The 72,089-nt window shown below is 40.4% G+C and overlaps 8 protein-coding genes and 2 pseudogenes across 8 annotated transcripts; 1 reads left to right on the top strand and 9 right to left on the bottom strand.

Moving 5' to 3' along the window:
• Positions 1-142: 142 nt before the first annotated feature.
• Positions 143-1,069, bottom strand: LOC113123206 (olfactory receptor 6N2-like). The gene has a single exon (XM_026295028.1). It carries the CDS (start codon positions 1,067-1,069, stop codon positions 143-145), a length of 927 nt encoding a protein of 308 aa, XP_026150813.1.
• A 12,358-nt stretch (positions 1,070-13,427) lies between these two features.
• LOC113123205 (olfactory receptor 13C2-like) lies at positions 13,428-14,345 on the bottom strand. Its single transcript, XM_026295026.1, has one exon. It carries the CDS (start codon positions 14,343-14,345, stop codon positions 13,428-13,430), a length of 918 nt encoding a protein of 305 aa, XP_026150811.1.
• A 3,251-nt stretch (positions 14,346-17,596) lies between these two features.
• LOC113123835 (olfactory receptor 2T27-like) lies at positions 17,597-18,523 on the bottom strand. Its single transcript, XM_026296150.1, has one exon. It carries the CDS (start codon positions 18,521-18,523, stop codon positions 17,597-17,599), a length of 927 nt encoding a protein of 308 aa, XP_026151935.1.
• Positions 18,524-28,466: 9,943 nt separating this feature from the next.
• Positions 28,467-29,393, bottom strand: LOC113123012 (olfactory receptor 6N2-like; annotated as a pseudogene).
• A 9,697-nt stretch (positions 29,394-39,090) lies between these two features.
• On the bottom strand, positions 39,091-40,321 carry LOC113122991 (olfactory receptor 6K3-like; annotated as a pseudogene).
• Positions 40,322-41,307: 986 nt separating this feature from the next.
• On the bottom strand, positions 41,308-42,234 carry LOC113123014 (olfactory receptor 11A1-like). The gene has a single exon (XM_026294721.1). It carries the CDS (start codon positions 42,232-42,234, stop codon positions 41,308-41,310), a length of 927 nt encoding a protein of 308 aa, XP_026150506.1.
• A 4,716-nt stretch (positions 42,235-46,950) lies between these two features.
• Positions 46,951-47,877, bottom strand: LOC113123941 (olfactory receptor 2T27-like). The gene has a single exon (XM_026296338.1). The coding sequence runs from the start codon at positions 47,875-47,877 to the stop codon at positions 46,951-46,953; it is 927 nt and encodes a 308-aa protein (XP_026152123.1).
• Positions 47,878-55,153: 7,276 nt separating this feature from the next.
• On the bottom strand, positions 55,154-56,080 carry LOC113122887 (olfactory receptor 11A1-like). Its single transcript, XM_026294530.1, has one exon. The coding sequence runs from the start codon at positions 56,078-56,080 to the stop codon at positions 55,154-55,156; it is 927 nt and encodes a 308-aa protein (XP_026150315.1).
• Positions 56,081-64,114: 8,034 nt separating this feature from the next.
• LOC113123753 (olfactory receptor 6N2-like) lies at positions 64,115-65,041 on the top strand. The gene has a single exon (XM_026296010.1). The coding sequence runs from the start codon at positions 64,115-64,117 to the stop codon at positions 65,039-65,041; it is 927 nt and encodes a 308-aa protein (XP_026151795.1).
• A 5,237-nt stretch (positions 65,042-70,278) lies between these two features.
• LOC113123789 (olfactory receptor 4D6-like) lies at positions 70,279-71,205 on the bottom strand. Its single transcript, XM_026296079.1, has one exon. It carries the CDS (start codon positions 71,203-71,205, stop codon positions 70,279-70,281), a length of 927 nt encoding a protein of 308 aa, XP_026151864.1.
• Between the last annotated feature and the right edge of the window lie 884 nt (positions 71,206-72,089).

Below are 72,089 nucleotides of genomic sequence, written 5' to 3'. Positions count from 1 at the left end.
TATAAAAAATGGTTTAATTCACTTATTGCATCATTAAATCTGAAGCGTATTTTACAGACAAGACGTTCATGGCAAAACTGCCTAATTTGCAAGACTTCAGATTTCTGCATGATCATTTCAGAAGTTAATCAGTGTTAATGCATCAGATGTTTCTGGCTGGACAGAACAACCTTTTGAGATGTTTAGAAATTTCTTTCATTTTCAGCCCATATATCAGTGGATTAAACAAAGGATGGTACACAGCTGCTTGTACATTCATTACTAAACGTGCAGTTTTTGGAAAATTTGATTCCACTCGAGCTATAATGTTATCATATGCAGTCAAACAGGAGAAACTTATTAGAACAATCAGGTGAGGTAAACAGGTCTCTGCAGCTTTTCTCCTGACTTCTCTACCACTTCGATAAGCGATAATAAATATCCTTATATATGTAAATACTATAAAAATCAATGGGAATATTACCAGATCTACTAAAGCAACCACCCCATAAAAAGTAATTACGCTTGATCTTACACAATGAAGCTCATACATTACATTGTTACATGCTACCCCTTTGAAAGAAAAGTTACACAGTTTAGTTTTAGCATTCAGTATTGTTAGGCCTGCAAAATGACATGCAGATGAAAACCAAGCTAAAAACAGGAAAATACTCACATTGGTTGTTGTCATGATAGTTGGATACTGCAGAGGTTTACATATAGACACATACCTGTCATAGGCCATGGCTGCTAACAGTAAAAACTCTGAACCACCTAAAGAATAAATGATAAAATACTGAAAGAGACAGCCTGAATATGATATGATCTGTTTTTCAGATAAAACATCAAACAGAATCTTTGGGTAAAGAGCAGTGCTGAAAAGAACAGAGTTCAGTGACAAAGCTGCAATGAAAATGTACATAGGCTCATGGAGGTTTTTGTGAATCACTATCAGACACGCAATAGTAGAATTACTGCAGATTATTAGAATATATACTGTAAACATGATCACAAAATAAACAAATCTATATTGGTTCAGTTCAACATACCCATCAAGAGTTATATATGTGAGATTTAACTCATAATCCATTAGTGTTATCTGAAATATTCAGTAAGAAAACAGATTATATAAACAGTGAATATCAATAAAGCAATAACAAAGTCTCATTATTACTACACCAACACTGTCAGATAGCTGACATTGAAATGTAATTGATGTAGGCTCAGCTAAAGAAAATGAACTGTTTGTTGGTTGTGGACAGTTTTTATTAGATTGCTTCACCCTCCATGGATCTCATTAAACTTTTTACTAAAATAGAAACTGACCTGTAAAGAACTTTATCAACCTCTGGAGACCTGAAGTTACAGCATCATTTGATCTTAATGACTTTATGTTTCAGCTGTAATAAACCATAATAGTCTTTCTGTTGTGAGCAGTTGTGTTCAAAAAATCTCAAGTAAATATTGTGCAGACACACACACTGACATGCAGACAGATGCCTTAAACACTTAATCTAAGCAGGTTGTAAAAATGCACCGGTATATTTTCTGTTGAAGCAGCCCTGGTGTAAAGATTTCTTTTGGAGAGTGGGGGTGTAGTTTCCCCATCCTGTGAAGTACAACAGCACACACACTATCTGGCTGGGAATGTGGCTGCCATTGGTGAGGTAATCAATAATCAATAGTGTAATATGGTAAATTACTCCACTGTTCTTGATGCAATGGATTTGGATTTAGTTGTAGAAATCCATGTTTGTGCTATTGTGGAGTTAGCATTGCTGATGCATGTGGATTTAAAATGTTACATGTTTTTTTGTTATATATATATTAGAGCTGTCAAAATTAACACATTAATAACGTCTTAACACAAATTCATTTTAACAGCACTCATTTTATTAATGCAGCGCACACTTACTGTTTGACTCGAGGCCTAGCGCGTAGTAGGAGAAATCAAAAATGCAGCCGGAGACAGTAAAGAGTGCAGCAACAAATGATGTCTGAAAGATTGTTTTCACTGAGGACATGTTCAGAAAAAGCGAGCTGCCCTGTCATCTGAAAATGTAAACAGCCTTGTCCTTTGGAGCAACTGGCTCAGTGCAAAGAAAGAGAAATGATGGAAACTTGTGTTTTTTCTGTTTTTTTTTTTCCATGTGTTTAATAGTCATGAACAAGTTATTTGAAAAACACATCTACCATCTTTGAAACATGTCTATGTTTCTATGTTGTATGTTTAGGGTAGTTTCACTAATAATAAACATACATTTGCATAAAGCATCCATGTTTGTCTATGCCCATGTTGATTAGAGTACTAAAAACTTGAAAAGTATTAATTTAAGGTACATTTAGAAAAGACAAAAATGTGTGTTTAAATTGCAATTAAATATTTTAATCCATTGACAGCCCTAATTTTTATAAACAGATGAATTTCCCCAAGATTACAATATTTATTACATATATTACAATATTTAATTATAAGAACAAACAGTTTATTACACTTATTCAGTAAAAATACACACATGTATAAATAGCTAAATTCCTGACAATAATGATACTAAGGTACACTACACAAATGGCTACGGCCTCAGGGATAATTAGAGAAGCCCTTAAAGCAACCGCTACCTATTTATGTATTTATTTTAATATTTTTTTAATTTTAGTGTATTTTTATGTATATAATTTCATTTTACCTTAGCCTTACCTTAGGTAATAGATTCAAGATGGCAGCGCATGAACATGCCCTTCTCTCTCCCGACTGAACAATACTGTTCTGAGGTTTTTTGTTTTGTGAGCCACAGTCTTTTTGTACATTTTTGTCGCGTCTAGCACACATACAGATGTGAATTTTTGCTTGATGTGGACAGAACCTTATTCACAGAATGAAGAGCTCACCGAAGAGCTACGTGACTGTGGTCTGCTCCGGAATTCCCCACCATCACCGACCCCCACTCCTGCATCTTGCCCACAGTGGAGGCACCACAAACGGCGTGAGAGGAAGCAGAAGAGAGGCGAGCAACAGAGGTATCCGGGCTAGGCTAGCAGCTAACCCACACCCAACCCACCCAACATATGCTCTTTGTACAATAAACTGGACCACACCCAACTACTATGCTCAACTCACAGGACTCTGAGAGAGTGTTGTGTTTTTGTGTTCACAGAAACATGGCTCAGCAACAACGTCCCGGACTGCGACATTCAGCTCGAAAAGCTAACATGCTACGGAGCGGACAGAGCTCTCGTCGAGGGGGGTAAGACCCACGGCGGCAGGCTCTGTGTTTACATCAACAATGCCTGGTGTTATGCCCCAGCCTAGGGGAAACCTGGACATAACATGGGTGCTGTCTCCACGCTTCCCCACTCTCAAGAAGAAACCAGCAGCACAAACGATTTTAAGGTAGAGGTAGCAATTTATTGCCTTAGAGTCGAACAAATGCCCAAAACAACAAACCAAAATTCTAATACAAACCCTACCCTTACCTGACCAAACAAAACTAAAGAAAAGACCTGAATTCCTAAATCCAAAATCAGGAGAAAAATCAATTACAAAATAAAAGGGTGGTTCACTCCTATCAAATGCTACTTTGTGCCCAATATGGACAGTGTAACATTTACCGTGTTCACAACTCTAAGGTTAAGACTCACAAGTACACAGGATTCACAATACACAGCGTGCTGGTTCCCTTGGGAGTGGCAGAAGTGGAGTGGAGACCAGGCTGCTGTCAGTTGGTGCTTCTACAGTATCTCACAGAAGTGAGTGAGTACACCCCTCACAGTTTTGTAAATAATTTATATATTTTCATGTGACAACACTGAAGAAATGACTCTTTGCTACAATGTAAAGTAGTGAGTGTACAGCTTGTATAACAGTGTAAATCTGCTGTCCCCTCAAAATAGCTCAACAAAAAGCCATTAATGTCTAAACCGCTGGCAACAACAGTGAGTACACCCCTAAGTGAAAATGTCCAAATTGGGCCCAATTAGCCATTTTCCCTCCCCGGTGTCCTGTGACTCGTTAGTGTTACAAGGTCTCAGGTGTGAATGGGGAGCAGGTGTGTTAATTTTGGTGTTATTGCTCTCAGTCTCTCATACTGGTCACTGGAAGTTCAACATGGCACCTCATGGCAAAGAACTCTCAGAGGATCTGAAAAAAAGAATTGCTGCTCTACATAAAGATGGCCTAGGCTATAAGAAGATTGCCAAGACCCAGAAACTGAGCTGCAGCACGGCGGCCAAGACCATACAGCGGTTTAACGAGACAGGTTCCACTCAGAACAGGCCTCGCTGTGGTCGACCAAAGAAGTTGAGTGCACGTGCTCATGCATCATATCCAGAGGTTGTCTTTGGGAAATAGACGTATGAGTGCTGCCAGCATTGCTGCAGAGGTTCAAGGGGTGGGGGGTCAGCCTGTCAGTGCTCAGACCATATGCCGCACACTGCATCAAATTGGTCTGCATGGCTGTCGTCCCAGAAGGAAGCCTCTTCTAAAGATGATGCACAAGAAAGCCCGCAAACAGTTTGCTGAAGACAAGCAGACTAAGGACATGGATTACTGGAACCGTGTCCTGTGGTCTGATGAGACCAAGATAAACTTATTTGGTTCAGATGGTGTCAAACGTGTCTGGAGGCAACCAGGTGAGGAGTACAAAGAAAAGTGTGTCTTGCCTACAGTCAACCATGGTGGTGGGAGAGTCATGGTCTGGGGCTGCATGAGTGCTGCCGGACTGGGGAGCTACAGTTCATTGATGGAACCATGAAAGCCAACATGTATTGTGACATACTGAATCAGAGCATGATCCCCTCCCTTCGGAGACTGGACCACAGGGCAGTATTCCAGCATGATAACGACCCCAAACTGTTATGTGTTGGGGTGCTGGATGGAGGAAGGAGAGACAGGACCCAAATGCAGGACAGAAAAGTTTTAATTATCCTCCTGGAAATCCCAGGACTCAAGGAAAACACAAATATTACCGGTCGTCACGGTTAACCTGTAGTTGCCGGCGAGGCGGCGTACTTTGCCACAAAAGGCATATAACTAAAACACTCAACTAACCAACACCATCTATACACGTTGACACGGGTTAATGCTTCTGCAAATAACAAAGGAAGACAGGGAGAACTTATAGAAAGCAGAATCAGGTAATTGGAGACAGGTGTGAATAATGAGTGACAAACGTAAAGCTGCCGGGGACCGATGAAGGGGGAAAACAGGAAGTCCTTTCAGCATAAAGGTCCCCGGCAGGAAGTCCCAAAAGGGGACTCATAACACAAACACACCTCCATGATGACCACTGCCTTGCTAAAGAAGCTGAGGGTAAAGGTGATGGACTGGCCAAGCATGTCTCCAGACCTAAACCCTATTGAGGATCTGTGGGGCATCCTCAAACGGAAGGTGGAGGAGTGTAAGGTCTCTAACATCCACCAGCTCTGTGATGTCATCATGGAGGAGTGGAAGAGGATTCCAGTGGCAACCTGTGAAGCTCTGGTGAACTCCATGCCCAAGGGGGTTATGGCAGTGCTGGAAAATAATGGCAGTCACACAAAATATTGACACTTTGGGCCCAATTTGGACATTTTCACTTAGGGGTGTTCTCACTTTTGTTGCCAGCGGTTTAGACATTAATGGCTGTGTGTTGACTTATTTTGAGGGGACAGCAAATTTACACTGTTATACAAGCTGTACACTCACTACTTTACATTGTAGCAAAGAGTCGTTTCTTCAGTGTTGTCACATGAAAAGATATAATAAACTATTTACAAAAATGTGAGGGGTGTACTCACTTCTGTGAGATACTGTATATACTCTACTCTCCTGAACACACACACACAGGTCAGATTTACCTTTTTTCATCTTTGGAAGTTGGCAAACACAGATGGAGCTGATACCAGCAGGAAGCAAGCAGGCCTGGTGGTGATTAATGAAGGGACAGGCTAGGCAAGCTCTGGAACAAGCTGCTGAGAGACAGCAGATTGGTGGATTAATGACAGTGATAGAGACAGAATTTCATTCCAAGACTGGCCAAACTTTTATATTTTTGGTTACAACAGCAGCAAAGCAGATGATTGTAGTTGGAAAGCAGTAAATCCTGAATTAGTATGTGCTCAAATGTCGGATGGTAACAGCCTCAATGTCAAATGAATAAATCAAGGAAGTCTAAAATTGAATGACGTTATCCTTTCAAAATTTGTAAGCATCAACTGCTAGTGTGAGAGCATAATTTTTCTCTGCTTGCGCTCAAACCTTTGTGCTCACAAACGGATCTGACTGCTTTCATGGATTTACTCTCAAAGCTCTGCTCACACATGGAAGTTGTAGCGGTACAACACTGTCAAAAGTCCACCACCAACAGTCTAGGCCTATATAGTGTATAGGCCAAGGGTCGGCAACCTTAAACACTCAAGGAGCCATTTGGACCCATTTTCCACAGAAAAGAAAACACCAGGAGCCGCAAAACCCTTTTGAAATACAAAATAAAATAACACAGGATAAAACGTTTCTTGCCTTTATTTTTTTAAAATCCGAGAATAGATGTTCAGAAATCTTAATGAAAGATTCTTTTAAGTATTCTCCGTCTGTGAACGGCTTCCAGTGCCTGGCCATTTCATGAGCGGCCACAAAACTAGCATATGTGGTTGAATTTGCAGACTTCATCCACTTCTTAAAAACATTTTTTGCTCATATCAACCTTCCGCATAAGTTCTGAAGCAGCATTTTTCTTTTGTCTCCATCCAGATATTTTTGAGCAAAGGCTGCGTGTTTATTCTGGAAATGTCTTGCAACATTTGACTTTTTGTTGTTTGCTAGTTTCTCATCACATATTAAGCAGACTGGTAAACCAGTCTCGTCAGCAGTGAAAGCAAATGAATCTGCCCACGTAGCATTAAACGTTCTGTTTTCTTCAGATACTTTTCTTTTCTTAGAATTCTCCATAGTTGCTTAGCTGGGGTCAAAAAATTGTAGAAATCACGCGCAGGCAGCTGTCGCACATTGGCGGTTGTGACGAATATTAAGAGCGACAACAATTTTTTTTATCATGTTTTATTTAGATTTTACAAGATCACGATAATTTTCAAATTTGGAATTACATTTTAAAAATGAACTAAACTAAAATACATTTTAATTAAATACTCATTGTTTATTTTCCAAGGTCGTAGGAAGCCGCAGCAGAGGGATAAAAGAGCTGCGGGTTGCCGACCCCTGGTATAGGCTATATAGAGTAATGTGGGTTTTATGTGGTGGGGTCAGTGTCATAGTGCTTATACTAACCCCTGTTCAGCGAATTTTTACACTTTTATTTAGCCAAGTCAAAATAGATGAAAACAGTACATGCATTCTGCTGAAATGATATTAACCTGATATCCCCAGACTGTGGTGTTATCTGCCAATGTACTCATGTATCGGTGGTGCTAGAAAGGATAGATGCTTTTAAGTCTGATACAGCTCAGTCATCGGGGTCCCTGAGGTGCCGACTGCATTGGGCCCGTCATGAATTATGTGTAACCAAAGAATCCATGTGTGAGCGCAATGTTTTGAACACAAGCGGAGAAAAATTATGTTCTCAAACTACCAGTTGATTCTCATGAACTTTGAAGGGATGATAACGCCATAAAATTGTACTAAACCTAAATAAGTTGAGTTAATTTAAAATGGCCGTACAAATAGGAAAGTCCTTAGAAGAGGCATTTCAAAGACAGGTCAATTCTCCAGTTAGCATGACGGGCAAACCTGACTCAGGCTGTTACCCTCAGTGTTGGTTTGGTGTGTGTGTCACACTGTGTGTAGCATAATGAAGACTTAACAACCTGATAACAACAATACAGTTTATTTTAGGTTAGTTTGGATTTTATTTTTCTCACTCTAATTTTAAAAATGCTGTTAGAAAAAGAAAAATTATTTTTTCAATAGACAATCTCTGACATGAAAACTATCACACATACCTCAACATCATTCATTACGCACACTAAAACTTTCTTCTCCTGTTTGTCCAGGCACACAGGGTCATTCAGGTCCCAGCTGGACGTGAAAAATAATGAATTTCTCTGTTGTCAGCATGTGCAGCAGTGACAGACACAGCTGGGAACAGTAAATATGATTGATTTAAAAGCTATAGTTTTATTTATATATTGCATCTTTCAAGCTCAAGTAGTGTGTGTCTACTGGTATGTGTCTACTGGTAAAGACACTCATGGAAAAGATATACATAACACTTTATAAGTGCATAATTTTAAATTAATATCTCTGCATAATAATTTCAGGAAAAATATCTAACTGCATTGTTAATTATAATGTTAAAGCTGAAGATACACTTCTAGTGTTTGTATGTAGAGACGAACGTTTCTAAAATATATATGTTAAATATGATTTTGTTTCCATGATAAATAATAAAGTTACTGTTTATTATGGAAACAATGTTGTATTTAATATATATTTTAGAAACGTTCATCTCTGCACAACATTAGATATGAATAATTACTGTCAACATATCAGATGATTTTGGTTAGACAGAACAACCTTTTGAGATGTTTAGAAATTTCTTTCATTTTCAGTCCATATATCAGTGGATTAAACAAAGGATGGTACACAATTGTTTGTAATGTCATCATTAAACGTGCAGGTTTGGGAAAATTTGATTCTACTCGAGCTATACTCACATCATACACACTCAAACAGGAGTAACTGATCAGAACCATCAGATGAGGTAAACAGGTCTGTGCAGCTTTTCTCCTGACTTCTCTACCACTTCGATAGGCGATAATAAATATCCTTATGTAGGTAAATACTATAAAAATCAATGGGAATATTACCAGATCTACTAAAGCAACCACTCCGTAAAAATTAATTACACTCGATTTTACACAATGAAGGTCAAACATTACATTGTTACATGCTACCCCTTTGAAAGAAAAGTTACACAGTTTAGTTTTAGCATTCAGTATTGTTAGGCCTGCAAAATGACATGCAGATGAAAACCAAGCTAAAAGCAGGAAAATACTCACATTGGTTGTTGTCATGATAGTTGGATACTGCAGAGGTTTACATATAGACACATACCTGTCATAGGACATGGCTGTCAACAGTAAAAACTCTGAACCACCTAGATAGTAAATAAAAAAACCCTGAAAGAGACATGCTGAATATGATATGATCTGTTTTTCAGATAAAACATCAAACAGAATCTTTGGGTAAAGAGCAGTGCTGAAAAGAACAGAGTTCATTAACAAAGCTGCAATGAAAATGTACATAGGCTCATGGAGGTTTTTGTGAATCACTATCAGACACACAATAGTAGAATTACTGCAGATTATTAGAATATATGCTGTAAACATGATCACAAAATAAACAAATCTATATTGGTTCAGTTCAACATACCCATCAAGAGTTAAATATGTGAGATTTAACTCATAATCCATTAGTGTTATCTGAAATATTCAGTAAGAAAACAGATTATATAAACAGTGATAATCAACAAAGCAATAACTAAGTCTCATTATTACTACACCAACACTGTCAGATAGCTGACATTGGAATGTAATTGATGTAGGCTCAGCTACAAAATTCAGAAAATGAACTGTTTGTTGGTTGTGGACAGTTTTTATTAGATTGCTTCACCCACCATGGATCTCATTAAACTTTTTACTAAAATAGAAACTGACCTGTAAAGAACTTTATCAACCTCCGGAGACCCCACAAAGTTTGCCTTGATCCTAAGTCCTCTCACAATGACGCATTTAATCCCATACGAGCAGCCTTCTTCATGCCCCTGTAGGTGAAGGAACATAGAGTTGAGGCCAGCGCCTCTCCTCACTGTGCTCAGAGTTGGGATCAGCATCATTTGATCTTAATGACTTTATGTTTCAGCTGCAATAGGCCATAACAGTCTTTCTGTTTTGAGCAGTTGTGTTCACAAAATCTCAAGTAAATATTGTGCAGACACACACACTGACATGCAGACAGATGCCTTAAACACTTAATCTAAGCAGGTTGTAAAAATGCACCGGTATATTTTCTGTTGAAGCAGCACTGGTGTAAACGGTTCCAGATGTCCATCTTACTCACAATCTTCACTCTCCGGTCAGCGTCCTGGTGCCAGGACGCCGTTGTGGTCTGCAAACACTGTTCACCCCTGGTGGAGTTTATGCTTATCAAATGGCACCCGTTTTATCTACCAAGGGAGTAAACAGCCATACTGCTTGTTCCTCTTTACACCCCCCCCAGTTCCAACAACAACACCAGGAGTGAGGCACTGAATGAACTGTACCAGCACTTCAGTGAGCAGCAGACATCCCACCCAGATGATTTTCTCATCTCGGCTGGGGATTGCAACCAGACCTAAAGACTGTGTTTCCCAAAATACGTCAACACATAGACTTTCCAGCATGGGGGAACAACACACTGGACCCCTTCCTTACCTCGGTGCCTCGGACAACACCACTGTTATGCTAATGCCAGCATACAGACCACTGGCTAAAGCCGCCAAACCAGTTCATAACTAGGTATGAGTGCCCAGAAGGCTCTTCAGAAGCAGTTCAGGACTGTTTTAACACCACAGACTGGCGCATCTTTAAACAGGCTGCCACCTACAAAAACGCCACACACCTCCAGGAGTAAACAGACTGTGACTGCCTATATCACCAAGTGCACTGACAATGTAAGACACTGTCACATTGACACCAAGACCATCACTATCCAGGCCAACCAGAAGCCATTGCTGATGGTGTGAGGTCTACAGACCCGTGAAGGCCCTGAATGCTGCCTTCGGATCTGGAGACGAGGTAGGCCTGAAGACAACCAGGGACAACCTGTCTCTTGGCATCAGAGAGGCTAAGAGGCAGTGCTCCAGGATGATAGCCCGTCGTTTCAGCGACAGCAAAGTCACCCAGAGACTGTGGCATGGAATACAGACCATTATGGACTACAAGCCCCGACTGCAGACCTGCCATAGCACCACCTCCTTGCTGAATGAGCTGAATGACTTCTTTGCTCGCTTTGAGGCATAAAACAGCACCCCTACACAGAAGACCCTACCCCCTCCCCCAGTGACCTGGTGTTGACACTGTCCTCGGACAATGTAAAGAAATCGCTCAGCAGGATCACAGCTGGACACAAACGATTCGTATGTGAGAATGCTGCTCTTAAATTTCAGCTAAGTATTCAACACAATCATCCCCCAACAGCTTATTCACAAACTAAACCAGCTGGGGCTCAAAACCTCACTGTGCAACTGGCTGTTGGACTTCCCGACTGGGAGACCACAGTCTCTACTTCCTCCGCAAAGTGAGAAGAGCCAGAGCCCATTGTGCACCTTGTACACAGGCACCATCGAGAGCTTCCTGACCAGCTGCATCACTGTGTGATACAGCACATGCACTGCATCCTGCCACAAGAGAAGTTCGTTGGTGTCTCTCTCCCCTTCCGCCAGGACATCTACAGCACCCATCTCACCCGCAAAGCCCTCAGCATTACAGGCGATCCCACCCACCTGTCAGTGTTTCGTTAGTCTGCTGCCATCAGGGAGGAGACTTAGGAGTCTGCGTTCCAGGACCAGCAGACTGAGAAACAGCTTCATCCATCAGGCTGTCAGGAAGCTGAACTCTCTCCGCATTCTCTGTATGTGCTCTACATGTGGGACTCTGTAACAGGGACACTGTACAGAACACTCAACAAGCAAATAAATAAAACAAATAGTGTAAGACAGTGAATAAAAATGACAGGATAATACAGTCACAGTTGTAGTCAGTACGGATGGGAGCGTGGAATTATGTTTGCTGGATAAGTAGAGCTGGGTGTCATCAGCAAAGCAGTGGAAATGTATATTAAATTTGCAGAAAATATTACCAAGGGGAAGGAGGGAGATGATGAAGAGAATGGGCCCTGGAACGCTAGCTGTGATCTGAAGGATTTGAAATAAAGCAATCCTGGGGGATAAGAATGAAACAGTCTAGGGGGGTGCACGTGATTCCAATGAAGGATGAGCTATTGAGAACAGTGTGGGAAATTGTGTCAAAGGCGTGCTCAGGCCAAGGAGTATAAGAATGGCATGTAAACCAGAGTCTGCTGCTATGAGGAGATCATTAGATATTTTTATTTCTGTTTTGCCACTAACATGATATGTGGTCAGGTTTGCACAATAAAAATCATGCAAGCATGAATTATTTGGTATAAATCAGCATCTGATACAGATGCTAAAGTCACATCTTCTTGACAGCATCTGATGCTAAAGACATCTGACACTGCACCAAAATATGCCCGTGGTAAACCCTTGTACGCCCCAATGTTAGTTTGGGTCCTTCATACTGCTTGGTGTTTACATTCTACCACGGGCACAGCCCTAGCTCACTGATCAAGTACTTTGTATTTATGTTGTGCTTAGCACTTTAACAATGGTGACCATCACGCCATGACCAGACAGTTCAATAGATGTCTACCCAGAGAAGAGAATTGAGTGCACCAGTGTTACACTACAGTCAGAATGGTCACTCTGACTTTGTCATCATCCATCAATGATTCATTAATGACCTGAGCCTAGTCAATGACCTGAAGAAGTGCTACTGTAGATTTAAAAACAAAGTGACAATCCTGACTCCAGTCCCAGAAACATCATGTATATGTCATGTTAAACTTCTCCAAGAAACTGTAAATTCCACAGAACATTGTGGTTTTTGCCTTAATTGAAAGATGGTGCTTGCTACATTAGGTATTCTCCCTCTATGGCAAAGGAAACTGACATTTATTACAGCATACCTGATTCTACTAGTGTGTGTGCACATGATATAAAGTCCAGGCAGTGCAGTCTAACCACAGATTTCTGTATTTTCATTCCACAACAATGCAAACTCTTAATGTTATTAATGCTGTATTAAGAATTTTTTCGAATCTGTGCATCATTTCAGAATCATAGAGATTTCAAATCATGATTCTCACATTCTTTATACCTACCCTTAGTGTTTATATAAAAACATTAGATATCACATAATAGAAAACCAGAAGACACTCCAAATGAAAATGGGAATAAAACTGTTTCACAGCCAATGAAAGCTGCTTTCATTGACAGAACTGTCAACCTGGGGAGTTATAACAGAAGTAAATTTTCAAATGAGACCATTGCTCAATAGGAACATTCTCACTTTAACCTTTCAAACAAGCTGAGGCAAAAACCCCAAAATTTTAACACATAAGGACGAGGCCATTGAAAGTGACATTATGATCAGACAACTGCACTGCCCAGGATGCACACAGATCCATAAGTGACATTAAGAAAAACTTTTTTTTGACCAAGTGCAACTGTAGATGATATTTCCTGTTTCTATAACAAATACTAAAAAGGATGTTTAAAGATTGGATAGAAATCTTTTCATGAAATACTTCCCAAACATCAGAACTTTCACATCTCATCGCTTCATTATAATCACAGAAGTGACTGCACCATCATTAATATGACTTTTCATACATTAGATCATTTGAATTGACAGAACATTTTGAGATGCTTGGAGATTTCTTTCATTTTTAGTCCATATATGATTGGATTAAATAGAGGATGGTACAAAATCACTTGTAATGTCATTATTAAACGGGCAGCTTTTGGAAAATCAGATCCCAGCCGAACTATAGTGACGTCATATGCACAGAAACAAGAGAAGCTCATTAAAACCAACAGGTGAGGTAAACAGGTCTGTGCAGCTTTTTTCCTGACTTTTCTCCCACTTCGATATGATATAATAAATATCCTGGTGTATGTAAAAAGGATGAAGAGCAGAGGGAGAAGTGCAATGTTTACTAGGGCTACAACACCAAATACAGATCGTGCTTTTGAACTCACACAATGGAGACTGTAAATTGAATTGTTACAAAATATTCCATTTAAAGTTAAATTGCAGAGTTTCATAGAAACACTCAGTATTGCTGGAACTGCAACCTGACCAGCAGGTAGAATCCAAGCTACAACCAGTAAAATACAGATGTTTGTTTTCCTCATGATAGTTGGATACTGCAGAGGTTTACATATAGACACATACCTGTCATAGGCCATGGCTGCCAACAGTAAAAACTCTGAACCACTCAAAGAGTAACATAGAAAAAACTGAAATAGACAGGCTGAATATGATATGATCTGTTGTTCGGATAAAAAGTCCATTAACAATTTTGGGTAGATAGAAGTGGAGAAAAGAACAGAGTTCAGTAACAAAGCTGCAATGAAAATGTACATAGGCTCATGGAGGTTTTTGTTAAACCAAATAATGAACACAATGGTAAAATTAAAGCAGATTATTAAAATATAAACTGTAAACATGATGAAAAAATGTATATATTTGTATTTGTGCATGTCCACATACCCATCAAAAGTTATATATGTAACATTTAATGCATCCTCCATTAATGCTTTCTAAAATAAATAGTCATTAACAAAACAGGTGGATTACAGAACCAACATATATCAGTTAAACATAAAAACTTCAACTATCACAATAAAACATCCAACCATCCAATCTCTACTGAAGTGTCTTATCCGTTCACAGCAGACTGTGACATGCACTACAATGTTCAACTGCAAAATTCAGAAAGAAAAGTGTTTGAGGCTGTGGCTTTTTTATTACATTGCTTCCACCTCCACGGATCTCATTAAACTTTTCACCAAAATAGATATTGTCTTGTAAACAACTTCATCAGCCCCTGGAGGCCTGAAATGACAGCAGTATACAGAGCTCCCATCACTTAGCATCTATTTTAACAAGACAAACTGAAAACCCCAAAACATTATCCCATAAGGATAGTGGGAGAAATGTTAGGAGAGACAATTCAACATGGCATCTTCTTGCCTCATCATGTTTCACTAAAGAAACAGCAAACTGAGAGCAATGCGGTCCAAGTGTAGAGAATGACAAGCAGACAAACAGGCAATTTTACAGTATTAATAGGAGGGGAAACTCAACAGGTTTACTTTTAGTCCACACACAGGCTGACTACAAGTCTAAACATGGGTCAGAAATGACAAACAGTCCAAGTCTGGGAAAACATCCAGGGGTGAAGACAAGAGGCATGCAGGGTCCAATCACAAGAAAACTGCACACAATACAAGGAGAACTAGAAAAATTGTAGTAACTAGAATTGAGACTACAGGAATGACAAAGCTGCAGAGTACATCAGACAATCTGGCAACAAAACAAATGAACTGGCTAGCATGTCAGCTTAGGCAGCTGATGAGGGAAGTGGAGTGGTGTGGCAGATGGTGAGGACTGAACAATGTAATGGGTAACAGGTGTGCAGAGTATAGCTGAAAATCTGGAGCAACTGAAAACTGGATGGGGAACAACAGTATGAAGAAAAATCCCAAAAAGTAACCAAGCCAGGAAGACATGGGGCAGAGACATAAACTGTGACGCTAATCAGATGATTTTCCTTTCCACAGCTGAGAAACAATGCTTCAACTAACAAAAACATTGCTGCAAACAGCAGCAAAGCTGTTAAATTCTAGTCTGAGTCCATGATTACCCTTAGATTTCTAACCTGATTTTTAGATTTTAGAGAACGAGACTCAAGGTGACTGTTGGGGTCATGAGGTCAATAGTTCAATTGTTGCCATTGTGTAACAGGGTTTGAAGACAATACCATGTTTGTGTAAGATGTTTTAACACCTGTCTGTTTTACCAGATAAACCACATAACCTTCTGAAAACTCTAACTGCACCCACGCACCCTGTGCCTTGTTTGTTAATAAAAGACTGCTCAGTGAAGAAGTAGTCAAGGTCGCATGGGGGAGAGAAGGGAGTCTCTTCCCTCAGTCTGCAACTGAGGTGATTTCACTTGCAGAGCACAAAACTCGGTACAAAGTTGTCGTGTGTTTTCATAGCCTTCAGGGAAAAGAACCCAGTCAGTGTAGCGTAAACCTGACAGTGACTGCTGACAGTTTGTCTTTGTTTCTGTGGCTCAAAGATGATTATTTCAGTCTTGTGACTGTTTATTGGGAGAAAGTTGTTTTGCATCCACAGAGTGATCTGTTGAATGCAGTGACACAGTGAATCGACTGGTCCATATTTATCTGCTGTGAGTGAAATGTAAATCTGAGTGTCATCTGCATAGTTATGGTAGGACACATTATTGCTGCGTATTAACTGGCCTAATGGAAACATGTAAAGATTGAACAAAAGTGGTCCCAAGATGAGGTCCCCTACTAAGACAGACACTCTGCCAATGTTGGTGTTCAGACGAATGTGATTTGTCACCTTGATGAGCGCAGTCTCAGTGCTGTGATGCGGTCTAAAACCTGACTGAAAATCATCAAAGCAGTTGTTCAGCATGTTAAACAACTTTTTCAAGGACTTTACCTAAAAACGGCAGGTTTGATATGGGCTGGTAGTTGTTCAGAAGACTGCTCTTCTTCAGGAGAGGCTTGATGACAGCAATTTTCAGGGCCCTTGGAAATGTTCCAGACTGTAATGAGTTATTAACTAATTGAGTGAGCTGTGGTAACAAATTGCTTAGTACTGATTTCAGAAATCTAATGCGTAAAACATCAAGGCAGCAAGTGGACGAACTCAGACTGTAGAGGGTCTCTTCAACTGTTTTGTCAGGTGTAAAAAGTGTCAGTTCTAACAAGTGTGCCCTGGATGGCAGAGTTCTTATTTGTGGCTACAGGCTACACAAATACATGGGAGAAATACCTAGCCACATAATTCATGCACTACTACTTGCAGACATAATTTCTGCATTAAATACAGTCATCCCCCACAAACTGGTCAGCCAAAGGAACACAGGGGTTCCCAAACGTTTCAGATAATCATGCAAGAGACTGGCGTGCATACAGGACCCATGCACTAACAGGCGTCTCCAAACACGGGCATAACAACACAAAACAGTCTGTCAACCATGAAATGATTTTACGAATAAGTAATAATGTAATTGTTTATTAGTCATACACACTTTCAGAAGAAATACTGTTTGTCTAATAAATAATTAATGTTACCATAAGATAGAAAAAGTAGAGAGCATATTGAACCTACACTTGTTCATTCATGTATGTCATCTTGGACTTCTGGAGAAGTTGTCAATCATCAAGTCCAGTCAATCACAAAAGCAACCAACAGCATTTACTGACAAAATGTGCACAAGAAATGGGAAAAACCTCAGGAAACACATTTCAAAGACAGACCCTCCTCCCTGGACAGTTACAGTGAACATGACTGACAAAGGTCCATCCAACATTAACCAGACTCAGGCTGTTGGACTCTGGTTCCCTCAGTGTTGGTTTGGTGTGTGTGTGTCCCACTGTGTGTTCTGCAGATGCAGACGAGCCCATGATGAGGAAATAACTACCTGACAGCAACACCACAGTTTATTTTAGGTTTATTGTGTTTTACATTTTTTCTCATCACAAATGTCAGAAATGCTTAGTTACAAACAAACCTGTCCTTTCAACATGGTCAAAGGCCAAATCTGACATGAAAACCATCAGACATGCTCCAGCACCGACCACCACACACACTCAAACTTTCTTCTCCTGTTTGTCAGCATGTGCAGCAGTGACAAATAATATAAGTATCATTCAAACTCAAGTAAAGAAACTGCAATGAGCAATAAAGCTCCCTCTATGTGCTTTAAATGAATGTCAACACATTGCTGCAATAATGCATCAGATGATTCTGGCTGGACAGAACAATATTTTTAGATGTTTAGAAATTTCTTTCATTTTCAGCCCATATATCAGTGGATTAAACAAAGGATGGTACAAAACTATTTGTAACGTCATTATTAAACGTGCAGCTTTTGGTAAATTTGATTCAACTCGAGCTATAACAATATCATATATACACAAACAGGAGTAACTGATTAAAACCATCAGGTGAGGTAAACAGGTCTCTGCAGCTTTTCTCCTGACTTCTCTACCACTTCGATAGGCGATAATAAGAATCTTTGTGTATGAGAAAATTATGAAGAGAAAAGGGAGTATTAGGAGATCTACTAAAGCAACTACACCAAATACAGATAGAGCACTTGTTCGTACACAAAGAAGTCCATAAATTGCATTGTTACAAAATATTCCTTTGAAAAAAAAGTTACAGAGTTTAGTTTCAGCACTCAGTATTGTTGAGACAACAGTATGACAGGCAGCTACAAACCAAGCAAGAACCAGGAAAACACTGACACTGTTTTTTGTCATGATAGTTGGATACTGCAGAGGTTTACATATAGACACATACCTATCATAGGACATGGCTGCCAACAGTAAAAACTCTGCACTGGCTAAAGAGTAAAATATAAAAAACTGAAAGAGACAGGCTGAATATGATATGATCTGTTTTTCAGATAAAACATCGATCAGTAGCTTTGGGTAGATATTAGTGCTGAAAAGAATAGAGTTCAGTAACAAAGCTGCAATGAAAATGTACATAGGCTCATGGAGGTTTTTGTGAATCCAGATAAGACACACAATAGTAGAGTTAAAGCAGATTATTAGGAGATAAATTATAAACATGATCACAAAATAAACATATCTGTATTTGTCAACTTCCACATACCCTTCAATATTTACACATGTAACATTTAACCCACAATCCATTAATGTTATCTGAAACTAAGTGTTCATTAATGAAATGTGCAGATAGCCTAAGCAGTGAAAATTATTTCCTCTTAAAAATTCCATCAACAACCAACCTGTTCTGGAGCATCGTATCCATTCACAGACGGACCTTGAAATTCACTTGTATGTTCATCTGTAATATTCAGAAAGTGAGAGGTTTGATGCTGTGAAAACTTTTTATTAGTTTGCTTCAGTCTCAGTGGGTCTCATTAAACTGTCCCCCATAATAGATTATCAAAGGTAAAGAACTTTGTTACACGCTGGACTCCACATATTACAACATCATCTGATCTCTTGTATGCAAACATTCACCTGATTATGTAATCACTGTTGAACTCAGTTTATTATCTGTATTAGTCCACGACTCCTGCCATGGTCTGTTTGCTGCGTGAGAGGAGACATTTTAGACATTTTAGACCTGAAGTTGTAGCATTTGCAGCAGTTTTCCACAGTAGTAGTGACATTTTTTGTCCCATGCTGGACCCACTGGGATCCTTTCAGTGCTTGTTCAACATCCTGCATTGAACGGTAGGAGATGTCTTGAGTGACATAAGATGTGTAGACTCTTTGCAACATTTTTGGAAAGACAAAGTAAGGAGACCACATCAATGTGTTACTGATGAATACACTAAGGAGAGTGATGCTTTTAGTTGGTTTAAGGGCACAGTTCCTGAAATACAGAGGAGGATGATTCTGGTTCTCTTTCCTGCTAATGATTATCTCCTCAGTCTTACTTGCATTGAAGGTAATGCACCAATCAGTTGCCCATTTCTCAATTGTCAGCAACTCACGCTGAAGGCTCTCAGCACAGATGGTTCCATTGCAAGAGTTTCTGATGAAGATATGGAGTGTTGAGTCTTCAGCGAAGAGGTGAAGGCCATTTTCAATTTGGGTATCAGTGTACATAAGGAAGAATAGGGGCCCACGTATGCTTCCTTGAGGCACTCCAGCAGATAGGGATGGATGATGAGCTGAACCCAATCTTTTTAAAAATAAGCACAGGTTTAAAAACCTTGCCTTTTCTGATCTGCATTTGGGCCTTCCTTCCTCTACAAATTGTAACAGCTTTCTTGATATTAAGAGCTAGAACCCTGATTTCTTGTTGAGAGTCTGAGTCATTCCACCACTGGGTGATGTAAGAAACCATATCAACTGTGGATGTCTTGTCACGGAACCCATACTGAGCATTGCTGAGGAGTTTTCTAGATATTTCCAAATATGGTCACTAATAATGCTCTCCATTACCTTTGAAAAAATAGAAAGAATGGATATGGACCTATAGTTGGATGGATCCTGTTTGTTTCGTTTCTTGGGCACAGCTACAACATGGGCAGTTTTCCACCCTGAAGGCACAGATTTACTGATTTTACTGCAAGCTCTGGAGCACACTCATTTGTTCCAGTGTTCATCATCATATAATCAGTCCATTTCAAGGCTTTCTTGATTGGAAGTGTGACCATGTAAAATAAGATGGAGTGGGCAGTCAACCCAAGCCAAATATATAACCAGGGGCCAAAGCCAGTTGGCCCTAAGATTGAAACAGGAAAATCCATTCACAGTCCGTAGGGATGCAAGCTGGCATTGTCATCCCCATAGGGAGCCTGGCCGGCTGGAAGCCGAATCTTCTAACTAGAGCCCTGCACGGGACTGTTTTCTTAAACCTGCACCTGTCCGCTCCCACTGAATTTCTGACCAGGACCGCCCGCGCCCACAATTTTTGTGTCCACTTCCGCCTGTTCCCGTGGACTTTCTCTCAGAGCTTGTGAAAAACCGAAACTAAATAATTTAACATGCAGGTGTGTAACCTCAGGGCAAAGGTGCCAGATTTATGTCTGTTGTAAACAAACACTTTTGCGCATGTATCCCAAGTTACGAAGTTTAACTCTTTCTCATTGTTTTCAGTGACAGTTGAGAATTGTTTCAAATTGTCTTCCTTGCTTTGCTTTTGTCAAGTAAACAGCCGCTCTAATTTTCTTCTCAACCTCATGTTGAATTTATTTTTATCGCACGCCAAATCCCACCTTTCCCACAAAATCTTCTGACCGCCCACTCCCACTCGCAGCAAAGGTCAAACTGCCCGCTCCTGCGACTTTCTTGTTGGGTCCCACAGGAGCCCAAACCCAATGAAGCCCTCTAATTCTAACCTCACCTTGTTAGATTTCAGATGCAAGAAATTTTGAACTGTCCAGCTTTAAATCTCAAGTAGCCATTCATGTAGACAATTCAGCATGGTATAGTCTGAGACTCTAAAAGGAAGGTACAGCTGCATTTCATTGGCATAGCAGTGAAAAGGAAAGCCATGTTTGCGAATAATATGTCCAAGAGGGAACATGTGCAACTAGAATAGAATTGGCCCCAACACTGACCTTTGTGGGACATAATACTTTACTGAGGTGAAGGATGACACGTAAATATTAATAAAAACACTGAATCTTATATCTGACAGGTATGAGGAGAACCATTTTTATGTGATACCTGTTATTCCAGCCCAGTGCCTCAGTCTCAATAAAATGCAGCAATCTACTGTATCATAGTCAGCACTGAGATCAAGTAGGATGACAGTGGAGCACCAGCATCAGAAGCTAATAAAATGTCATTTGTTGTCATTTGAGTAGGGTAGTACTTATGAAAGCCAGATTGGAATTTATTAAAAATGTTACCATTTGCTGCTGCTAAAAACAAATGTTTAGATACTCATTTTTCTAAAATCTCAGATATGAAAGTAGCTTGAGGATGGGTTTGTAGTTTGAGTAAGTAATGAGGGATCTAGCTCAGGTATTTTTAACAGAGGTTGCAAACAGGCAACTTTGAAATGATCTAAGATATAGCCACCTAAGTAAAAAAAAAACCTAAGTAAAAAAAAAAAATATAGCCAATATATATAGCCAACTATCAGAACTGCAGAGAAGGGGAATGAAGTTGGGTAAGAAATACAGCAGGCTGTCCATACCTGAGGCCCTGGAGACTGCCAAACAACGACTCACAGCCCTGGCCACACGCCAGAAGAGGTACACCAGAGAAATAGAAGCACGGAGAATAAACAGGATGTTCTCCACCGAACCATCCCAAGTGTACTCTCAGTGGGGGGGCAGTAACACGAGAGCAGACCCACCAAGGCTGGAGACTGAACAATACTGGAAAAACATATGGGAGAGGGAGGCATCATATAACACCAATGCCCAGTGGCTGGCAGACCTGAGAGCAGACCACAGCAACCTCCCTGAACAGGAACCAGTAACCATCGCAACGGCAGATATCCGAGAAAGGGTCTCCAACATGAAGAACTGGACAGCACTGGGGCCTGACATGATCCACACCTACTGGCTAAAGAAGCTAACTGCCCTCCATGAACGCCTGGCAGCTCAAATGAACCAGCTGTTAATGGATGGGACTCACCCAGAGTGGCTAACTGAAGGCAGGACAGTCCTGATCCTGAAGGACCCCCAAAAGGGAGCAGTCCCATCCAACTACCGTCCGATAACCTGCCTCTGCACAACCTGGAAGCTCCTGTCGGGCATCATAGCGGCTAAGATGAGTAGGCACATGGCTCAATACATGAGCGGGGCCCAGAAAGGAATGGGTAAGGACACCAGGGGAGCAAAACACCAACTACTGGTGGATAAAGCGGTCGCTCGAGACTGTAAGACCAGGCAGACCAACCTGTGCACCGCCTGGATTGACTACAAGAAAGCCTACGACTCAATGCCTCACACATGGATCCTGGAATGCCTGGAGCTGTACAACATCAATAGGACCCTAAGAACCTTCATAAGGAACTCAATGGGACTGTGGAAAACAACCCTAGTAGCCAACCTCAAGCCAATAGCACAAGTCTCCATCAAGTGCGGCATCTACCAAGGAGATGTTCTGTCCCCGCTGCTGTTCTGCATAGGCCTGAACCCCCTCAGCCAGATCATCACTAAGACTGGCTTCGGATACCGACTGCGAAATGGGGCAACCATCAGCCACCTCCTGTACATGGATGACATCAAGCTGTATGCCAGGACTGAACGAGACATCGACTCACTGATCCATACCACCAGGATATACAGCAACGACATTGGAATGTCATTCGGACTGGACAAGTGTGGTCGAATGATAACAAAGAGAGGGAAGGTTGTCAGGACTGAAGGAGTTGAACTCCCAGAAGGCAGATAGCGGATGTTGAGGGGAGCTACAAGTACCTTGGAATCCCACAGGCAAATGGGAACCAAGAAGAAGCCGCAAGGAAAGCAGCCACAGCCAAATACCTACAGAGAGTAAAGCAAGTCCTAAGAAGTCAGCTAAATGGGAAGAACAAGGTCCAAGCCATCAACACCTACGCCCTGCCGGTCATCAGATACCCCGCTGGCATAATAAGCTGGCCAAAAGAGGACATAGAAGCCACTGATGTCAAGACAAGGAAGCTCCTCACAATGCATGGAGGACTTCACCCCAAATCCAGCATCCTGAGACTGTACGCTAAGAGGAAGGAAGGAGGCCGGGGACTGGGGAGCGTCAGAGTACATCAGGAAGATGGCCCCAAGCGATGGAATACTTAGTGAATATCTCAGGCAACAGAAGTCCGATGAAGAGGACGAAGAGCAAGAACCATCATGGCAGGACAAACCCCTGCACGGCATGTACCACCGACAGATACAAGAGGTGGCTGATATCGAAAAGTCCTACCGGTGGCTGGAAAAAGCTGGACTGAAAGACAGCACAGAGGCACTGATCGTAGCGGCACAAGAACAGGCCCTGAGCACAAGATCGATAGAGGCCGGGATCTACCACACCGGGCAGGACCCCAGGTGCAGGCTGTGCAAAGATGCCCCTGAGACAATCCAGCACATAACAGCAGGTTGTAAGATGCTAGCAGGCAGAGCATACATGGAACGCCATAACCAAGTGGCCGGCATAGTGTACAGGAACATCTGTGCTGATGGGCTGGAGGTCCCAAGGTCAAAATGGGACACGCCTCCAAAGGTGAGGGAGAATGACCGAGCTAAGATCCTGTGGGACTTCCAGATACAGACCGACAAACAGGTGATGGCTAACCAACCGGACATAGTAGTGGTGGACAAACAACAGAAGAAAGCCATAGTGGTAGATGTAGCGATCCCAAGTGACAGCAACATCAGAAAGAAGGAACATGAGAAGCTGGAGAAATACCAAGGGCTTAAAGAAGAGCTAGAAAAGATGTGGAAGGTGAAGGCAACAGTGGTCCCTGTGGTAATCAGCACCCTGGGGGCTGTGACCCCCAAACTGGGAGAGTGGCTCCAACAGATCCTGGAAACAACATCAGAGATCTCAGTCCAGAAGAGCGCAGTGCTAGGAACAGCTAAGATACTGCGAAGAACCCTCAAACTCCCAGGCCTCTGGTAGAGGACCCGAGATTGAGGAAGACACACCACCCATAGGGGTGAGACGGGAATTTTTTTTATATATATATATATATATATATATATATATATATATATATATATATATATATTGTGTGTTTGTATGTGTTTGTATATTTTTGTATGTGTTCGTATATTTTGTAAAGGTATACTGAGTACACTTTTAAATGTTAAATTTCATTATACTTCAAGTTGTGTTAAAATGAAACCAGTTAATTTGCATTTAATACAGTGGAAGCTACACTGTAAATCTGCTTTAGTACATTAAAAACATATTTTTCACATATTTTATTGGCTAATTTACAAGAAATTATGTTTAGTGGGCTCATTTCAGAAAAAAACTGAACAACCTTTATAAATATACTTTATGTACTTTTTTCAAATTTCAAATATCATTCTATTGTATTTCATACATATTTCATGTATTTGGTACTTTTGCTTACCAAAATAGTATACTACTGTTAAAATATACTTGAAGCATTTCACATATACAAATGTAAAATAATATGTAAATAATATACTGAGGTTAAATTTACAGTGTATTACTAATACACTTTGAGCTAAAGTAAGTGTCGACATAATTTCTGAGCTCATTTTATGTATGAAACAATTCCAGGTTTCTTTTCAGCACTGTAGCCCAGTGTTCCCTTAGCTCTCAGCAGTGATGACTTTGAGTTTCTTTACAAATAAAATCATCTGTAAGACATCAATTATGTTTAGACTGCTTCTCTCCTATAGATCTCTCTGAATTTACATCAGTAGTTGCTTCATCTAAATCATCAACGTGTCTCTTAGACCCCATCCCGACTAGACTGCTTAAAGACACCCTGCCATTAATTAACTCATCTTTATTAGACTTGGTAAATTTATCTCTAGTATCAGGCTACGTACCACAGGCCTTTAAAACTGCAGTAATCAAACCCTTACTAAGAAAGTCTGTTCTTGATCCAGGAGTCTTGGCTAATTATAGACCAATATCCAACCTACCATTTATTTCTAAAATCCTAGAAAAAGCTGTTGCTAAGCAGCTATCAGACCACTTACACAGGAATGAACTATTTGAAGATTTTCAATCAGGATTTAGAGCACATCATAGTACAGAAAGAGCACTGTTGAAAGTTACCAACGATCTTCTCTTAGCCTCAGATAACAGACTTGTTTCTATACTTGTCCTCCTAGACCTTAGTGCAGCATTCGACACCATTGACCACAACATCTTATTACAGAGACTGGAGCATGTGACTGGTATCAGAGGAACAGCATTAAAATAGTTCCAATCCTATTTATCGGACAGATTCCAGTTCGTTCATGTCCATGATGAACCTTCCACACGAACAAAAGCTAGTTATGGAGTTCCACAAGGCTCTGTGCTAGGACCTTTTCACCTTAAACATGCTAACATGCTCCCTTAGCCTCTGTTATTAGGTGCTACTGTATTAATTACCATTGCTATGCAGATGACTCTGGGCTATATTTATCTATTAAATCATCTACCCAACCATTTGCTCTTGTTTCTCCTGGACTACAGCAGGTTCAGTTAGGCAGAGCAAATGTCCCTCTCGCCAGAAACAATTTCCAGCTCCCAAGTCATTAGCAGGCCAGATAACTTATATAATCTCTTCAGTGCCTTCTGGCTCTGCCTGCTACCAGTTGGAAGTGCCCAAAAAACTTCCAGTTAAAGTCATACAGGAGAAAAATTGCATTGTTACAAAATATTCCTTGCAAGGCAAAGTCACACAGTTTAGCTTCAGCACCCAGTATTGTTGGGACAAGAACAAGAACCAGTAAAATACAGATGTTTGTTTTCCTCATGATAGTTGGATACTGCATAGGTTTACATATAGACACATACCTGTCATATGACATGGCTGCCAACAGTAAAAGCTCTGAGCCACATGAATTGTAAAATATAAAATACTGAAAGAGACAGGCTGAATATGACATGATCTATTTTTCAGATAAAAAGTCGATCAGTAGCTTTGGGTAGATATTAGTGCTGTAAAGAACAGAGTTCAGTAACAAAGCTGCAATGAAAATGTACATAGGCTCATGGAGGTTTTTGTGAATCACAATGAGGCATATGATGGTGAAATTAAAAGAAATTATTACAATATACGCTGTAAAAATGATTATAAAATAAACACACCTAAATTTGTACACTTCCACATACCCATGAAGTGTTATATTGTATGTTACGTTAAGTATATTATCCATTACTATCATCTAAACTAAATTCAAAGCAAGGAAAATACAGAACCGGTATAAATAAGTTAAATATTATAAAGATAACCAACTTACACAACAAAACTAACAACCAACCTGTACCTTGTTGTCTTTTTCACATAGAGCACACATTTGATGTATGTTGATTTGCAAAATGAACTAAGGTGAGGTGAGGTTTTTTACAATATTCCTATGGACTCTATGGATCTAATTAATACACAGAGATGGTTGTCAGATTTTATGAACAATAGAAAGAGTCCAATTTAGATGGGTTTATGTCATGGGGCAGGATCAGGTGGATGGAACAGGTACGAAGGCTTTCAGGGTGCAAGTGGCCTCATGCACAGACCCTCTGGTTCTAGGGAAAAGTGTACTTGAAGTTCTCAGGTGGACTCTAGATGCTGGACAGTTGGAAGTGACAGACCCATCAGCAAGGCAAACAGTACACAGTGTGCAGCCGGAGGGCAGGCAGAGATGTGGGACCCAGAGTGAATACTCGAAGAGGCAGGGCATCTAAAAGGATGGTCAGATCCTTGTTATACCAGGAACAATGCATCTTTCCTTCTTTTGAGGTCAATATAATGTTGTGCACTGTCCCTCTTTAAATAAAACTATACCAATACCAGTACCAAAAAGAACAGGTTCAGAAACAGACATTACATCGGTTGGGACAAATTGAAACGGAACAGACATGACATTGGCAGGAGGCATGTGACTCACAAATAAGCAGAGCATTAGTTGGCACAGCCTACTCTTATACTTAAGGACAAACTCAGGCATATATGACACATTGGGGAGGACGGGCAACACAGAAAAGACAGCAGAGACTGGCCACCTGAGGAGAATGATTTTGACAAGGGCCATAATTCATTGTAGAAGCTCCTAGAAGGCGAGAATGGCAAGATGAGTCCCCAGAAAAGTCCAACAAGAAGTCTATAGGAGGTTAACAGGGCGAGGCTGGCTGACTAGGCTGCAGGTTGGGGTCTAGCAGGTTTGGTGCGAGCTGGAGCTAGGGTACCAAATACGGTTGCCAAAACAAGGTGATTTGCAGGCTGAGACAAGGAAACCCGTCCCACCATGGCTCAACCGGTCTGTCAAATTCCACTATCCAAACAGTGACTGCAGTTTTGAGTCACAACCAATGGAGTGCTGTCAGCGTTGCTGTGATACATCTGACAGTTCTGATAAAAAATGATGACTTTTAAAAATAATATATATATACAGTATCTCACAGAAGTGAGTACACCCCTCACATTTTTGTAAATAATTTATTATATCTTTTCATGTGACAACACTGAAGAAACGACTCTTTGCTACAATGTAAAGTAGTGAGTGTACAGCTTGTATAACAGTGTAAATTTGCCGTCCCCTCAAAATAACTCAACACACAGCCATTAATGTCTAAACCGCTGGCAACAACAGTGAGTACACGCCTAAGTGATTAAATTGTACTAAACCTAAATAAGTTGAGTTAATTTAAAATGGCCGTACAAATAGGAAAGTCCTTAGAAGAGGCATTTCAAAGACAGGTCAATTCTCCAGTTAGCATGACGGGCAAACCTGACTCAGGCTGTTACCCTCAGTGTTGGTTTGGTGTGTGTGTCACACTGTGTGTAGCATAATGAAGACTTAACAACCTGATAACAACAATACAGTTTATTTTAGGTTAGTTTGGATTTTATTTTTCTCACTCTAATTTTAAAAATGCTGTTAGAAAAAAAAAAATTATTTTTTCAATAGACAATCTCTGACATGAAAACTATCACACATACCTCAACATCATTCATTACGCACACTAAAACTTTCTTCTCCTGTTTGTCCAGACACACAGGGTCATTCAGGTCCCAGCTGGACGTGAAAAATAATGAATTTCTCTGGTGTCAGCATGTGCAGCAGTGACAGACACAGCTGGGAACAGTAAATATGATTGATTTAAAAGCTATAGTTTTATTTATATATTGCATCTTTCAAGCTCAAGTAGTGTGTGTCTACTTGTAAACACACTCATGGAAAAGATATACATATCACTTTATAAATACATAATTTTAAATTAATATCTCATTAACATCTCATCTGCATAAAAATTTCAGGAAAAATATCTAACTGCATTGTTAATTATAATGTTAAAGCTGAAGATACACTTCTAGTGTTTGTATGCAGAGACGAACGTTTCTAAAATATATATGTTAAATATGATTTTGTTTCCATGATAAATAATAAAGTGACTGTTTATTATGGAAACAATGTTGTATTTAATATATATTTTAGAAACGTTCGTCTCTGCACAACATTAGATACGAATAATTACTGTCATCATATCAGATGATTCTGGCTGGACAGAACAACCTTTTGAGGTGCTTATAAATTTCTTTCATTTTCAGTCCATATATCAGTGGATTAAACAAAGGATGGTACACAATTGTTTGTAATGTCATTATTAAACGTGCAGTTTTGGGAAAATTTGATTCTACTCGAGCTATACTCAGATCATACACACACAAACAGGAGTAACTGATCAGAACAATCAGGTGAGGTAAACAGGTCTCTGCAGCTTTTCTCCTGACTTCTCTACCACTTCGATAGGTGATTATAAATATCCTTATGTAGGTAAATACTATAAAAATCAACGGGAATATTATCAGATCTACTACAGCAACCACTCCGTAAGAATTAATTACACTCGATTTTACACAATGAAGCTCATACATTACATTGTTACATGCTACCCCTTTGAAAGAAAAGTTACACAGTTTAGTTTTAGCATTCAGTATTGTTAGGCCTGCCTAATGACATGCAGATGAAAACCAAGCTAAAAACAGGAAAATACTCACATTGGTTGTTGTCATGATAGTGTGATACTGCAGAGGTTTACATATAGACACATACCTGTCATAGGACATGGCTGTCAACAGTAAAAACTCTGAAGCACCTACAGAATAAATGATAAAATACTGAAAGAGACAGGCTGAATATGATATGATCTGTTTTTCAGATAAAACATCAAACAGAATCTTTGGGTAAAGAGCAGTGCTGAAAAGAACAGAGTTCAGTAACAAAGCTGCAATGAAAATGTACATAGGCTCATGGAGGTTTTTGTGAATCACTATCAGACACACAATAGTAGAATTACTGCAGATTATTAGAATATATACTGTAAACATGATCACAAAATAAACAAATCTATATTGGTTCAGTTCAACATACCCATCAAGAGTTAAATATGTGAGATTTAACTCATAATCCATTAGTGTTATCTGAAATATTCAGTAAGAAAACAGATTATATAAACAGTGATAATCAACAAAGCAATAAAGAAGTCTCATTATTACTACACCAACACTGTCAGATAGCTGACATTGGAATGTAATTGATGTAGGCTCAGCTACAAAATTCAGAAAATGAACTGTTTGTTGGTTGTGGACAGTTTTTATTAGATTGCTTCACCCACCATGGATCTCATTAAACTTTTTACTAAAATAGAAACTGACCTGTAAAGAACTTTATCAACCTCCAGAGACTTGAAGCTACAGCATCATTTGATCTTAATGACTTTATGTTTCAGCTGTAATAGGCCATATTGTTTAGGCCATAACAAGAATTGTAAGTCATCTTTCTGTTCCAATGTGAGCAGTTGTTACCACAAAACCTCAAGTAAATAGGACCCATGTGCAGAGACACATACTGACATGCAGACAGATGCCATAAACACTCAACTTTGATACAACTTCTGACAGACCTACAAATAGTAAGGCTGAGGCAAAACCCAGACTCTGAATAAGATGAAGGGCAGGAGAGGTGTCAGAGCCAGAGCAGCTGTTGGAGTCGGGAGACAAAAAATGTAAACTGAGGAACGACATAGTCTGATAGGAGCCAGGTGATTGAAGGCCTCTATAGAGACTGCTAGAAATACTGCCAGGTCAAGCGCTAACCTGGCTGGGAAATGCGTCACGGCTGTTACGCCCCAGCCTAGGGGTTGCCGGAGCGTAACACGATTGTGGAGTTTTCCTCCAAACCTCTTCCACTCTCAACAAATACGAACTAGACGAACTACAATTAACACGAATATTTATTCTGTTGAAACACAGAATACAATACAGAAATGTACAACACAAACAAAACGCTCCGTGAGCCCTACGATAGTATACGAATACGGGAAAACAAACACAAACGCTAAATATAGCCCTATGGTATCAATCAAACGAAACAACACAAAATCACAGGTCGCTAGCCTGGAACTCCTAAAACAAACAGGAGAAAACAAAACACAAACGTAACCTACGAATCTAAATATTTCTAATCTAAACAACGAAAATCCTATCAATACTAAGTCCTCTAAACGAAACAAAAACCTAATCTCTAACTAACTAATTTACGAAATCGAAGTCTTTATCAAAATAGCTGGGAATGGCAAAGGTGGGAGAATAGCTCTCCTGAACAGTAGTCCGTGGGCTTCTTATCTTCCTTCCGGGAAGTGTTGGACCAATCCCGGAAGTCCAATCCACAGTCCTCGAGTCCACGCCCACTCCAGCATCCGATACACACACACTCGAAATGGGGAGGGGAGAGCCAACAACACACAACCACACACACAATGACCCCTAGGGTCATAACACCTCCCCCCCTAAGAACAAACATTTTCCCAAGAAAATGTTTGTCTCTCCTTTTTTTTTTTTTTTTTTTTTTAACATCGGGATAGAGCATCAGCCATCACATTTTCCAAACCTTTTTTATGCACCCTGACTTTCAGGGTGATATGCGCTAGACGTGCGGTGTGTGACTTTGAGCTCCGCCATGACCTGAGCGAAAACTTTCGACATGAAGTTAGATCCTTGATCACTCTGAATATACTTTGGCAAACCAAATGTGGAGAAAAATTTTACTAGTGCCTTGACTATGGCACAAGCTTTTAATGTTCGGAGTGGCACTGCCTCGGGGTAACGAGTGGCAGCGCACATTATCGTAAGGATGTATTGATTTCCGGATTTGGTTTTTGGCAACGGACCCACACAGTCAATAATGACGTGTTCAAATGGTTCCCCAATTACAGGAATTGGTTTCAATGGGGCAACAGGAATTACCTGGTTGGGCTTACCGGAGACTTGACACGTATGACAGGAACGACAGAATTTTACCACATCGGACTTGAGTCCTGGCCAGAAGAAGTAACGAAGAATACGATTGTATGTCTTTCGTATTCCCAAATGTCCTGCCATACTGTGATCATGGGCTAGGGTCAAAATTTGGAAACGAAGGTGTTGGGGTATTACTACCTGACAAACAGAGTCATGTACATTACCAGAGCTCGGAGTCCAACGTCGCATCAACACACCATCATTCATAAGGTACGACACACCTCGATTACATTGTTGACTTTGTAACAATGACATACAGGAAGACAAAGTAACATCAGCTTGTTGTGCCTTAATTAGCTGTTCTCTGTCCACCGACAGAGACAGTGTTTTGTCATCAGGTTGTAGTTCAACACACACAGATTTTTCTTTTTCACATTTTGTAGGTAGACTTGGCGGATCAGAAGTGCTCACAAAAGTATCACTGAGATCCACCAAGCTTCCAAACTTTCGTGCTTGAGCACGGGTTACAGCACACATGGGAAATACTACAGGTGAGTTTAACACAGAGTCATCTGACACACATGCGGAAGCGATCGGACTTTCGATCACTTCCGGCGACGGGAACACTTGTCCGCCAGCTAAATCATTCCCAAGGATAAGATCTATCCCTTCTATTGGCAGTTTTTCTCGAATGGCAACTTTACATTTGCCTGACATAAATTGGGATGACAACTGAACAAAGTGTAATGGGGCACGTACAACATTCATTTCAACTCCCCACATCAAAATGTCGGACCCGCAGTAAGACTGGGCCGAGAAATGTAGTACGTCATTACGTAACACAGACTGTTTTGCACCAGTATCTCTCAGGATAGTAATTGGAATTTGGACTGACTCATTTTCCAAAGAAACAAACCCTTGTGTAACAAACGGCTTAAATGCATTATCCACTTTGTTACTTCCAACCATGCCCACAGGTGGCAGGGTAGGTGGCGGGGTTTGTATAAGAGCCACTGGAGATGATGACTTAGCAGATTTAACATTTCTGTTCTGCTCTTTTTTCTTCAGAATGGGACACACAGCAATGAGGTGACCCTGCTCATGGCAGTAGAAGCACTCGCGTTTTTCAGCGGTGACTGGGATTGTACGTCGGAAGCTTTTTGGAGAGGGATTTTTCCTCTCAACGAAACTCAAGTCATGCCTGACGGGTGGAACGAAGACGGTTTTATGCGTTAGCGCAAACTCGTCAGCCATAACAGCAGCATTATCCAGAGATGTAACTTTCTGTTCATTTAAATAAAGTACAATTTTCTCTGGCAACCGATTCTTAAATTCTTCCATTAGAATTAACTCACGCAAATTGTCTGTTTTAACCTTACTAGCCTGACACCACTTATCAAAGAGAACGCCCTTCTCTCGTGCAAACTCTACATATGTCTGTATAGCAGTTTTTTCACAATTTCTAAATTTCTGTCTATAAGCCTCAGGCACTAACTCGTAAGCACGGAGGACTGTGGTTTTAACTGTATCATAATCTAAACTGTCTTCAATAGACAGTGACGCACACACTTCTTGGGCTTTCCCAACAAATTTGCACTGAAGCAATAGAGACCACACATTCCGTGGCCAATTTAAGGTGGCAGCTATACGCTCGAATGCGCTGAAATACGAGTCCACCTCAGACTCTCTAAAAGGTGGTACTAATGCAATGTGCCTACTAACATCAAAGCCTTCGTGGGGTCTGGAAATAGGTGACTGAAAGGAGGGACTGGCAGCGAAAGCAGCTCCCTGCTCCAACTCCAGAACCCTTACCTTAAGGTGCATGGCTTCCACCTCCAACCTTTTGTTCTGCAGTTCGACCTCCCGAATCCTCAGAGTGAGTTCTAGCTCCTCTGTTGTACGTCCAGCTTGGACTGGGAGGTCTTTAGGTGGGGTAGGAATACCAGCCAGATCACCCGGCCCGACTCCATTTGTAGGAGTTGGCCCACCAAACAACCCTCTTTCCGTCAGCTTTGATATGAGGAGTTGTTTAATCTCCTCCTTCTTTGCATTTGTCGGCACATGCACGTCAAAAAAATTGGCGATTAACACCAAATCAGCCTTACGGTACCTATCCAACTTATTTACAGTTGGACTCAAAGTGAAGTCCTCCAATTTGAACTCCTTACTCATGCTGCCACCACCACAAAAAGAAAAAACTGCGAAACAGAAAAAAGAGTTTACACTTACCGAACACGCTAGGAAAAGCACGACAAAAAAAAGACGACGGCACGGAAAACTCGACGGACGAGCCCCCAAATCTATGATTTGAGAACGGTACGCAAAACGCAACGGATGAGACCCCAAATCTATGATTTGGGAACGGTACGCAAAACGCGACGGATGAGCCCCCAAATCTATGATTTGGGAACGGTACGCAAAACGCAACGGATGAGACCCCAAATCTATGATTTGGGAACGGTACGCAAAACGCGACGGACGAGCCCCCAAATCTATGTTACGCCCCAGCCTAGGGGTTGCCGGAGCGTAACACGATTGTGGAGTTTTCCTCCAAACCTCTTCCACTCTCAACAAATACGAACTAGACGAACTACAATTAACACGAATATTTATTCTGTTGAAACACAGAATACAATACAGAAATGTACAACACAAACAAAACGCTCCGTGAGCCCTACGATAGTATACGAATACGGGAAAACAAACACAAACGCTAAATATAGCCCTATGGTATCAATCAAAAGAAACAACACAAAATCACAGGTCGCTAGCCTGGAACTCCTAAAACAAACAGGAGAAAACAAAACACAAACGTAACCTACGAATCTAAATATTTCTAATCTAAACAACGAAAATCCTATCAATACTAAGTCCTCTAAACGAAACAAAAACCTAATCTCTAACTAACTAATTTACGAAATCGAAGTCTTTATCAAAATAGCTGGGAATGGCAAAGGTGGGAGAATAGCTCTCCTGAACAGTAGTCCGTGGGCTTCTTATCTTCCTTCCGGGAAGTGTTGGACCAATCCCGGAAGTCCAATCCACGGTCCTCGAGTCCACGCCCACTCCAGCATCCGATACACACACACTCGAAATGGGGAGGGGAGAGCCAACAACACACAACCACACACACAATGACCCCTAGGGTCATAACACGGCTAATGTCCACTCTGAAACCGATGGTGTTGGCAGGAGGGGCTGACTCAGGAGCAGTCAGTGTCTTCACTGGAGGGGCCAAATCCAATGAGTCATGTTTAAGCTCTTCAAGATTTAATCTCTGTCTTTGTGCAGTGTAGTAGCAAGAAGCAGCTTCACCATATGTGGTTCTGACTCAATGTCCAACCAGCCCCTGTGTTTCCTCAAGGAGATCAAAAGTATATTTTCATTCATAGATTGGCAACACTGTAAATGTTACTGTGTTGGTGATAGCCTGTTTAACCCTTAGGAATCTACCGTCACACCAGCATGATCAAATCACAAGATATTCCACTAGGTCTAGACTTTTAAGGGATGAAGTTAAAAGAACAGGAATGAGTGCTCAGTTCTCCTGGTCCTAGTGACACCCTTCCTTTGGGAGCACCAGACAACAGGCAATTACAATAATCCACCCTGCTAGAAATGCAGCTATGAATGACTTTCTTTAAATCTAGACTGTACATGAGATCTCTACGCCTAAGTTTGATCTATATTATAGTCATGTAAGTTTTGACTCAGAAGGAATCATGTACAGGTAAAATAACAGGGGTCCAAGGATCAAACCCTGGCAGACTCTGCATGTCACTGTGATCCACTCAGATTTCTGATCATCAAGGGAAACATCATCTCTCTTGTCTTTAAGATACAATCGTTACCAACTGAAGAACTTACAAATACAAGGACTTTATTGAAAATCAAGCTGCAGGCTGTTTTCCTTTGCTTGTGGTATGACTCATATATGGGCCTCTGTTCATCTTTATTAATTTGGAAAAGCCATTTCAAAGACAGACGCCCCTGTCATAGCTGACACCAATAACACTTGCTTATTTTAGATTATTCAGGTTTTTATTTTTCTTGCAACCACAGGGGGGCACAATCCAGTATCTTCTTGTGCCGGTCCCAAGTCCGGGTAAATGCAGAGGGTTGTGTCAGGAAGGGCATCCGACGTAAAATTTCAGCCAAATCAAACATGCGAATCACAAAAATGACTTCCATACCGGATCGGTCACGGCCCGGGTTAACAACGACTGCCACTGGTGCTGTTGACTTACAGGGTGCCAGTGGAAATTGGACTACTGTTGGTCAAAGAAGGAGAGGAGGAAGGCGTGTTTGTAGGCAAAGAGAGAAGAGGAAGGGCAAATGGCTATAGTGAACACATTTTTCCAGAAAAGGGAGGAGCATAGGGTGACATATAAGAGTGGAGGCAGGAACACACAAGTTAATTACATCTTGCACAGACGTTCCAACCTGAAAGAGATCAGTGACTGCAAAGTAGTGGCTGGGGAGAGTGTAGCCAGACAGCGTAGGATGGTGGTGTGTAGGATGACTCTGGTGGTGAGGAAGATGAAGAGGACAAGGGCAGAGCAGAGGACCAAGTGGTGGAAGTTGAAAAAGGAAGAGTGTTGTGTGGCTTTCAGGGAGGAGCTGAAACAGGCTCCGGGAGGTCAGGAGGTTCTTCCAGATGACTGGACAGCTACAGCTAAAGTGATCAGGGAGACAGGTAGGAGGGTACTTGGTGTGTCATCTGGAAAGAGGAAAGCAGATAAGGAGACTTGGTGGTGGAATGAGGAAGTTCAGGAGTGTGTTAAGAGCAAAAGTTTAGCTAAGAAGACGTGGGACACTGAGAGGACAGAAGAGAACAGACAGGAGTACAAGGAGATGCAGCATAAGGTGAAGGTAGAGGTGGCAAAGGCCAAACAAAGGGCATATGAGGATTTGTATGATAGGTTGGACTCTAAGGAGGGAGAGGTGGATTTGTATAGGTTGGCGAGGCAGAGAGAGAGATGGGAAGGATGTGCAGCAGGTTCGGGTGATCAAGGACAGGGATGGAAATGTGTTGACAGGTGTCACAAGTGTGATGGAAAGATGGAAGGAAAACTTTGAAGAGTTGATGAATGAGGAAAATGTTAGAGAGCACAGAGTAGAAGAGGTGACTGTTGTGGAGCAGGAAGTAGCAAAGATCAGTAAGGATGACGTGAGGAAGGCATTGAAGAGGATGAAGAGTGGAAAGGCAGTTGGTCCTGATGACATACCTGTGGAGGTATGGAAGTGTTTAGGAGAGGTGGCAGTAGAGTTTTTGACTGGGCTACTTAACAAGATCTTGGAGAGTGAGAGGATGCCTGAGGAATGGAGGAGAAGTGTAATAAGAACAAGGGAGATGTGCAGAGTTGTGGAAACTACAAAGGAATAAAGTTGATGAGTCACACAAGGAAGTTATGGGAAATAGTAGTGGAGGCTAGGCTGAGATCTGAAGTGAGCATTTGTGAGCAGCAGTATGGTTTCATGCCAAGAAAGAGAACCACAGATGCAATATTTGCTTTGAGAATGCTGATGGAGAAGTACAGAGAAGGCCAGAAGGAGCTGCATTGTGTCTTTGTAGATTTGGAAAAAGCCTATGACAGGATGCCGAGAGAGGAGCTGTGGTTTTGTATGAGGAAGTCTGGAGTGGCAGAGAAGTATGTTCGAGTGGTGCAGGACATGTATGAGAGCTGTAAGACAGTGGTGAGGTGTGCTGTAGGGGTGACAGAGGAGTTCAAGGTGGAGGTGGGACTGCACCAAGGATCGGCTTTGAGCCCCTTCTTGTTTGCTGTGGTGATGGACAGGCTGACAGATGAGGTTAGACAGGAATCTCTGTGGACCATGATGTTTGCAGATGACATTATCATCAGTAGTGAGAGCAGAGAGCAGGTGGAGGAAAATCTAGAGAGGTGGAGGTTTGCTCTGGAAAGGAGAGGAATGAAGGTTAGCCACAGTAAAACAGAGTACGTGTGTAAATGAGAGGGACTCAAGTAGAACAGTGAGGTTACAGGGAGTAGAGGTGAAGAAGGTGGAGGATTTTAAGTACCTAGGGTCAACAGTCCAGAGCAACGGAGAGTCTGGAAAAGAAGTGAAGAGACGTGTGCAAGCAGGTTGGAACGGGTGGAGGAAAGTGTCAGGTATGATGTGTGACAAAAGAGTGTCAGCAAGAATGAAAGGAAAGGTGGACAAGACAGTGGTGAGACCAGCAATGTTGTGTGGTTTAGAGACAGTGTGTTACGCCCGGCCTAGGGGATACCGGGACGTAACACGATGTGAGCTTTCTCCAAGCTTTCCCACTCTCAACAGAACCAGCAGCACACCAAATACAAGTAAAGGTAGCAATTTATTTTGCCGAAAATAGTCAATAATTACTTCTTCTAAATACTTAATGCCCAAAATAACAAACAAAACTCTAAGGCAACCCTGCTATTACCTAACCAAAAAAAAAACCAACAAAAAGACAGGTATTCTACCCTGGTCTCCTAACAAAAACAGGAGAAAACGTAAATCAAATAACTGGGCTTCTTACTACAAAGAAAATGCTACCTGGTGCTCAATATTTACAGTGCAATTAAAGTCACAGAGTCCTTTCTCTAAAGTTACAATTTGTTCCACACATCGATAGGCTTCTTATCAATACAGAGTTCTACAACAAAGAGTGCTGGTTTGGGAGTGGCAGAGATGGAGAAGAGATCCCAGGGTGCAGTTAGTTGGAACTTCATATAGTCTTCCTGGAAGAACTGGACCAATCCTGGAACATCAATTCAGTTTGAATGGACCAACCCCATGGATCCACCTAGACTCCACGCCCACTCCTTTCTCTCTCTCACATACACACACCAAGAACTGGGGAGGAGAGAGCTAACAACAAACAAATCACAACAAACCTCACACATAATGACCCAGGGTCATAACACAGTGGCACTGAGAAAAAGACAGGAGGCAGAGCTGGAGGTAGCAGAGCTGAAGATGTTGAGGTTCTCTCTGGGAGTGACGAGGATGGATAGGATCAGGAATGAGGACATCAGAGGGACAGCTCATGTTAGATGTTTTGGAGAAAAATCCAGGGAAGCCAGATTGAGATGGTTTGGACATGTTCAGAGGAGGGACAGTGAATACATTGGTAAAAGGATGCTGAGGTTAGAGCTGCCAGGAAGGAGGCCTAGAGGAAGACCAAAGAGGAGGTTCTTGGATGTAGTGAAGGAGGACATGAGGATAGTTGGTGTGGGTGAGGAGGATACAGAGGATAGGGTTAAATGGAGGCAGATGATTGGCTGTGGCGACCCCTGAAGGGAGCAGCCCAAAGGAGAAGAAGAGGAAGGTTTTTATTTTTCTCATAAAATTTAAAATATTTTGTCACAAAGAGACCTGTCACTTTAATCGTATTGAAAGGACACCTCTGACATGAAAACCATCTTGCATGCCTCAGTACTGACCACCACACAAAAAACCTTTGGTTTATTACCATTACAATTTTCATATCCAGGCACACAGGGGGCATTCAGATCATGTTTTAAATGAAAAATAACAGGGAAGTTGTTTTGGCCATAATATCAATCCCATTTTTAATTTAAGATATCAACCAACACCAAAACTAATCCCAATCCAATACTTTTTATTTAGTTAAATAAGGCCAGACTGGATTAGATTCAATACCTCTGACAACTATAACAAAAACAGTGATTTTCTCTTGTTTCAGGATGTGCAGCAGTTCAGACAAACACTAAACAAAAACTGTAAATAGTAAACCTAATTTTTAGACAAAATGTTTAGTTTTAGGTAGGTAGTGTATTGTCCAAGCTGAGATAGAGACAGTCTATGTTGAAAGCCACTCTGCATACTTTAAATGACTTTAACATATCTATTTAGTAATGAATTAGATTATTCTGGCTGGACAGAACAACCTTTTCAGGAGTTTAGAAATTTCTTTCATTTTCAGCCCATATATCAGTGGATTAAACAAAGGATGGTACAAAACTATTTGTAAAGTCATTATCAAACGTGCAGGTTTTGGAAAACTGGATTCAACACGAGCAATACTGATATCATACACACTCAAACAGGAAATACTGGTTAAAACCAACAGGTGAGGTAAACAGGTCTCTGCAGCTTTTCTCCTGACTTCTCTACCACTTCGATAGGTGATAATAAGAATCTTTGTGTATGTGAAAATTATGAAGAGAAAAGGGAGAATTATCAGATCTACTAAAGCAACTAAACCATATACTGATATTACTATTGTTCTTACACAGTGAAGTCCATAAATTGCATTGTTACAAAATATTCCTTGTAAAGTAAAATTACACAGTTTAGTTTTAGAACTCAGTATTGTTGGGATTGCAACATGACAAGCAGATATAAGGCAAGATAAAATCAAGAAAATACTCACTGTGCTTTTCCTCATGATAGTTGGATACTGCAGAGGTTTACATATAGACACATACCTGTCATAGGACATGGCTGCCAACAGTAAAAACTCTGTACCCCCTAAAGAATAAATTATAAAATATTGGAAGAGACAGGCTGAATATGATATGATCTGTTTTTCAGATAAAGCATCAACTAACATCCTTGGGTAAACAGCAGTGCAGTAAAAAAACAGAATTTGTTAACAAAGCTGCAATGAAAATGTACATGTAACGAAGGCAGGCGGACACAGAGGTAAGTGAAGTCACTCCGAAGTTTTATTGACACAGGGATTCACAGACTGGAACAAATGGAAAACAAAGGAAACAGAAATAGAAGAATCTTAGTTTGGCTTTAGCTCGCAGGAGTAAGGTCCACGTCGTGTTTACGAGATCGGACAATGCGGAGAATGAGGAGATTGCTTATATGTGTGGCTGTGGTAATGAGGTGCAGGTGATCGCGGTGAGGACTCAGGTGAAGCGGATTGAAGTAATTGCCTTAGGGGGGAGCCTGACAGAACCGTGACAGTACATAGGCTCATGGAGGTTTTTTTGAATCCAAATAAGGCATATGATGATTGAATTACTGGTGATTATTAGAGTATATGCTGAAAACATGATACAAAAATAAACATAACTGTATTTGTGCACTTCTACATACCCATCTAGTGTTATATATGTTGCATTAAATTCATCCTCCATTAATGCTGTTTAAAACTAATATTAAGTAATAAAACATGCAGATTAAAGAACCAGCATATATGAATAAAAGCATTTAAATTACTCTCTCATGACAAAGTAAATATCCACTGGACTATTTTATCCATTCACCAACAGCTGACTCTGACATTCACATGTATATTCCTCAACTCAACTCAGAAAGTGAACTGTTTTTATTATATTGTTCCTCTCTCCATGGATCTCATTAAACTTTTTACTAAAATAGATACTAAAGAACTTCATCAAACCCTGGAGGCCTGGGAGTCATAACCTCATTTGTGCATCACAAAATTTGAAACTATCAACTGCAGTACTCTTCCCTGACAGTGTACGAAGGCCTTTTCTGTATCTGATTAGGGGTGAGATGTTACACATGTTGTCTACTGCACATATTACTATGGCTCAATAATTTCCCATAGTCATCGTGATACTTTTACCCAGTTTTAAGTTTTTATTAATATGTTTAAGTAATTAGTTGTACAATGACAATAAAGACCTTTTCTTTTCAGCAATTCTAGATCTCAGGATGGTTCCATGTATGTGCAGCATTATATTCTTCAGCAATGTCAAATATGTATTTTGGCCCCATAAAACTGAGTGATTTAAAAACTAACAGCAGCACTAAAAATAGTTTTGTCTCCTCTTTATTTAAAGGCAATTGAAATTGCAACCAGGTATTTATTTGATCTAAATAATAAAGTAGTCTAAGTATCAGTTACTTGGTGAAAGAGCTAGGTTAATCTGAGTCTTGTCTGCATAACTACATTGTTGTCGAACAGAATTTGACCCAGAGGGAACATGTGTAGGTTAAATACACAGAGGTCCAAGAATCGAACCGTGGGGGACTCCACATGTTGCTGTGATTCCACTCAGATTTATGATCATGAATGGAATCATCATCCTGATTTCCAGTTATGGAAACGTTCGTCTCTGCACAACATTAGATACGAATAATTACTGTCAACATATCAAATGATTCTGGCTGGACAGAACAACCTTTTGAGGTGCTTATAAATTTCTTTCATTTTCAGCCCATATATCAGTGGATTAAACAAAGGATGGTACACAATTGTTTGTAATGTCATTATTAAACGTGCAGTTTTAGGAAAATTTGATTCTACTCGAGCTATACTCAGATCATACACACTCAAACAGGAGTAACTGATCAAAACCATCAGGTGAGGTAAACAGGTCTCTGCAGCTTTTCTCCTGACTTCTCTACCACTTCGATAAGCGATAATAAATATCCTTATGTATGTAAATACTATAAAAATCAATGGGAATATTATCAGATCCACTACAGCAACCACTCCGTAAAAATTAATTACACTCGATCTTACACAATGAAGCTCGTACATTACATTGTTACATACTACCCCTTTGAAAGAAAAGTTACACAGTTTAGTTTTAGCATTCAGTATTGTTAGGCCTGCAAAATGACATGCAGCTGAAAACCAAGCTAAAAACAGGAAAATACTCACATTGGTTGTTGTCATGATAGTTGGATACTGCAGAGGTTTACATATAGACACATACCTGTCATAGGACATGGCTGCCAACAGTAAAAACTCTGAAGTACCTAAAGAATAAATGATAAAATATTGGAAGAGACAGGCTGAATATGACATGATCTGTTTTTCAGATAAAACATCAAACAGAATCTTTGGGTAAAGAGCAGTGCTGTAAAGAACAGAGTTCAGTGACAAAGCTGCAATGAAAATGTACATAGGCTCATGGAGGTTTTTGTGAATCACTATCAGACACACAATAGTAGAATTACTGCAGATTATTAGAATATATGCTGTAAACAGGATCACAAAATAAACAAATCTATATTGGTTCAGTTCAACATACCCATCAAGAGTTAAATATGTGAGATTTAACTCATAATCCATTAGTGTTATCTGAAATATTCAGTAAGAAAACAGATTATATAAACAGTGATAATCAACAAAGCAATAACAAAGTCTCATTATTACTACACCAACACTGTCAGATAACTGTTTGTTGGTTGTGGACAGTTTTTATTAGATTGCTTCACCCTCCATGGATCTCATTAAACTTTTTACTAAAATAGAAACTGACCTGTAAAGAACTTTATCAACCTCTGGAGACCTGAAGTTACAGCATCATTTGATCTTAATGACTTTATGTTTCAGCTGTAATAAACCATAATAGTCTTTCTGTTGTGAGCAGTTGTGTTCAAAAAATCTCAAGTAAATATTGTGCAGACACACACACTGACATGCAGACAGATGCCTTAAACACTTAATCTAAGCAGGTTGTAAAAATGCACCGGTATATTTTCTGTTGAAGCAGCCCTGGTGTAAAGATTTCTTTTGGAGAGTGGGGGTGTAGTTTCCCCATCCTGTGAAGAACAACAGCACACACACTATCTGGCTGGGAATGTGGCTGCCATTGGTGAGGTAATCAATAATCAATAGTGTAATATGGTAAATTACTCCACTGTTCTTGATGCAATGGATTTGGATTTAGTTGTAGAAATCCATGTTTGTGCTATTGTGGAGTTAGCATTGCTGATGCATGTGGATTTAAAATGTTACATGTTTTTTTGTTATATATATATTAGAGCTGTCAAAATTAACGCATTAATAACGTCTTAACACAAATTCATTTTAACAGCACTCATTTTATTAATGCAGCGCACACTTACTGTTTGACTCGAGGCATAGCCCGTAGTAGGAGAAATCAAAAATGCAGCCGGAGACAGTAAAGAGTGCAACAACAACTGATGTCTGAAAGATTGTTTTCACTGAGGACATGTTCAGAAAAAGCGAGCTGCCCTGTCATCTGAAAATATAAACAGCCTTGTCCTTTTGAGCAACTGGCTCAGTGCAAAGAAAGAGAAATGATGGAAACTTTCTGTTTTTTTTTTCCATGTGTTTAATACTCATGAACAAGTTATTTGAAAAACACATCTACCATCTTTGAAACATGTCTATGTTTCTATGTTGTATGTTTAGGGTAGTTTCACTAATAATAAACATACATTTGCATAAAGCATCCATGTTTGTCTATGCCCATGTTGATTAGAGTACTAAAAACTTGAAAAGTATTAATTTAAGGTACATTTAGAAGAGACAAAAATGTGTGTTTAAATTGCAATTAAATATTTTAATCCATTGACAGCCCTAATTGTCGCGATTTGAGGGAAATGAGGACCAATGATTCGCCCACTGTGGTACTCAGGTATCAAGATCTGACTTTATTTGAGCAGGAAAACAGATTTAATGCAAGGAATGGAATGACCAGTCATTGGAGAGTGAAGCCAGGGGGAGGTTATGGAAGGCGGGGTTGCAAACAGGGCCAGACTCGGTAACACCGAGGTAGTCATGAGTGAACGCAGTGAAGTTGGTCCGGGTGGTTTCCACAGAGCAGAATCTGGCAGAGCAGGTATCCTTGGTCAGGGGATCCGGGGTATCTGATTTATAACTCAGAGGAGACAGGAATCAGTTCAATAATAAGCACAAGATAAGGCCTCCCTCTTATATGGAAAAAGAACATAAACCAAACAGTCACTCGTCAAGGTGAGGAGGAATCTCCTTAACAAGCTCGTACACTCCTCTCACAGTCCAAGTTGCTTGATGAAAATCAAAGAATTCAAATCCTCTTGCAAAAACACAATCTTCAATGGCAGTTTGTCAAAACTATGAGAAAAACAAAAAGCTTAACTCAGCCAGTGATTCTGGCGGCTGGTGAAGTTGATTCAGAAAAATTCCTGAGACTGACTGAGACTGAGAAGCCACAGGTGAGGCCAATTGCGCAATCTGTCAAAGGCGAGTACGTTAGGAATCAAGTTAAGGACCAGGAATTCCCTGTCAAGTTACGTCTGTTTGTTTCTAGTTTCATGATTGGAGAAAAAGGAGTTTTCTGTTCAAGAAGAATTGTTTGAACCCAAGTTGCACCACGGAGAGGTGCCATTTGTACTGAGCTTTTCCCTCCAAGGACATTAGTTGTTTTTTTTGTGGGAGGCATTTTTTGTTACTAATTTCAATCTCTGGATTTTCTGAGCCAGATCCTGGAAACCTCTGACCAAGGTAAGCACACCACCAGATCTTGCTCTGTGGGAAAACAACCTGGACTCCACTTCCCATCTGTCTCAGCTTCTTTGGGGTTACTGGATTCAGTAATCAACCCTACCACAAATACTTTGCTTTACATTTCACATCCTGGTCACTTCATCTACTGAACCCAGAACCCTTTCCTTAAAGAAAATAATTAAAGCTTTTATATTCTGAATTGTGGTGTTGGCAATTTATTGGTCCTTATTTCCCCCGATTCCTGAAAACATCATTAGTCTGCTGACATCAGGGAGGAGACTTAGTAGTCTGCGTTCCAGGACCAGCAGCCTGAGACAGCTTCATCCACCAGGCTGTCAGGAAGCTGAACTCTATCCCAGCTCTGCCCCTCTTGCCCTCTTCTGCCCCATTCATGCACAAACTCTGACCTCCAACCCCCTTCCCCCCAGTACACACATTGGTCTCAGCAGCTGCACTAGTCACTTTATGCAGAACTTGGACTGCTCTCTGTGCACCACAGTCACTTTATCAAGACTGATAAGTTCACTTAATTGCACTACCATCCAGTACATCTGAACTGTTCATATATTGCACTGGTTTTTGTTTGCTAAGCTGCTATGTGCTTTATGCTATTTGTACTTATCTTTTTACTTTACCTTCAAATAATTGTTCATCCTTGTTTTCTTAATGTGCCTTTACATCTTATTTTAATTTACTTTATTTTATTTAAATTTATTTTATGTTAAATGTCTTTTTTTTAGATGCTCTTTTCCATACTTTTAATGTAATTATATGCCTTGTAAAGCACTTTGAATTACGTAGTGTATGAATGGTGCTATACAAATAAATTTGCTTTTGTCTTTAGTTTATCTTGCATGTCCTTAATTGTAATTTTTACATTGCACTATTTAGTGTTTAGAGTTTATCTGTACGAACCAAAGGTCTGAGAGCAACGAAATTTTGATTCTCTGAATGTGCTCTACATGGGGTGGAATTGCCAATAAAGCAGACTTTGATTTGATGTTGACTCTTATTGTCGACTCTTACTACTCACATACTTAACTATGTGACAACCCGAATTTCCTTTAGGGATGAATAGAGTATTTTATCCTGTATGCATTTTCCTGCTAAATCAGTGATAGTTTCATAGTCAGTTTCTACAAATTCACAGAGGTGGGAAGTAATGAAGTACAAATACTTTGTTACTGTACATACAGTACAGATTTTTCAGGTGTCTGTACTTTTTACTTTTACTGTCTAAATTTGAACACAAATATCTGTATTTCTACTCCTCACATTACCAAAACAGACTCATCTACTTTCTCCACGGATGACGACACGACGTAAAAGACGTAACTAACTAGAGGGAAATCAGGTGAGTGTACAGGTTATGATAGAGAGAAAACTTGCAGTGCAACATGGAGGAAGAAAGAGATCCAGGGAGTGTTGCCAAGTTCGGCGACGATGCAGCAGATTCGGAAAAGCAAGACATTTCCCATCCCTGGCCGTATTTAAAAGAATTATTCGATGTTGTTAGCTCCAAGAATGATTCGTGGTGAATGTGTTGTGTTGTCTTCCTGTACCAGCACTTTGCAGGTTGTTAATAAAAGAATTTCCTTTTTCTGTGTCAAAGTTTTTTAGTTTTGTGGAGTTATCAAAAGATGTATTGTGAATCACTGATGGCAGAAAACATATTTACTTTTTTACTTAAGTACATTTCAGACCCTGTACTTTTTTACTTTTACTCGAGTAAAGCAGTTGAATCAGTACTTCTACTTAAGTATAGAATGTGAGTACCTTTGCCACCTCTGTTAACTTGTCCATTAACAAACACTTGTTATTCACAGGTACATCAACAGGTCAGACATTGTTTGCCAGCAGAAACCACCAAATCTTAACTTTACATGTGTTCCAACGTCTGATGGTAACTGGCCCAATATTACATCAGACAAATGCAGTATTGTACTAAATCTAAATATGTTGAGCTCATTTTAAAAACATCAGACCTCAGGAAACACATTTCAAAGACAGACCCCCATCCCTGGACAGTTACCGTGAACATGACTGACAAAGATCCATCATTAACCAGATTCAGGCTGTTGGACTCTGGTTGGTTTGGTGTGTGTGTGTCCCACTGTGTGTTCTGCAGATGCAGATGAGCCCATGATGAGGAAATAACTACCTGACAGCAACAACACAGTTTATTTTAGGTTTATTGTGTTTTACATTTTTTCTCAGAAATGCTTAGTTACAAACAAACCTGTCCTTTCAACATGGTCAAAGGCCAAATCTGACATGAAAACCATCAGACATGCTCCAGCACCGACCACCACACACACTCAAACTTTCTTCTCCTGTTTGTCCAGGCACACAGGGTCATTCAGGTCCCAGCTGGACGTGAAAAATAATGAATTTCTCTGTTGTCAGCATGTGCAGCAGTGACAAAAAAAAAGAAAAATTTAAAACACAGTAAAATTTGTATGTATAAGTATCAACTCAAGTTAAAGAAAGTGTGCAATGAGCCCCTCTATGTGCTTTAAATGAGTGTCAACATATCTCTGCAATGATGCATCAGATGTTTCTGGCTGGACAGAACAACCTTTTGAGATGTTTAGAAATTTCTTTCATTTTCAGTCCATATATCAGTGGATTAAACAAAGGATGGTACAAAACTATTTGTAAAGTCATTATAAAACGTGCAGTTTTTGGTAAATTAGATTCAACTTGAGCTATAATAATATCATATATACACAAACAGGAGTAACAGATTAAAACCATCAGGTGAGGTAAACAGGTCTCTGCAGCTTTTCTCCTGACTTCTCTACCACTTCGATAGACGATAATAAGTATCTTTGTGTACGTGAAAACTATGAAGTGCAAAGGGAGAATTACCAGATCTACTAAAGCAACTACACCAAGTACAGATAGAGCACTTGTTCTTACACAAAGAAGTCCATAAATTGTATTGTTACAAAATATTCCTTTGAAAAAAAAATTACAAAGTTTAATTTCAGCACTCAGTATTGTTGGGGCAACAACATGACAGGCAGCTACAAACCAAGCAAGAAACAGGAAAATACAGATGTTTCTTTTCCTCATGATAGTTGGATACTGCAGAGGTTTACATATAGACACATACCTGTCATAGGACATGGCTGCCAACAGTAAAAACTCTGAACTGGCTAAAAAATAAAATATAAAATACTGAAAGAGACAGGCTGAATATGATATGATCTGTTTTTCAGATAAAACATCGATCAGTAGCTTTGGGTAGATATTAGTGCTGAAAAGAACAGAGTTGAGTAACAAAGCTGCAATGAAAATGTACATAGGCTCATGGAGGTTTTTGTGAATCCAGATAAGACACACAATAGTAGAGTTAAAGCAGATTATTAGGAGATAAATTATAAACATGATCACAAAATAAACATATCTGTATTTGTCAACTTCCACATACCCTTCAATATTTACACATGTAACATTTAACTCACAATCCATTAATGTTATCTGAAACTAAGTGTTCATTAATGAAATGTGCAGATAGCCTAAGCAGTGAAAATTATTTCCTCTTAAAAATTCCATCAACAACCAACCTGTTCTGGAGCATCGTATTCATTCACTTTTTATTAGTTTGCTTCAGTCTCAGTGGGTCTCATTAAACTGTCCACCATAACAGATTATCAAAGGTAAAGAACTTTGTTACACGCTGGACTCCACATATTACAACATCACCTGATCTCTTGTATGCAAACATTCACCTGATTATGTAATCACTGTTGAACTCAGTTTATTATCTGTATTAGTCCACAACTCCTGCCATGGTCTGTTTGCTGCGTGAGAGGAGACATTTTAGATTGTTTAGCATTTGTAGTATTTGCAGCAGTTTTCCACAGCCTGTGAAATTAGGCTCAAACACGTGTAATAGGATTAGTTCTACTTGTTCAAGTTTAGCAGCTGAATTCTTTACAACCTGGAGCAAGTTAAAACATTTTTCTCCTAAGACAGTTTCGTAAAAGTTAAAATAAAGAATATTTAAGAAATATTGCTGAGGTGACTGCACAAGGTCTGCAACATGATGCTCAAAAACCTCTATTACTATAAAACCAAATGCCAAGATTCCTTGCAACAGGCCTCATATGTTGAAGCAGTGGACCAGTACATGGCTGAATGGCTTTTTTTTTACCAATTGTTGGGAACCAATAATAATAATAATACATTTTATTTCATGGCACCTTTCAAAGTCTCAAGGTCACCTTACAGAGAGAAAAAGGAAGCATACAGCATGAAATACATAGAGTGCATTAAAACAACGATAACAACAATACATAAACAGGGAGAATGTTCCAAAGGCGGGGCGCAGTGTGGCTGAAGGATCTAGCGCCCATGGTGGCCAGGCGCGCCATAGGGGTGCAGAGGAGAGTGGAACTGGAGGAGCGGGGAGTACGAGGCGGAGAATAGATATGAAGTAGATCAGTGATGTATGGTGGGGCAATAGAGTGGAGGGCTTTGTAGGTGAGAAGGAGGATTTTTAGTTTATACGGAAGGACACAGGGAGCCAGTGAAGTTGTTTAAGGATGGGTGATATGATGTGAGGATGGAGTTCTGGTGATGATTCGGGCAGCAGAGTTCTGGATAAGTTGGAGTTTGCGAAGTGATTTGAGAGGTAGACCAGTGAGGAGTGAGTTACAGTAATCCAAACGAGAGGTGACAAAGGCATTAACAAGTATGGCCGTGCTATCGATGGTGAGTGAAGAACGGATGCGGTTAATGTTACGGAGATGGGAGTAGGCCGACCGGGTAGTGGTATTGATATGCTGAGTGAAGGAGAGAGTACCGTCTAGGATGACACCCGGGCTTTTAACTTGGGGGGAGGGGAGGACAGTATTGTTGTCAATTAGAATGGAGAAGGTGCTGGTTTTAGAAAGGGTGGATTTGGTGCCCATGAGGAGAATTTCAGTTTTATTGGGGTTGAGTTTCAAAAAGTTATTGGTGAACCAGGATTTGATATTATGTAAGCAGGTAAGGAGGGAGGGAGGGGGGAGGGTAGAAGATGGAGCAGCAGAAAGGTAGAGCTGGGTGTCGTCTGCATAACAGTGGAAAGTGAGGTTATGTTGCCTAAAGATATTACCGAGAGGAAGGAGATAAATAATAAAGAGGACAGCCCACAACTGACAGTAGAGGGCTGGGAGTGGAAGTTCTGGAGATGGACGGACTGGGTGCGATCAGAGAGGTAGGAGGGTAACCATGAGAGGACTGAGCCGGCTATGCCGATGGAAGCAAGGCGATGGAGGAGAATATTGTGCGAGATGGTGTCAAAAGCTGCAGTTAGGTCAAGGAGGATGAGGATGGAGACAAGGCCTGATTAAAGGAGGTCGTTGGTGATTTTGACCAGGGCAGTTTCAGTACTGTGAAGTTGGCGGAAACCAGATTGAAAGTGTTCGTATGGGCTATTGGTGGAAAGGTCGGTATGGACCTAGTGGTGAACAACTTTTTTGAGAATTTTGGAGAGGAACGGGAGATTGGAGATAGGGCGGAAGTTGTTAAGGTCGGCAGGAACGAGACCAGGTTTTTTTAGAATTGGTGTGATGATGGCTGTGAGTAAGATTCTTCCGGTCCTTAAAAACAAAACAAATGATTGGCTGATGCATCTCAGATGGCACACATCACCTGACATCAACAGAACCAACTGACAGTTAAAGAATATAACCATAACAAAAGTGTCTGAAAAAGTGTTACAAACGGCACCTCAGGGGCCGTTTGTAACACCATGTCAATGTGTTACTGATGACTACGCTAAGGAGAATGATGCTTTTAGTTGGTTTAAGGGCACAGTTCATGAAATACAGAGGAGGATGGTTCTGGTAACTTTTCCTGCTAATGATTATCTCCTCAGTCTTGCTTGCATTGAAGGTAATGCACCAATCAGTTGCCCATTTCTCAATTTTCAGCAAGTCAAGCAGAAGGCTCTCAGCACAGATGGTTCCATTGCAAGAGTTTCTGATGAAGATATGGAGTGTTGAGTCTTCAGCGAAGAGATGAAGGTCATTTTCAACTTGGGTAGCCAGATCATCAATGTACATAAGGAAGAATAGGGGTCCAAGTATGCTTCCTTGAGGCACTGCGGCAGATAGGGATGGATGATAAGCTGAACCCATCTAAGATAACAACCTGATGCCTGTTAGTTAGGTATGATGTAATCCAGCCATGTATGTCTCCATGTATGTCAAAGGACATCAGCTTTCTCAAAAGGCCATGGTGCTATATGTGATTAAAGGCTTTTGTCATGAGGCGACAGTATCACCCTCCTGCCACAAGGGGCAATGCCACCTCTCCCTCTTCCTTCCCTTGTGTGTCTAGTTCCCTCTCCTGTGTTTGTGTGTCTTGTCAATTGATTACAGGTGCAGCAGGAGAGAGAGAGAGAGAGCGAAGATCCCAGTATTCAACTTACCAATAAAAGCTCCAGTTTCCTTCAGCCACATCGCCAGTTCGTCTAGTCTGCCTCCTCAGTAGTACTGAACACTAGCTCTCCAATTCTATGAGAAAGACAAACACTTACCTTCTTCTAATCTGCAGGTGGCATCCACTCCGGTCTCCTCCCGGCATCTTTCCTACGTCTCCTGCAAACCTGCTATCGACGTCCTATGTTCACCCTTCTCTCCAGTAATCATCGGACTGCCATCAATCAGTTCCAAATGGGTCATCACAGGCATGGAATTCCCACTTAGGAAGCAAACGTCGTCTCACATTTATTGCTTTTTAAAAATAAGCATTTTGAATAAAAACCTTGCCATTTCTGATCTGCATTTGGGCCTTCCTTCCTCTACAAATTGTAACAGCTTTCTTGATGTCAAGAGCTAGAACCCTGATTTCTTGTTGAGAGTCTGAGTCATTCCACCACTGGGTGATGTAAGAAACCATATCAACTGTGGATGTCTTGTCACGGAACCCATACTGAGCATTGCTGAGGAGTTTTCTAGATATTTCCAAATATGGTCACTAATAATGCTCTCCATTACCTTTGAAAAAATAGAAAGAATGGATATGGACCTATAGTTGGATGGATCCTGTTTGTTTCGTTTCTTGGGCACAGCTACAACATGGGCAGTTTTCCACCCTGAAGGCACAGATTTACTAATTTTACTGAAAGCTCTGGTGCACATAGGGAGCCTGGCCGGCTGGAAGCCGAATCTTCTAACTAGAGCCCTGCGCGGGACTGTTTTCTTAAACCTGCACCTGTCCGCTCCCACTGAATTTCTGACCAGGACCGCCCGCGCCCCCAATTTTTGTGTCCACTTCTGCCTGTTCCCGTGGACTTTCTCTCAGAGCTTGTGAAAAACCGAAACTAAATAATTTAACATGCAGGTGTGTAACCTCAGGGCAGAGGTGCCAGATTTATGTCTGTTGTAAACAAACACTTTTGCGCATGTATCCCAAGTTACGAAGTTTAACTCTTTCCCATTGTTTTCAGTGACAACTGAGAATTGTTTCAAATTGTCTTCCTTGCTTTGCTTTTGTCAAGTAAACAGCTGCTTTAATTTTCTTCTCAACCTCATGTGTTGAATTTATTTTTATTGCATACCATATCCCACCCTTCCCCATGGGTCTCCCACAAAATCTTCTGACCTCTCCTCCTGCCCACAGCAGAGGTCAAACCGCCCGCTCCTGTGAAATTCTTGATGGGTCCCACGGGAGTCTAAACCCAATGCAGCCCTCTAATTCTAACCTCCCCTTGTTAGATTTGAGATGTAAGAAATTTTGAACTGTCCAGCTTTTAATCACACGTAGCCATTCATGTAGACACTTCAGCATGGTATAGTCTGAGACTCTAACAGGAAGGTACAGCTGCATGTCATCAGCATAGCAGTGAAAAGAAACAGTGTTTGCTAATATGTCCAAGAGGGAACATGTGCAACTAGAATAGAATTGGCCCCAACACTGACCTTTGTGGGACATAATACTTTACTGAGGTGAAGGATGACATGTAAGTATTAATAAAAACACTGAATCTTATATCTGACAAGTATGAGGAGAATCATTTTTATGTGATACCTGTTATTCCAGCCCAGTGCCTCAGTCTCAATAAAATGCAGCAATCTACTGTATCATAGTCAGCACTGAGATCAAGTAGGATGACAATGGAGCACCAGCATCAGAAGCTAATAAAATGTCATTTGTTGTCATTTGAGTAGGGCAGATTGGAATTTATTAAAAATGTTACCATTTGCTGCTGCTAAAAACAAATGTTTAGATACTCATTTTTCTAAAATCTCAGATATGAAAGTAGTTTGAGGATGGGTTTGTAGTTTGAGTAAGTAATGAGGGATCTAGGTCAGGTATTTTTAACAGAGGTTGCACACAGGGAACTTTGAAATGATCTGGTACATAGCCACCTAAGTAAAAATATACAGTGGGTACGGAAAGTATTCAGACCCCTTTAAATTTTTCACTCTTTGTGTCATTGCAGCCATTTGCCAAAATCAAAAAAGTTCATTTTATTTCTCATTAATGTACACTCAGCACCCCATCTTGACAGAAAAAAACAGAAATGTAGAAATTTTTGCAAATTTATTAAAAAAGAAAAACTGAAATATCACATGGTCATAAGTATTCAGACCCTTTGCAGTGACACTCATATTTAACTCACATGCTGTCCATTTCTTCTGATCCTCCTTGAGATGGTTCTGCTCCTTCATTGGAGTCCAGCTGTGTTTAATTAAACTGATTGGACTTGATTAGGAAAGGCACACAACCTGTCTATATAAGACCTTACAGCTCACAGTGCATGTCAGAGCAAATGAGAATCATGGGGTCGAAGGAACTGCCCAAGGAGCTCAGAGACAGAATTGTGGCAAGGCACAGATCTGGCCAAGGTTACAAAAGAATTTCTGCAGCACTCAAGGTTCCTAAGATCACAGTGGCCTCCATAGTCCTCAAATGGAAAAAGTTTGGGGCGACCAGAACTCTTCCTAGACCTGGCCGTCCAGCCAAACTGAGCAATCGTGGGAGAAGAGCCTTGGTGAGAGAGGTAAAGAAGAACCCAAAGATCACTGTGGCTGAGCTCCAGAGATGCAGTAGGGAGATGGGAGAAAGTTCCACAGAGTCAACTATCACTGCATCCCTCCACCAGTCGGGGCTTTATGGCAGAGTGGCCCGACGGAAGCCTCTCCTCAGTGCAAGACACATGAAAGCCTGCATAGAGTTTGCCAAAAAACACATGAAGGACTCCCAGACTATGAGAAATAAGATTCTCTGGTCTGATGAGACCAAGATTGAACTTTTTGGCGTTAATTCTGAGCGGTATGTGTGGAGAAAACCAGGCACTGCTCATCACCTGCCCAATACAATCCCTACAGTGAAACATGGTGGTGGGAGCATCATGTTGTGGGGATGTTTTTCAGCTGCAGGGACGGGCCGACTGGTTGCAATTGAAGGAAAGATGAATGCGGCCAAGTACAGAGATATCCTGGAAGAAAACCTCTTCCAGAGTGCTCAGGACCTCAGACTGGGCCAAAGGTTCACCTTTCAACAGGACAATGACCCTAAGCACACAGCTAAAATAACAAAGGAGTGGCTTCGGAACAACTCTGTGACCGTTCTTGACTGGCCCAGCCAGAGCCCTGACCTAAACCCTAATGAGCATCTCTGGAGAGACCTGAAAATGGCTGTCCACCAACGTTCACCATCCAACCTGACAGAACTGGGTTGGATATGCAAGGAAGAATGGCAGAGGATCCCCAAATCCTGGTGTGAAAAACTTGTTGCATCATTCCCAAGAAGACTCATGGCTGTAGTAGCTCAAAAGGGTGTTTCTACTCAATACTGAGCACAGGGTCTGAATACTTATGACCATGTGATATTTCAGTTTTTCTTTTTTAATAAATTTGCAAAAATTTCTACATTTCTGTTTTTTTCTGTCAAGATGGGGTGCTGAGTGTACATTAATGAGAAATAAAATGAACTTTTTTGATTTTGGCAAATGGCTGCAATGACACAAAGAATGAAAAATTTAAAGGGGTCTGAATACTTTCCGTACCCACTGTATATATATTTTTGTATATTTTGTAAAAGTATATTATATTATTATATTTTAAATGTTAAATTTCATTACACTTCAAGTTGTGTTAAAATGAAACCAGTTAATTTGCATTTAATACAGTGGAAGCTGCACTGTAAATCTGCTTTAGTACATTAAAAACATATTTTTCACGTATTAATGGCTAATTTACTAGAAATGGCGCTTAGTGGGCTCATTTTAGAAAAAAAATGAACAACCTATAAAAATATACTTTATGTACTTTTTTCAAATTTCAAACATCATTGTCGTATTTCATACATAAAGTGAGTTCAGAAATTATGTCAAGACATTTACTTTGGCACGTTTAACCTCAGTATATATTATTTTACATTTGTATATAAAGCAGATTTATAGTGCAGCTTCCAATGTATTAAATGCAAATTAACTGGTTTCATTTGAACACAACTTCAAGTATGATGAAATTTAACATTTAAAAAGTGTACTCAATATACAAAAAGATATCAGATCAAGCCTGACAGGATACTTGGGATATCTCTAAAATATAATCATTTTCTCTGGTGTCAGCATGTGCAGCAGTGGCACACAAAAAGCGGGTAAAAGTAAATATAACTATTAATTTAAATGACAGATTTTAAATATGTAATGCATAGTTCAAAGTCTGGTTACGAAAGTCTGCAGTGAACAGTAAAGCCACACTGCATACTTTAAATGACTTTAACAGATCTCTTTAGTAATGAATCAGATGTTTCTGGCTGGACAGAACAACCTTTTGAGATGTTTAGAAATTTCTTTCATTTTCAGCCCATATATCAGTGGATTAAACAAAGGATGGTACAAAACTACTTGTAAAGTCATTATTAAACGTGCAGGTTTTGGTAAATTTGATTCAACTCGACCTATGCTCACATCATACACACTCAAACAGGAAATACTGGTTAAAACCAGCAGGTGAGGTAAACAGGTCTCTGCAGCTTTTCTCCTGACTTCTCTACCACTTCGATAGACGATAATAAGAATCTTTGTGTATGAGAAAATTATGAAGATCAAAGGGAGAACTACCAGATATACCAAACCAACCGCACCATATATAGCACTTACACTTGACCTTATACATTGAAGCCCATAAATTGCATTGGTGCAAAATATTCCTTGTAAAGTAAAGTTACACAGTTTAGTTTCGGCAATGAGTATTGTTTGGACAGCAACCTGACAAGCAGATATAAGGCAAGCTAAAATCAAGAAAATACTCACTGTGCTTGTCCTCATGATAGTTGGATACTGCAGAGGTTTACATATAGACACATACCTGTCATAGGACATGGCTGCCAACAGTAAAAACTCTGTACCCCCTAAAGAGTAATATATGAAAAACTGAAAGAGACAGGCTGAATATGATACGATCTGTTTTTCAGATAAAACATCAATGAACAACTTTGGGTAGAAAGCAGTGCTGTAAAGAACAGAATTTGTTAACAAAGCTGCAATGAAAATGTACATAGGCTCATGGAGGTTTTTGTGAATCCAAATAAGGCATATGATGATTGAATTACTGCTGATTATTAGAGTATATGCTGAAAACATGATACAAAAATAAATATAACTGTATTTGTGCACTTCTACATACCCATTTAGTGTTATATATGTTGCATTAAATTCATCTTCCATTAAGGCTGTTTAAAACAATTTAGGAATGAAACAGGCAGAAAGCACAACTCAGAAAGTGAACTGTTCAAGCTGTGGAAAATTTTTATTAGATTGCTTCTCTCTCCATGGATCTCATTAAACTTTTTACTAAAATAGATACTAAAGAACTTTATCAAACCCTGGAGGCCTGGGAGTCATAACCTCATTTGTCATTTGTGCGTCAGTCAATTTGAAAATATCAACTGCAGTACTCCTCCCTGACAGTATACAAAGGCCTTTTCAGTATCTGATCAAGGGTGTTATACATTTTGGTTACAGCACTTTGAGCAGTTTCCCATAGTGGTAATGATACTTTTAGCCACCTTTTATTTTTATTAAAGATCTTATTGCTTGCTTGCTATTACATTGACAATTAAGATGTTATCTTGGTCCATCAGACATCTAAATGAAATTGTTAGCAATCAAGGTACCTGGAGGCTGTTTACTTCATAGCTGTTGACTATAACCATGCTGCTCTAAAGACAATACTCCCTAAATTTCACCAGCATGTGCAAATGCATTACCAGGCCAACCCATACACTGGATAAAGTCTAATCTAACATGAAACAGGTGCTTCAGGACCAAAACAGGTCTGTTCCTGCCTGTTACTCCAGCAGCTCCTTCAGGACAAGGGTTTTCACCACCCTAAACCCTGTTAAAATAGGGCAAGAAGGTGCCACAGTGCACTCACAAGAATCTAATATTGAATTAAATGTAGTGCTGAGACTATTATTTTCAACATCTACATGAATGTTAAAATCTCCCACTATAATGACTTTATCTGAACTAAGCACTAAATCAGACAGGAAGTCTGGAAAATCAGTTAAAAACTCTGAGTAAGGGACAGGTGGACGGTACACAGTGACAAGTAGAACTGGTTTTTGTGTTTTCCAGTTTGGATGTGAGAGACTAAGAGTGAGGCTCTCAAATGAGTTATAATTGTTCTGAGGATGAAGGTTTAATAAAAAGTTTGAGTGGAAGATTGCAGCTACTCCTCCACCTCGACCTGTGCTTCGAGGAACATGACAATTTTTATGACTGAGGGGGTTGATTCATTCAGACTGACATATTCATCCTGCTGTAACCAGGTTTCAGTAAGATAAAGTAGGTCAATTTGGTGATCAGTTATCAAATCATTTACTAACAGAGATTTAGATGAAAGAGACCTGATATTTAATAATCTGCATCCGACAGTTCTGTTTTTCTGTTCAATAAGAGGAGTGGTCTTAATTTTTATTAGGTTTTTATGAATAACTCCTCTTCTGTTAACTTCTGATTTATATGATTTATATGTTCGAGGGGCAGACACAGTATGTGGTTTGACGGGGGTCAAGACCCACACTCCTGTGTTGGTTTCACTTCACACCTGGCCTGAATAGGCTCGTAGGTAAACAATAGATGTGAGCAAAGCTGAGGGTTGTTAGGATCTAATGGTGAACTCATGTTATGTGGCCAGGTAGTGGAAAAGGCCCAAAACTTGCCTTTGATTTAAGTTGAACTAGTTGAAAGTTCACCATAAAACCAGCTAAATTCACACCAATTCTTAGAATGACACACAAGGCAAGAAAAAGAAAACAGAAACATGAATTTCCCCAAGATTATAAGAACAGACTGTTTATTGGACCTACTCAATAAAAATACACACATGTATAAATAGCTAAATTCCTGACAATAATGATACTAAGGTACACTACACAAATGGCGACGGCCTGGGAGATAACTAGAGGAGCCCTTAAAGCAACCGCTACCTATTTATTTATTTATTTATTTATCTATTTATTTATTTTAATATTATTTTAATTTTAGTAATGTATTTTTATTTAGATAATTTCATTTAATTTATTTCATTTCTTTTTTTCATTCATTTTACTTTAGCCTTACCTTAGTTAATTGATTCATGATGAAAGCACGTGAACATGCACTTCTCTCTCTCCTGACAGTATTTTTTGTTTTGTGAGCCACAGTCTTTTTGTACATCTTTGTCACGTCTGGCACACATACAGAAGCAAATTTTTGCTTGATGTCAACAGAACCATGTTCACAGAGTTAAACTGCACTTACCGAAGAGCTACATGACCTTGGTCTGCTCTGGAAGTCCCCACCATCACCGACCCCCACTCCTGCATCTCGCCCACAGTGGAGGAAAGAAGCGGCAAGCAGCGTGAGAGGAAGCAGAAGAGAGGCAAGCACAGAGGTATCCGGGCTAGGCTAGCAGCTAACCCACATAAGCCTGCCATCCCCACCATCGTACTGGCCAACGTACGCTCTTTGGACAATAAACTGGACCACGCTCAACTCACAGGACTGTGAGAGAGTGCTGTGTTTTTGTGTTCACAGAAACATGGCTCAGCAACAACGTCCCGGACTGTGCCATTCAGCTCGAACAGCTAACATGCTACCGAGCGGACAGAGCTCTCATCGAGGGGGGTAAGACCCGCGGTGGTGGGCTCTGTGTTTACATCAACAATGCCTGGTGCTGTGACACTGTTGTGGTCTGCAAACACTGTTCACCCCTGGTGAAGTTTAGTTTTCAAGTGCTGGCCGTTATTATCTACCAAGGGAATAAGCAGCCATACTGCTTGTTGCTGTTTACATCCCCAGCTCCAACAGCAACACCAGGAGTGACGCACTGAATGAACTCTACCAGCACTTCAGTGAGCAGCAGACATCCCACCCAGATGCTTTTCTCATCTTGGTTGGGGATTGCAATCATGCAGACGTAAAGACAAAATACATCAACACATAGACTTTCCAACATCGGAGAACAACATACTGGACCCCTTCCCTACCTCGGTGCCTCGGACCACACCACTGTTATGCTAATGCCAGCATATAAACCACTGGTAAAAGTCGCCAAACCAGTTCAGAAGCAGGTATGAGTGCCCAGAAGGCTCTTCAGAAGCAGTTCAGGACTGTTTTAACACCACAGACTGGCAGCCTGTTTAAACATGCTGCCAGTCTGTGGTGTTACAAAAACGCCACACACCTCCAGGAGTAAACAGACTGTGACTGCCTATATCGCCAAGTGCACTGACAATGTAAGACACTGTCACATTGACACCAACACCAGCACTGTCCAGGCCAACCAGAAGCCGTGGGTGATGGGGGAGGTCTACAGACCCTGAAGGCCCAGAACGCTGCCTTCGGATATGGAGATATGTTAGGCCTGAAGACAACCAGTGATAACCTGTCTCGTGGCATCAGAGAGGCTAAGAGGCAGTAATCCAGGATAATAGCCCTTCGTTTCGGTGACAGCAAAGTCACCCAGAGACTGTGGCGTGGAATACAGACCATTATGGACTACAAGCCCCGACTGCAGACCTGCCATAGCACCACCTCCCTGCTGAATGAGCTGAACGACTTCTTTGCTCACTTTGAGGCATAAAACAGCACCCCTACACAGAAGACCCGACCCCCCCGGTGATCTGGTGTTGACACTGTCTTTGGACAGTGTGAAGAAATCGCTCAGCAGGATCAAGGCACACAAAGCTCCAGGGCCTGACAATATACCTGGTCGTGTGCTGCGAGAAATCTATCCTTCCCTCCTCCCTGAACTCCTTCCAGTTCCTGTATCAGTCCAACCACTCAACCGATGACACCATCTCCACCACACTCCACACAGCCCTCATTTATCTAGACAAAAATGATTCGTATGTGAGAATGCTGTTCTTGGACATCAGCTCAGTATTGAACACAATCATCCCCCAACAGCTTATTCACAAACTAAACCAGCTGGGGCTCAACACCTCGCTGTGCAACTGGCTGTTGGACTTCTTGACTGGTAGACCACAGGAACTATGGGTCGGCAGCACCATACATACAGCACCATCACACTAAACACAGGGCCCCCCAAGGATGTGTGCTAAGCCCCTCTTCACTCTGCTGACCCATGACAAACTACAGGAGCAAGGTGAGCCGCCTGACCACATGGTGCAGAGAAAACAATCTCTCTCTGAACGTGGAAAAGACGAAGGAGACTGTTGTCGACTTCAGGAGAACGCAACCAGCACGCTCCCCTGTCCATCAACGGCCACGTGCTGCTGTGGAGAGGGTGAAGAGCATAAAGTTCCTGGGTGTGCACATCACAGAGAACCTCTCCTCTCTGTGCAGTCTCATAGCACATGACCAGGTACTGTATATTGTCAGGCCCTGGAGCTTTGCATGTGTTGATCCTACTGAGCGATTTCTTCACACTGTCCGAGGACAGCGTCACCTATGGCCATAAACTTTGTGTAGTGACTGAAAGAATCAGACTGCAACTTAAAGTGGAAGTAATGAGTTTTGTTTGTAGGGCTCTGATATGGAAAGTGTTCAAATCAAAACTGCTGCTCCTTTGCATCAAAAAAAGTCAGCTGAGGTGCTTCACGTATCTGATTAGGATATCTCCTGTATGACTTTAACTGGAAGTTTCTTGGACACTTCCAACTGGTAGCAGGCAGAGCCAGAAGGCACTGAAGAGATTATATAAGTTATCTGGCCTGCTAATGACTTGGGGGGTGGAAATTGTTTCTGGGGGAATTCGCTCTGCCTAACTGAGCCTGCTGTAGTCCAGGAGAAATAAAGTAAATGGTTGGTAGATGATTTCATAGATAACTATAGCCCAGAGTCATCTGCATAGCAATGGTAATTAATACAGTAGTACCTAATAACAGTGACTAAGGGAGCATGTTTAAAGTGAAAAGGTCCTAGCACAGAACATTGTGGAACTCCATACCTAACTTTTGTTTGCAAAACGGCAATGCCTCGCGGCACTCCAACTCTCGCCACAGACTTTTCAGCATTGTTACATGCCAACATCCCAGTCACCAGTGTTCCCTCGTCGCTGCCCAGCCAGCGTCCCTCCTTGCTGCACTGTCTCCGGAACCTCGGCGCGCCAACAAGGCCATCCCCACTGAGGTTCCACTACTGCAACCTGAACCTCAGTGCGCTGACGAGACCGTCCCCACTGAGGTTCCACCGCAGTATCCTGAAATGTGTCTACAATTCAAACATTATTCTATTGTATTTCATACATAAAGTGAGTTCATTATTTTTTAATGTACTAAAGCAGATTTATAGTGTAGCTTCCACTGTATTAAATGCAAATTAACAGGTTTTATTTTAACACAACTTGAAGTATAATGAAATTTAACTTTTAAAAAGTGTACTCAGTATACTTTTAAAAAAAAAATTTTTTTCTCTCACACTATCACTATGTCCTAGATCATTTCAAAGTTGCCTGTGTGCAACCTCTGTTAAAAATACCTGAGCTAGATCCCTCATTACTTACTCAAACTACAAACCCATCCTCAAACTACTTTCATATCTGAGATTTTAGAAAAATGAGTATCTAAACATTTGTTTTTAGCAGCAGCAAATGGTAACATTTTTAATAAATTCCAATCTGGCTTTCATAAGTACTGCCCTACTCAAATGACAACAAATGACATTTTATTAGCTTCTGATGCTGGTGCTCCGTTGTCATCCTACTTGATCTCAGTGCTGACTATGATACAGTAGATTGCTGCATTTTATTGAGACTGAGGCACTGGGCTGGAATAACAGGTATCACATAAAATGGTTCTCCTGTCAGATATAAGATTCAGTGTTTTTATTAATACTTACGTGTCATCCTTCACCTCAGTAAAGTATTATGTCCCACAAAGGTCAGTGTTGGGGCCAATTCTATTCTAGTTGCACATGTTCCCTCTTGGACATATTATTCGCAAACATGGCTTTCCTTTTCACTGCTATGCCAATGAAATGCAGCTGTACCTTCCTGTTAGAGTCTCAGACTATACCATGCTGAATTGTCTACATGAATGGCTACTTGAGATTTAAAGCTGGACAGTTCAAAATTTCTTGCATCTGAACTCTAACAAGGGGAGGTTAGAATTAGAGGGCTTCATTGGGTTTGGGCTCCTGTGGGACCCAACAAGAAAGTCGCCAAAGCGGGCGGTTTGACCTTTGCTGCGAGCGGGAGTGGGCGGTCAGAAGATTTTGTGGGAAAGGTGGGATTTGGCGTGCGATAAAAATAAATTCAACACATGAGGTTGAGAAGAAAATTAGAGCGGCTGTTTACTTGACAAAAGCAAAGCAAGGAAGACAATTTGAAACAATTCTCAACTGTCACTGAAAACAGTGAGAAAGAGTTAAACTTTGTAACTTGGGATACATGCGCAAAAGTGTTTGTTTACAACAGAAATCTGGCACCTCTGCCCTGAGGTTACACACCTGCATGTTAAATTATTTAGTTTCGGTTTTTCACAAGCTCTGAGAGAAAGTCCACGGGAACAGGCGGAAGTGGACACAAAAATTGTGGGCGGGGGCGGTCCTGGTCAGAAATTCAGTGGGAGCGGACAGGTGCAGGTTTAAGAAAACAGTCAGGGCTCTAGTTAGAAGATTCGGCTTCCAGCTCCCTATGGGGATGACAATGCTAGCTTGCATCCTTACGGACTGTGAATGGATTTTCCTGTTTCAATCTTAGGGCCAATTTGGCCCTGGTTATATATTTGGTTTGGGTTGACAGCTCTAATCTAACTAGTGGAGGTTAGAATTAGAGGGCTGCATTGGGTGTGGGCTCCTGTGGGACCCAACATGAATCTTGCAGGTCTGGCGGTATGACCTTTGCTGTCGGTGGGAGTGGGCATTCAGAAAATTTTGTGGAAGAATAATGGGAAAGGTGGGATTTGGCGTGCGACAGAAATGGATTCAACATATGAGGTTGAGAAGAAAATTAAAGCGGCTGTTTATTTGACAAAAGCAAAGCAAGAAAGACAATTGGAAACAATTCTCAACTGTCACTGAAAACAATGGGAAAGAGTTAAACTTCGTAAATTGTGCAAAAAGTGTTTGTTGACAACAGACATAAATTAGGCACTTCTGCCCTGAGGTTACATACCTGCATGTTAACTTATTTAGTTTGGGTATTTGTGTATGTTTTTCACAAGCTCTGAGAGAAAGTGGGCGAAAGTGGATACAAACATGGGCGCAGGCAGTCCTGGTCAGAAATTCAGCGGGAGCGGACAGGTGCAGGTTTAAGAAAACAGTCCCGTATAGGACCCTAGTTAGAAGATTCAGCTTTTCCTGTTTCAATCTTAGGAGCAAGAGGCTTTGGCCCCTGGTTATATATTTGGTTTGGATTGACTGCCCACTCCATCTTATTTTACACTGTTACACTTCCAATCAAGAAAGCCTCTACTTGGGCCCCTATTCTTCCTTATGTACACTGATACCCAAATTGAAAATGACCTTCACCTCATCACTGAAGACTCAACACTCCATGTCTTCATCAGAAACTCTTGTAATGGAACCATCTGTGCTGAGAGCCTTCAGCGTGAGTTGCTGACAATTGAGAAATGGGCAACTGATTGGTGCATTACCTTCAATGCAAGTAAGACTGAGGAGATAATCATTAACAGGAAAGAGAACCAGAATCATCCTCATCTGTATTTCATGAACTGTGCCCTTCTTATGTCACTCAAGACAACTCCTACCGTTCAATGCAGGATGTTGAACGAGCACTGAAAGGATCCCAGTGGGTCCAGCATGGGACAAAAAATGTCACTACTACTGTGGAAAACTGCTGCAAATGCTGCAACTGACATGTCTAAAATGTCTCCTCTCACACAGCAAATAGACCATGACAGGAGTTGTGGACTAATACAGATAATAAACTGAGTTCAACAGTGATTACATAATCAGGTGAATGTTTGCATACAAGAGATCAGATGATGTTGTAATATGTGGAGTCCAGCGTGTAACAAAGTTCTTTACCTTTGATAATCTATTATGGTGGAAAGTTTAATGAGACCCACTGAGACTGAAGCAAACTAATAAAAAGTTTTCACAGCATCAAACCTCTCACTTTCTGAATATTACAGATGAACATACATGTGAATTTCAAGGTCTGTCTGTGAATGAATACGATGCTCCAGAACAGGTTGGTTGTTGATGGAATTTTTAAGAGGAAATAATTTTTACTGCTTAGGCTATCTGCACATTTCATTAATGAACACTTAGTTTCAGGTAACATTAATGGATTGTGAGTTAAATGTTACATGTGTAAATATTGAAGGGTATGTGGAAGTTGACAAATACAGATATGTTTATTTTGTGATCATGTTTATAATTTATCTCCTAATAATCTGCAGAAATTCTACTATTGTGTGTCTTATCTGGATTCACAAAAACCTCCATGAGCCTATGTACATGTTCATTGCAGCTTTGTTACTGAACTCTGTTCTTTTCAGCACTAATATCTACCCAAAGCTACTGATCGATGTTTTATCTGAAAAACAGATCATATCATATTCAGCCTGTCTCTTTCAGTATTTTATATTTTATTCTTTAGGCTGTTCAGAGTTTTTACTGTTGGCAGCCATGTCCTATGACAGGTATGTGTCTATATGTAAACCTCTGCAGTATCCAACTATCATGAGGAAAAGAAACATCTGTATTTCACTGGTTGTAGCTTGGTTTTTAGCTGCCTGTCATACTGCTGTACCAACAATACTGAGTGCTGAAACTAAACTCTGTAATTTTTTTTTCAAAGGAATATTTTGTAACAATGCAATTTTTGGGCTTCATTGTGTACGAACAAGTGCTCTATCTATATTTGGTGTAGTTGGTTTAGTAGAGATCCTAGTGCTCCCTTTTCTCTTCATAATTTTCACATACACAAAGATTCTTATAATCGCCTATCGAAGTGGTAGAGAAGTCAGGAGAAAAGCTGCAGAGACCTGTTTACCTCACCTGATGGTTTTAATCAGTTTCTCCTGTTTGTGTATATATGATATTGTTATAGCTCGAGTTGAATCGAATTTTCCAAAAACTGCACGTTTAATAATGACTTTACAAGTAATTTTGTACCATCCTTTGTTTAATCCACTGATATATGGACTGAAAATGAAAGAAATTTCTAAACATCTAAAAAGGTTGTTCTGTCCAGCCAGAATCATCTGATGCATTAACAACAGTTACTAATGTATAGTCATTTGTTTCTTATATAATCATGTCTTGAAAATCATTTAAAGTATGAAAGAGTTTCTTTGGAAATCTGCAGATGCAGACGAGCCCATGATGAGGAAATAACTACCTGACAGCAACAACACAGTTTATTTTAGGTTTATTGTGTTTTACATTTTTTCTCATCACAAATGTCAGAAATGCTTAGTTACAAACAAACCTCTCCTTTCAACATGGTCAAAGGCCACATCTGACATGAAAACCATCAGACATGCTCCAGCACCGACCACCACACACACTCAAACTTTCTTCTCCTGTTTGTCCAGGCACACAGGGTCATTCAGGTCCCAGCTGGACGTGAAAAATAATGAATTTCTCTGGTGTCAGCATGTGCAGCAGTGACAGACACAGCTGGGAACAGTAAATATGATTTTTACTGGTTATTATTTACACATTGTGCTGTTCAGTCTCAAGTAAAGAGTGTCTGCAGTAAACAGTAAAGACACACATTGTAGGAGCCAAAATGCAGTTTATTGATGTTTAGCTGATTAGCATAGTTTAAGTTCATAAGTAAAATTTAATATCTATGTAAATTACATGATTCTCTAAAATTAATTGGAAGACATATTTACATATGTGGATATATTTACAATACTGCAATAAGTTTATTGTTGGATTATATGCACTTAAAATGTGGAGCCACACAGTTTTTTGACCTCTCACTCTCTGACACGCATGCGATCTCTGCACCTCATTGGAATTAGTTTGGTCTTGTTTTCTGGAGAATCCTGGATCTTGATAATTGTCCTGTACAAGTTATTGTATGAGTGAGTCTAAGTAAACATTTAAAACTTCTTAAAGTGGTCCAGTGGATTTTTGGATACGGAGAAACAAGATTAGAGCGGATAACAGAGTTCTGACTGATTAATATGAAGGAGAAAGAAACTTTGCACAGAGCAAAAAACGTGTTTGATGTGCTTCCATGCAATTAACTTAGGAAGACGAAAGTGCTATGGTGTGCATACATCAGTCATGCAAGCAGAAAATTGGACTTTATTCAGTTGAGTGACAAAGTAGAAAATGTTTCATGTGTAAAGCTCGTCTATTTGGACCTCAGAATTTTACTAATTAATTGTGGAGACGCTGGTCGTGCATGAACAAGACTGTGATAAACGGATAGTAAAAATGACTGAGAAAGGTCTAGTAGAACACAAGGCTAAAAAAGTCAAGCTAAGCGCTAACAGGCATGGTAAAGCAAATTGAGCAATTAATGGAAGATGACACAAATGTCGACATTGTTAAAAATAAATTACGTATTGACTTTAGTTCTTTGCAGCAAGAATTTTCTGACCTAAATTTACAACGACATTGACAACAATTTATGGCTGAGGATGAATTTTTGGGTGATCAAAATAATTGGTTTAATCCGAAAAATAAATCCATTAATGATTTTTTCTGGAAATGTGAAGGATGAATGAAAGAGGTGATGAAATGGTCTGAGCAGCACAAAGAAGTTGAAGGACAATTAGGATATATAGATGCAGAAAAATCTACATCAAGGTCAACAAGCAAATGTTCAGGTAGGTCTGGATCACAACATGGAAGCATCTTATCTTCATCTTCCTCATTCAGAATAATGGCAGAAATGGAGCATGGAAAAGGCAAAGGCTGCAGCTTTGGAGGAGAAGTTGAAGAAGGAAGAAGCAGATTGGTATGCTGAAAGAAAATGCAAGCAGGCTCAACTGCAGGCAGAAGAAAAACAAGGAGAGGCAGAGTTGGAGGCTGAGCAGAAAAGAGTAGCAGCTGCAACAAAAGCTAGGAAAGAAATGCCTCCCATGCAGACTGCTCTTCCTGAGTAAGATGCAAAAATGGAAGTTTTGCAAAAATATGAAAACACACATGAACATTTATGCAGTTGATCAGGTTGGCAAAGCTGAGATGAAAACTACGTTTCAATCAAAATCACAGTACGTCCTACCGACACCCAATGTTAAACACTATGTGCCTCCAAGGACAGTGGTGGACCAGTGATAGTCTGTGCCAAGCTATCTCTCAGCAAGTTATCCCTCTGGGGTCTAAGGGTGTTTTGTGGCCCTAGACAAGTTTTGACATGTGCTGACATTTGTGCTTTTTTCAGTGTTTTTTAAACATATTAATGTCTAAAGTCTAATAACACTGTAATCAGCACAAAATTGGCTACAATAATATGTGAGCAGCAAGTTTATACATGATTGTGTTTTTGAGAAAAAAGTGGTTATGCAAGGTTAGTGAAAAACTATAATTTTTTACTCACTGAAATAAGACCATAAAACACAAACAGAACATTGGTTCACAAGACTTTGGAGACCAGCATGTTGTAGGCTAAAGTGTTTACTTCAGAGTGCTGTGAATGTCATCTTGTTCACACATTCACAGTAAACAATACACTGATTTAAATTTTCTAAGACACTTTTTGTCCAGAAAGGCCATATGCAAGAAGGTGTGTCTGAGGATGAATAGTCATGTGATTTACCTGAGAACACAAAAGACACACTGAATGACCAGACAAAGACGCGCATAATGAGCCTTTCAGTCAATGTAGATGGGACGGATTAGTGCAGCACAATACAACACAATGAGGAGCCAAACGATCCTCATTTGAGTTAAAATCAGTGTTTTTATTCTGAGGACAAGCTAAACTATTTGTCTCTATGTGGAATATAAGAAGCGCTTCTTCACGTGCGTAACGCGCCATCATCCAAACGCGCAGAAAAAGTGAGTAAATTCTATGATGAAGTTTGACGTTTTTATGTCATTTCTCGAGGGTGTGCACATATTTACCTGGTTCACCTGAGATTATTTACATGTGAACAGTGAACAGAGTACAAGGCGGGACCGCATTACCTGTAATGAGGTGAGACAGGAGAAAACGGACTTCTCCTGATCAAAATTGACGGAGTAATTTAAGTTTGTTTCTGTGTTATCAGAAGAAGATGCGTTAAAACGCGCCGGTGCATTCGTCGACCCCAGAGGGTTAAGGTCAAAGGTACTCTGTACAAGGCATTTTTACTTCCGGATATCACCATTTCTGCGCTCAAAGGAGATCTGCTTGAGTACAACTCCTTTATGAGAGCTATTGAACATGGAATCGAAAGCTGTACTGATGACAATTGTGATCACCTACCATTTTTATTGCAGTACACAAGTGGACAACCACATGAGCTGGTTAAGAGCTGCATCCACATGGAACCTTCAGTAGGTTATGCTAAAGCAAAGCAAATGCAAGTTTCTTGCTCAGCTCACAAGATCAGTGGCCCAAAAATCCTGATCCTAGTATGCTGGATTTCGACAACTTAGAGGTTGAAAGGGGAGCTCAGGCGCGTGTTATTCAAGTGCAGGAGCCCAAAGATTCAGTAGATTAGTTGATGACCCATTATTCATTCTAGACAAAGCTAAGATGTGCTGTTGCCTGGTTTCTGAAACTAAAGGCTTTGCTTAAGGAAATTATGGCAAAAAGAAGGGAACCAAGCACACTAAGCGAGGAATACAGAATGAAACAGTTCAAGAAAACTTCCAAAGGCACATCTCTAATTTGCGAAGATCTGACTGAAGCAGAAAGTGATTGTAAAGTACTGTCAAAAGCAAAGTTTTGAGGAAGACTTAGCAATGCTGAAGGAACATCAAAGGTTGAAGAAAAGTAGCCATCTCTACAAGTTAACTCTGGTATTTCAAGATGGAGTCATAAGAGTTGAAGGAAGGTTGAGCAGCAATGCTAGAGGATACCAAGGAACAAATCATCTTGCCTAAGAATTCACATATCACAAGGCTTGTACTGAAATACACCCATGACGTGACAGCTCACGCTGGACGGAATCACATGTTGACTCAGTTTCATCAAAGATTCTGGATCCCTGGAGCAAATGAAGTCATCAGAAGATTCTTGTCTAAGGGTGTCACCTGTAAAAAGCTGCACCGAACTACAGGCATACAACTTGTGGCAGATTTACCAAAATTCAGGGTCCTGCCTTATGACCCTCCATTCACCAGAGTAAATGTAGTAAACATTTAAAACTTCTTAAAGTGGTCCAGTGGATTTTTGGATATGGAGAAACAAGATCAGAGTGTCAAACTAAGGCTTCATTCATTGGAAACATACAAATTTAGTCAAAAAACTTGCTCGTCACAGATAACGGACGATTAAGATGGAGAAACTTTGCACAGAGCAAAAAACATGTTCGAAGAGATGACGACAGCCCATAAGTCTAATGTTGCCTCGCTTCCATGCAGTTATGCTATGGTCCGCATGCATCAGTCGTGCAAGCAGAAAGTTAAGTTATTACCCTTATTAGTCCCACAGTGGGGAAATTCCATTACAAACATTTGCACAAAGTGCAACACACACCCAGAGCAGTGGGCAGCCAGTGCTGCGGGTGAAGGGTGAAGCAAGGGAAGACTTGTTTGGATAATTGAATTCTAAAAAGCACAGCATGTATGCTTCTTTAATTTAAGTTAAACGTTTTGAGTAATTGTTTCAAAAGGCATTGATAACGATTAGGGTCTGAACCCCGGTGGACCCGGGGCCTTTCTGTGTGGAGTCTGCATGTTGTCCCTGTGTCTGTGTGGGTTTTCTCCTCCCACAGTCCAAACACATGCAGGTCAGGATTAGGGTCTGAACCCAGGTGGACCCGGGGCCTTTCTGTGTGGAGTCTGCATGTTGTCCCTGTGTCTGTGTGGGTTTTCTCCTCCCACAGTCCAAACACATGCAGGTCAGGATTAGGGTCTGAACCCAGGTGTACCCGGGGCCTTTCTGTGTGGAGTCTGTATGTTGTCCCTGTGTCTGTGTGAATTTGAGTGTATGTCAGCCCTGTGATTGGCTGCTGACCTGTCCAAGGGGGACCCTCCTCTCACCCACTGCATGCTGGGATTGGCTCCAGTCGACTATGACCTTGAACTGAACCAAGCACTATAGAGAATAGATGAATGGACACATGCTCCAGCACCGACCACCACACACACTCAAACATTCTTCTCCTGTTTGTCCAGGCACACAGGGTCATTCAGGTCCCAGCTGGACGTGAAAAATAATGAATTTCTCTGGTGTCAGCATGTGCAGCAGTGACAGACACAGCTGGGAACAGTAAATATGATTTTTACTGTCAAGATTTCCAAAGAAATTCTTTCATACTTTAAATGATTTTCAAGACATGATTATATAAGAAACAAATGACTATACATTAGTAACTGTTGTTAATGCATCAGATGATTCTGGCTGGACAGAACAACCTTTTGAGATGTTTAGAAATTTCTTTCATTTTCAGCCCATATATCAGTGGATTAAACAAAGGATGGTACAAAACTATTTGTAATGTCATTATTAAACGTGCAGTTTTTGGAAAACTGGATTCAACTCGAGCTATAACAATATCATATATACACAAACAGGAGTAACTGATTAAAACCATCAGGTGAGGTAAACAGGTCTCTGCAGCTTTTCTCCTGACTTCTCTACCACTTTGATAGGCGATAATAAGAATCTTTGTGTATGTGAAAATTATGAAGAGAAAAGGGAGAATTACCAGATCTACTAAAGCAACTACACCAAATACAGATAGAGCACTTGTTCGTACACAAAGAAGTCCATAAATTACATTGTTACAGAATATTCCCTTTAAAGTAAAATTACACAGTTTAGTTTCAGCACTCAGTATTGTTTGGACAACGACATGACAGCCAGCTAAAAACCAAGCAAGAACCAGTAAAATACAGATGTTTCTTTTCCTCATGATAGTTGGATACTGCAGAGGTTTACAAATAGACACATACCTGTCATAGGACATGGCTGCCAACAGTAAAAACTCTGCACTGCCTAAAGAATAAAATATAAAATACTGAAAGAGACAGGCTGAATATGATATGATCTGTTTTTCAGATAAAACATCGATCAGTAGCTTTGGGTAGATATTAGTGCTGAAAAGAACAGAGTTCAGTAACAAAGCTGCAATGAAAATGTACATAGGCTCATGGAGGTTTTTGTGAATCCAGATAAGACACACAATAGTAGAATTAAAGCAGATTATTAGGAGATAAATTATAAACATGATCACAAAATAAACATATCTGTATTTGTCAACTTCCACATACCCTTCAATATTTACACATGTAACATTTAACTCACAATCCATTAATGTTATCTGAAACTAAGTGTTCATTAATGAAATGTGCAGATAGCCTAAGCAGTGAAAATGAAAATGATTTCCTCTTAAAAATTCCATCAACAACCAACCTGTTCTGGAGCATCGTATTCATTCACAGACAGACCTTGAAATTCACTTGTATGTTCATCTGTAATATTCAGAAAGTGAGAGGTTTGATGCTGTGAAAACTTTTTATTAGTTTGCTTCAGTCTCAGTGGGTCTCATTAAACTTTCCACCATAATAGATTAGCAAAGGTAAAGAACTGTATAGTTTTCTGTAAGATGATGCAGAGGAGGGGCATCGTGTTGCTATCTGTAGTTTTTTTGAATATTCCGCTGCTCCTGTGGACATGAGTTTCTGTCAAGAATTGTTCAGGTATAGGACCCAGATTAGTATGTTATGACATACTAGTTAAATATGAATGAACACATTTCTTAAAATTTTCCATGTTGGGCAATGAGTTCCATGCTGAGATGCCCTGGGTATATAAGAAGACTGATAAAGATTTGTGACTTTGGTATGGTAACAGAGTATGTGTGGGCTGCTGAAGAAGATCATGTTGTTTGAACATTAGATACTAATGGGGGGTAGTACTGTGTGTCCATAAAGTCTCTTTACAATTTAAAAAATATATTACAAAGGCAATTGATGAGATATCTTAATCAGATTTGTTCTATGTACTCAGTGGTTTATCAAAGTTTTTAAACACATTGCATTTGTGTATTTCAGGTACTCCGTTGATGAAAGAGGTACTGTTAAATGAACCCCTAAAAAATGGCTACTCCTCAAGAAAAGGCACAATGTGTCAGGGTTTATTGAAACAAAATCGGATAGGCAGACTCAGCAAAACTACAGAACTAAGTATGGAAGA

This window comes from Mastacembelus armatus, chromosome 21 (genome assembly GCF_900324485.2).
Source record: "Mastacembelus armatus chromosome 21, fMasArm1.2, whole genome shotgun sequence".
Lineage (NCBI taxonomy): Eukaryota > Metazoa > Chordata > Actinopteri > Synbranchiformes > Mastacembelidae > Mastacembelus > Mastacembelus armatus.
Note: the sequence above shows the minus strand (reverse complement) of the source record. Positions and strands in the feature narration are given on the sequence as shown.

What these genes read in the sequence shown, in the direction of transcription:
- LOC113123205 (XM_026295026.1), bottom strand. Translation starts at nt 14,345, where the DNA reads ATGGAGGATGCATTAAATGTTACATATATAACTTTTGATGGGTATGTG.
- LOC113123789 (XM_026296079.1), bottom strand. Translation starts at nt 71,205, where the DNA reads ATGGATTGTGAGTTAAATGTTACATGTGTAAATATTGAAGGGTATGTG.
- LOC113123835 (XM_026296150.1), bottom strand. Translation starts at nt 18,523, where the DNA reads ATGGATTGTGGGTTAAATGTTACATGTGTAAATATTGAAGGGTATGTG.
- LOC113123206 (XM_026295028.1), bottom strand. Translation starts at nt 1,069, where the DNA reads ATGGATTATGAGTTAAATCTCACATATATAACTCTTGATGGGTATGTT.
- LOC113123014 (XM_026294721.1), bottom strand. Translation starts at nt 42,234, where the DNA reads ATGGATTATGAGTTAAATCTCACATATTTAACTCTTGATGGGTATGTT.
- LOC113122887 (XM_026294530.1), bottom strand. Translation starts at nt 56,080, where the DNA reads ATGGAAGATGAATTTAATGCAACATATATAACACTAAATGGGTATGTA.
- LOC113123753 (XM_026296010.1), top strand. Translation starts at nt 64,115, where the DNA reads ATGGATTGTGAGTTAAATGTTACATGTGTAAATATTGAAGGGTATGTG.
- LOC113123941 (XM_026296338.1), bottom strand. Translation starts at nt 47,877, where the DNA reads ATGGATTGTGAGTTAAATGTTACATGTGTAAATATTGAAGGGTATGTG.